The 72089-nt window shown below is 38.0% G+C and overlaps 3 protein-coding genes across 6 annotated transcripts; 1 reads left to right on the top strand and 2 right to left on the bottom strand.

Annotated features, from left to right (window-relative positions):
* Positions 1-22241: 22241 nt before the first annotated feature.
* On the bottom strand, positions 22242-23381 carry LOC110691714. Its single transcript, XM_021868648.1, has 2 exons — positions 22970-23381; positions 22242-22819 (listed from the first exon to the last, which is right to left on the bottom strand). Exons 1-2 carry the CDS (start codon positions 23379-23381, stop codon positions 22242-22244), a joined length of 990 nt encoding a protein of 329 aa, XP_021724340.1.
* Positions 23382-26610: 3229 nt separating this feature from the next.
* Positions 26611-37347, top strand: LOC110690652 (subtilisin-like protease SBT5.6). The gene is made up of 9 exons (XM_021867510.1): positions 26611-26891; positions 27065-27257; positions 27756-27947; positions 30858-30969; positions 34808-35369; positions 35538-35635; positions 35726-36083; positions 36200-36413; positions 36522-37347. The coding sequence occupies exons 1-9, from the start codon at positions 26817-26819 to the stop codon at positions 37055-37057; spliced, it is 2340 nt and encodes a 779-aa protein (XP_021723202.1). The 5' UTR covers positions 26611-26816; the 3' UTR covers positions 37058-37347.
* Positions 37348-37481: 134 nt separating this feature from the next.
* LOC110690660 (pentatricopeptide repeat-containing protein At4g18975, chloroplastic-like) lies at positions 37482-50164 on the bottom strand. 4 transcript variants are annotated; one of them, XM_021867529.1, is made up of 6 exons: positions 49964-50164; positions 49511-49694; positions 48983-49080; positions 48474-48617; positions 46691-46903; positions 37482-38187 (listed from the first exon to the last, which is right to left on the bottom strand). In XM_021867529.1, exons 2-6 carry the CDS (start codon positions 49569-49571, stop codon positions 37984-37986), a joined length of 720 nt encoding a protein of 239 aa, XP_021723221.1. In that variant the 5' UTR covers positions 49572-49694; positions 49964-50164; the 3' UTR covers positions 37482-37983. The 4 variants fall into 4 exon arrangements, with proteins under 4 accessions (XP_021723221.1, XP_021723228.1, XP_021723207.1 ...); XM_021867536.1 differs by having other exon boundaries at positions 49511-49665; positions 49964-50163; XM_021867515.1 differs by having other exon boundaries at positions 48983-49085; positions 49964-50160.
* Between the last annotated feature and the right edge of the window lie 21925 nt (positions 50165-72089).

Raw genomic sequence — 72089 nt, 5'->3', positions numbered from 1 at the left:
TGATCTTATGATATAGAAATCATGTTTAGATTAATATTTTGATTCCTAGTATCATGTTAGGATGTTTTATTGCTTCTTAGTATCATGTTAAGGGTAATAATTAATATTTCTAAAATCAAGTATGATTAAAAGGATGCTTCCTATTTTCTTTCCTAATATCATGTTAGTATGATGTTGGGGTTAAAGCTTTGATGTTTTGTGACATGCTAGGGTTTGTTATTAATCTTGTTAGTATCATGCCTTGGATCTTGCTATTATTATGCTTTTTTTTTAACGTGATTATTTTAATTATAATTGTTATTTTGATTGTTATTATGTTGCTTGATTGTTATTTTATTGTTATTTCTTGATCACGCCTTTTGTGCATGTTTAAAGGGAATTTGTACTTGTAATCATGCTTAATAAGATAATTAATATTCTTGTTTAGGGTTAATATGATTATAATTCAAGTGATTGCCAATAATAGTTTTATTTGTGCATTAATATTCAACCAACATAGATAACCAGGTTTAGGGTTAACTTATACATTGTATGTTAATTAGAAAGCGCACATAAATACGAGTAGAATAAAGTAAAGGCATATTATTAAGGCATGTTCTTTCTCTTTTAGATATTGGATTTGTACCTTCATCCCCGAACTTTCATTCTTGGTTCCAGACCTATTGGAGTTAACGATCTCCTGGATCGTTAAGGAGTGTAACCTTCACCCTGTTAACGGTTTACAAGTTCCTAAAACTTGTTGGCGACTCTTTTGCTCTAGCTTCTTTCCCTTTAGACGCCACCATGCTTAAGTGTATGATCATAGTGGGGGGTTCAAGTTTGGGGTAATGCTTGAAATATTCCCTACAGTGATGCTCGGTCAATTACTTGGATATGTATGAGTGATGCATGATTGAACTTATGACCTCCTTTGAAGTTCAAGTGTTGAGCCTCTGGGTATATTAGTGGATTCCTTTGACATGAGTGGAACATTGATTGCATTCAACGGATGTTGTGACTGTGGTACACTCAAACGTCTGCCCGTAACTGGAGATTATAAAGTGTGTTTCCCGGTTATTTCAAAAGTTGAGTGGGACCCTTGGTTGCCACACGATTGGATTGAGTATACCTATTAAATTAGGAAATGTGTCATGGTCGCTTGAAGAGGGAGAATTAAAAAAATACGTGGCCGCGTTCAAATGCATTACTTAGTAATCATTTGGTTTTGTAATTCTAACTCAGATTTCAAGAAACGATTTGTAGATTAATATGATCTCAACATGTGATGCAATCATATTATCAAATCGACACATATTGACTTAACGAATTTGAATATTGCACATTTGTCTCAGACAAGTGGGAGATTGAAGGATTTATGTCTTCGTCGTGTGCAATTACTAGATATATAAATGGGTAAAGTTATGGAGATAATTAAGTTCGTACATTTGGGTCATCGTTTTATCATAGCTAGAGGTATTAACGATCTTTGGGCTAGTAAAATAGCCTAAAGCCCAATTGAACAAATCCTATAAGTTCACACAAACGGTCTAGATTGGGCACGAGAGGACAAGGCCCATGATGGACCTCATCCACTAGTATAGCCGGCCATGTTGAGTGAGTTTGAGGGTTTTGGGCTTCCTAACCCTAGTCAAGTTATAATGTGATTATAAATAGACTAGGTTCCTAGGGTTTGCAGTATGTAAGTAATTCAATGATCGGTAAGATCAAACCCAAATTAGCAAACACGAGACCAACCCCTCTCAAACTCTCCTCTCTCTCACGCCACTTTCTCTCCTCCTCGGCGCCGGTTGTGGTGGTTGGCTTAGTCCATTAAAGGTGGTGATCGCGGTTTTCCTAAATCACTCGACCAATCTAGTATTGGTGGACGGCTCATTTGAAGCTCGTGGACTAAGTAGAGGAGCAACGCTTGGGGCTCTATTTTCTCCCTGATTTGTCAATCAAATTGCTACGAGGAATTTACACTTCAAAGGTATGATTATGTGTCTTGTGTGTTATGCATGTGATCTTGGGATTATGTACTTTTATGAATATGATTCATGTTTTTCCGCTGCATAGTACCTATAAACTCCTACACCAACACCCCAAAACCACCCTAAAGAAATTTTAGGGTTTTTCTTATGGTGGTTTAGGGGTTAGCGATGACCGAAAAGGGTATGGGAAAGGGAGGGGGTCGATTTCGGTTGGAGGGGGGTCAGGGAGGGGCCCGATTTACGGTGGGGGGAAGGGAAGAGGGGTGGTTTCTAGTTCGGGGTGGGAGTCGGGGCACCAAGAAGGGAAAAAGGGAAGGGAGGTTGGCTACTTAGGGTGGGGGAAGGGAAGGGGGTGGGTTCGCGTCGGCGCTGGCCGAAAATCTGGGCGTCGGTTGCCTGTAGGGGGGTAGTAGTGAGGTGGAGGGGTATGGCAGTTGAGGGTGGCTGGGTTACTGTTTTTTTTAATTTTTAATTTTTTTTAACAAACTTAACGGGACCTTAACGGATCCGTTAAGTGGTAGTGAAATTTTAATTACTCCGCATTTGATTTTAGATGGTAGCAAAATAAAAAAAAAAATTTAAATGGGTAGAAAATGTAACACAAGGTACTTTCGCTGGCAGTAAATGTCAATTTTTCATTTTGTTAATGCATGTTTATAAAGTTGGTCATTTGGATAGCAAGATAAAGTTTTATGAAAGATAACAAAATAGAATTTGTTGAATTTGATGAATTGATGTATAAATGTATAAATATTTATTTATTTTTGTATAACCGATAAATCGTTAGATTGTAAATAATCTTTTGTAATTATCTTAATACATATTTAGGGTGTGTTTTATTCACGTGATTTTTACTAATTTGAACTTATCTTAACTTATTTTAACTTATCTGAACTTACTTGAACTTATTAACCCTAATTAAAACTTATTTTAGTTGTAATTTTTACTTGAGTTACCCTTATTAGAACTTATTAAACCTGAACTAAACTTCTCTGAACTTAGTTGAACTTATTACACTTGAAATAGGTGAATAAGGTAAATAGAACAGACCCTTAGTGTATATCTTACTTAGTTTATCGATAGCTTAACCTAGAGGCCTTTGATGTATATATATACTAATCTTTTGATGAATAATAGGCCACGACAAATATTTTTCATATTCTCTCATGGTACCACGAGTCTAAGTTACAATTCGATCTAACTTATTAAACCAATACGAAAAACCGGTCGAAATTAGAACACATATTTCTAACTCGATATTGGGGGAAGTTGGCTAGCGCCAGCAATAAAGAACTGACGCCAGCTTTTAAATGTAGCGCCTAGCGCCAATGCTGGCGTCTGGCGCCAAGCTCTGGTCATTGGCGCTACTTCCCACATGCCTCAGCAGCTTTCTGTGCTCGATAAAATTTTCCAGTTTCGCGCGGTGTTATTTCGGTTCTAGTTGTGAAAGATATTTCTCAAATTTCCTACGTGTAAAATCCTATGTTTTTAACTCATTATGGATGGTCTTTCCAATGAGATCTTTTTTATGCATATGACAATAATGTTAATCAAAATTACGCACATGAAATACTTAGAACGTTTCGAGTCTCATCCACTCATTCTAAATCATTGCCGAAACAAATTCAGGAATTAAAATAGAAATCCTCCCCCAGTGGAGTCGCCAAAAACTGTAGGGAATAAATTTCAAGCGTTAATCCCCTAACTTGAACCCCACTGTGATCATACACTAAAGTACGGTGGCGTCCAAAAGGGAATAAGATAGAGCAAAAGAGTCGCCAACAAGTTTTAGGAACTTGTAAACCATTCACAGGGTGAAGGTTACACCCCTTAACGATCCAAGAGATTGTCAACTCCATAAGGTCTAGAACCAAATAAGGGTTCGGGGATGAAGGTACAAATCCTACCTAAAAGAGATTGAACCTGCCCTAATAATAGGCCTCTACTTTATTTTGATCGTATTTATGTTGATTAATTGTTGAGATTTAAGTGATTAATGGAAGTTTTCATGTGTGTAATTCGATTAGGCCTTGAGAATTATGCTAGATTGCATTGTGAGTCTACATTGGTACAGACCATTAATTTATTGCTCATAATTGTCGATTGAGCTTGATTAGTGATGCTTCTAGTTAGAGTCGCTCGTAGTTGGCGCTAGTTTGACCTCTAGGAGATAGCTTGTTAACTCTTTTGATTAAGCTTGCCATTAGTCTTCACAACCATTGATTTGCATATTGTTCTCGAGTTGCTACAGTTGTCATGATTACTTGTTGATCCTCGTTCTCTAGCATTTTATTTCCTTGGTTACTTATTTTGTTAGTTGTTAGTATTCTCTCTTACCTTAGACTTCGACCTAGGTTAGGCACCCAAATCGAAAGCATTTGAACATTACCGTTCCTTTGCATTCGACCCTTGACTTTCTTTTATACTCGTATTTAGGTTTGTTAAATGTTTATAAATTTAGTTTGACCGACGGAAGATTAAATAACGACCTAGTTTTCCCCTCGTCACTTGCCGACCCAAATTATTATATGGATACCGGTGCTAGCTACATCGCATATGACGAATTCTCAAGGTAACTTGTCATTGTATTTTCATTTGATTAAAACTAATAATAATTCTATTATTGGTTGTGATGTTAACAAAGTTACAATTCACGGTTATGGTCACGAATCCTTAAACCGAAACACACTACAACTCAAAAATGTCCTACATGTTCCACTTTTCAAGGATCTTGTCTCAGTTAGAAATTTCACTATTGATAATAATGTGTCTATTAGTTTGATCCTTTTGGGTTTTCTATGAAGGACTTGCAGACGGGGAGCAAAATAATGAGGTGTAATAGCAGAGGTGATCTCTATCCATTCTTCACCGATCATCAACTCATTTCAACTTTCATTTCGTCAGCGAGCTTTTGTAGTTATCTCTCTTACTTTATGGCATTCTTGTTTAGATCAACCGGGAAATGTAGTTTAAAGTTCTTTGCGTATTAGTATTAAGTTCATCAGTTATAATAATACTATTAAATGTGTTTGTCATTCTTGTCCTTCGGAAAAAATTAATAAAAATGCCTTTTATGATTCCATGTCTCATACTACTATGCACTTTGACCTTGTTCATAGTGACTTGTGGACTCTACAAACTTATTTAAATTGATTGAAATATTAAGTTATTACGTAGCTTATTCTTCCCATGTGTTGATGATTAACCATCACTACTCATGGCTCGTAGAAAATGAAAATGGAACAAGTAAAAAGTTAAAAATAAATAAATAAATAAATAATAGATAAATAATAAATAAATAAATAAATAAATAAATAATTGTATAAGAACATTTAAAGAAAATACTGTTACGATAAAAGTCAAATTATGAAGAAATTTTTGAAACAAATGGATTTAAAAGACAAATTACAATAATCTTAATCTACACTATTGTTTTTAAACTATCAATAGTCTATGGCTTCACTCGAAATAATATATTGTTTGGTTGTTGCCTTGTTGGTGGAATGGTGGATATGTTTTTAGAATAGGCTGTAAGAGCTGGTTTGGGTATTTATGTAAATGTCATATTGTAGGGAATAAATTTCAAGCGCTAATCCCCTAGCTTGAACCCCACTGTGATCATACACTAAAGTACGGTGGCGTCCAAAAGGCAATAAGATAGAGCAAAAGAGTCGCCAACAAGTTTTAGGAACTTGTAAACCATTCATAGGGTGAAGGTTACACCCCTTAACGATCCAAGAGATCGTCAACTCCATAAGGTCTAGAACCAAATAAGGGTTCGTGGATGAAGCTACAAATCCTACCTAAAAGAGATTGAACCTGCCCTAATAATAGGCCTCTACTTTATTCTGATCGTATTCATGTGCGCTTTCTAATTAACATGCAATCAATAGCATTAACCCTAAACCTGTTTATCTATGTTGGTTGAATTTAATGCACAAATAAATCTATTATTGGCGATCACTTGAAATTATAATCACATTAACCCTAAATAAGATTATTAATTATCTTATTAAGTGTGATTACAAGTACAAAATTCCCTTTAAACATGCATAAAAGGCGTGATCAAGCAATAACAATAAATATCATGAATAACAATTATAATAATAATAATAATAATAATAATAATAATAATAATAATAATCATCATCATCATAAATAAAATAATCATCATCATAAAATTAATAATAATAATAATATATAAATCATAACAATTATAATCATAATTATGTTCATGTTAATATTAAAGCATAATAATACTAATAATAATAATAGCAAGATCCTAGGCATGATACTAACAGATTAATAACAAACCCTAACATGTCACTAAGTAATAAAAATCAAATCTTTAGCCCTAACATGATACTAACAATCATAAATATTAAGAAGAACATAGGAAGCATCGTAACAATCATATTTAATATTAAAAAATACCCTAGACATGATAATAGGAATATCATAATAACAATATGAACATGATTTCTACATCATAATATCAATTAAATCAATTAAAGTACTTACTTTGATGCCTCGTACCTCTTTCTAATTACAAAATACACACGTTAGTAACTTCAAGAAAAATAATAATCAAAATAATTAAATTAAATAATTGAAATAGAGATTTGGGACCAAACCCTCAGAAATTAAACCTTTCACGTCTAGGGCGAAGGCAACTTCGAATATGGCTAGGTGTTGCTAGATCTAATGAATGCGGAATTTTGTATGCAAAAAGAAATTTTGAAAAAGGAAAGAGAGAGAGATGAAACAATCAAGAAAACTTGATGAGAATTGGTGAATGATTAAGAGAGAATTAGAGAATTAATGATTGCGAATGAAAACTGATTGTAGGTGAATATTGATTAAAACTGATTGTTGATGAATGAAAATGGAGTTTTAATACGTAATTTATAGAGAAATCAGCCAAAAAGATAAAATATCAAAACAGAGCACTTGGCGCACGCAAAATGAGGTTGGCGCACGCAAAACAGAGCTGGCGCCAGAAACAGCTAATTGGCGCCAGGCGCCAATGGCTAGCACCAGGTGCCAATGGCTGGCGCCAGGTGCCAATGGCTGGCGCCAGGCGCCAGGCCTGGTTCCAGGCGCTAATGCCTGGAGTCAGGCGCCAGGACTGTTTTTGACGCGTTTTCGAAAATCAGATAAGTTTGCCGTACTGGAGGATAAAATCGTATCTTTTCCTCGAAAATGCTCTTTGATTTTAATTAAAACTCTGAAAAATCAACAAAAGTCAATTTATCAATGCTAATTGAATTAGGAATGAAAAGAACCTTCTAGAAGAATCTAGAAGACTAAAACCACTCCTAATTGCATTAGGAATGATAAATCATATTAGGCCCTCCCCAAGATCATTGGGCCGCATATAAGGCTCACACCGGACCCAGTTTGGTAAATTGGTCATAACTTCCTCAATATTCATCGGAATTGGGCTTATAATATATTGTTGGAAAACTCTTGTCAAGCCCCATCCAACTACACTATTATTAGACCCATATCACAGACCAACCAAACAGGATTGGCTGTTTACTTAAAATAATTTTTCAAAAACAGAGAGAAGAGAAAAGAAATGAAAACTATCCGCAACACTAGACTTTCCACACTTTCGCTTCATTCGATTATGATTCGACGTGAAAGGTACTCATCACCGGGTTTGGTTTTCGGGAGACACAAATGGGTGTCTACAGAAGCCCCCACTTTGACTGAGTTTTGAGAAACGCAAGTTTCAAAAACAAAAGTCAAAGTATCAATAGGGACGGATAATGATTCAAAACGTTCTGCGATCCTTAATCACTCTTGTAACGCCGATACCTGCAAAACAAGCGTTAGTTAAACAGATAAAAGAGTTAATAAACGCGTATCTTGCACCGTCGAGCACACGTCTCTGAAAGTAACCGATTGCTGTTGTATCCTTGTTGTTTTGATGACCTCCTGCAAGCTAGAGAATGCCATCCCGCTTGAAAACTGCTACGGCCGTAACCGCTTCCAAATTAGAAGATTTCTTTGCCTGAAACGATCCTCCTCCGCTATGATAGTATTCCATGCCCAAGGGAATACTATCGAAGATTATTTCTCTTGAAAGAATCCTCAGTTGTTTGTGACAACTCTCCATAATCTAGGGAACGCCACCTTGCTGTTTCGATGTTCACTCATCTCTGAACAAAGAGCTTCCTTTTTTATATGTTCACGCGCCTCTGAACAAAGAGCTTCTTTTCTTTTTTGGTATGCCCACGCGTCTCTAGAGCAAAAGAGCTTGAAAATAGGAGATCTTTGATGATATGTCCATGCGTCTCTGAACAAAAGAGCTTTTGAAGGATATGCCCACGTGTCTCTGGTGCAAAGAGCTTGAATGGAGATGTTCACGCGTCTCTGAACAAAAGAGCTTTGATGATATGCCCACGCGTCTCTGGATAATAGAGCTTCGGTACTTGAACGTTTGTTGCGATAATATTCTGAAGAAAAATTTCCGAAGACCAACGTTTGTCGATCTCTAAATCTCGCCTGAACTTTGTTTCCGCTAAAACCAGTATGTCAGTGTTTCCGTGATGAGCCAATTCTTAGGCGCTTTAAGCTAAGTAAGACGATCTTTCATCAGGTCGACCACTTATTGTGATTGTAATCAAACTGACTACTTAATCATGTCAAATTGCTTATAGGGGCTAACTGGCGTACCAAGGAACCCGAAATTGCTATATGAGGTCGAAATCACTTTTGAGAGGCTTCGAGCTCTGTCGCTGCTGAAATATCTCTGGCGCCAAGAATTGACTCTGTCGCCGAACGCTGTGATAGGGTCTTCCCTATTCTGCTGCACCTGTATTTATTTTTGACTATATAACTTTGCCAATTTCTTTAATCATATAAAGGTTGACCTAAGGTTTAATGTTGCTTAACTCATCGACTTGACACGACTCAAGGTATAAACTTGACTCGATATGATCGACTGACTCGAGGTTGACTCGACTCGAAGTGAAATGACACGTGTGACTCGTGACCCGTGTGTGCATAGTGTTGACTCAATGTGACTCAAAAATGCAAAAAAGCAAAAAATTTCCGTCATTTTTGTGGAGGGTACCGACTTTCTCCCGAAAAAGAAAGACGCGAAAAAAGAATTAAAATTTTTTGAAGGTGCATGTTGAATGAGCTTAGTCAAATGTCATTTGATACTATCGCTTAAGGTGCAAGGATTAATCCATCCTAGGTTATCTCAATGGTTGACTTAATGATGAAAGCATTTAGGTAACTTAGGCACGGAGGCTAATCACTTCGTACTTCGTGATGCAATAATGACAATTATGATTGATGAGTGATGGTGATATGACAAGGCATGCTTCAACGTTGTGTTAAGATTCCATGACAAAGGGTTCCTAAGGAAAAGTATATTTGGTCACGTATCTGTGCAATGTGTGAAGGTGACACTAAAGCTAAGCCACAAGAGCTAAGTGTGTGGAAAGATATTATTTGTTAAAAGAGTCAAATGGTGGTGACTCTTAGGCTAGGTAAGCTAATGATATAGGGATCAAGCCCCCAAGTCTAGCTCTAAATGAAAAGGGATGAGCATAGGAGATCCCTTGATATGATCATGGTGTAAGTGTGTGAATGTGAATATGCATGCATGTTTATTAACGGCCGCACCTCGATGTGAGGTTGCCTACGTATCCGTTAGGAATCAGGCCGAACGTAAGTAGCTCTAGCCGAACCTCGCACAAGTGTGTATACCTCAAAAAAGGTCTTTTTTAAGGATTGTAACATGGTTAGGCTAAAGGTTATAGAAGAAGAGGATAAAAGACTCAAGACCCTCGATAAGCCCCCAAGGTGTGCAACCTTGCTTTTGAATCTTTGTATTTCTATGCTTGAGTTTCTACTCTTTTTTTTTAGCTCTCTTTTTTTGCTTTAGCATTTATTTTATTTTTGAAAGTGTAGGCAATCCCGATCATGCGGTCTATCATTCACTTGGCATTCATGTTTCTCAGGCACGGTACCGAGCACTCGATAAGAGACGCAATCTGAGACGTGTTCTTATTGAAGATATTTTCATATCAAAGACATTGGAACACTTGCCCTTTTGTACACTTTTATTTCTTTATTTATTTTTGCTATTTTAATCTTTTGAATTCACTCAAGCCTTTTTAAATTGCATAAGTTGCACACCATCCCATCCCAAGGTTAGGTAAATGTAGGTTGAAAAAAAAAAGGTCTATCGTCAGACGAGGCTCAAAGTGGTTTATGAAGAAAGGATGTATAATTGAAGGGCGAAATGAGATATGATGTGGCTACAAGGGGTGCCTTAAATCATTGGTATAACTTGTGCTTAATGGATTTTTTTTTTAATGCAATGCAATGAAATGATCATATATAAGGAAATAAATGCTCATTTTATTAAAAGAAAATATATAATGATCCTACAAAATAAATCTAAGGAGAATAAAAAGGTGCCTATGCTAGACTTATTAGGGAAAGGGTAAATAAAAAGGAAATAGAAAAAAGAGGTCACGAAATCTTGTCGTTGAAGCTCGTCTCTTGTCTTGTGTTGTTTCCTTTATCATCACTCGCTCTTCTTGTTAACTGGAGACATGGGAAGCTTGTTGTTATCAATCAAATGTTGGATAGCCTCCTTTAGCTTCCAACAGCTCTCAGTAGCATGACCCCTGCCTTGATGGTACTTCCAGTGTTCGTTTGGATTCCAACTAGGCAATCTTTTCTTAAGTTGGAGATCTTGAATAGGTCCAATCGGAGTAATGATTCCCTTGGCATGGAGTCGATCGAAAGCATCATCGTAGCTAATTCCAATAGGGGTAAATTCCCTTTTTGGTTGCTTTCGATTACCCATGGCTAGGATCTCACTAAGGTCGAAATACCAACACTATTACTACAGTAGGTGTTTCCGGAAGAAGAAGGATAGTCGTTCTTCTTCCCTTTACAGCCACTGATACTATTGTTACTAATCTTGGCCTTCTTGTCGTGCGGAGGAACATGAAGGAGATTTGAATCAATGAAGTCTTGAACACGATCCTTGAGGGCGAGACATACTTCGGTGGTGTGACCACGACCTCTATGGTATCGAAAATAAGAATTTGGATCCCAATTGGTAAATCCTTTTTCAGGCGGAGGGTCTTGACTAGGACCAATGGGGTGGATAAGACCTTGATCGTGAAGACAGTCAAAAGCTTCATTGTAAGTCATTCTTATTGGTGTGTATTCTTCAATGGCCCGTTTTTCCTGTGGCTTAGGAGCATTGAGTTCTTCATTAAACTCTTGGCGAGAATTTTGTTCAATGGCCATTACCCGATTTGTTTATCCTTCTACCACATTCAAGAGCATGGCAATGACATCTTGCAGTTTTCGAACGTCCTCTTTTAGACTTGACGAGTCTTCCTTGGTATTATCTAAGAAAAGACTCTCATCCTCCCCAATTATGGCCACTTCATCGAGAGAGGTTATATAAGCTGTCTCGATCATGGGCTCTCCTAGAGGTGTGATAAGAAGTGATGGATCGAAGGGTGCTTGGTCATCTTCGATGGCTAGAATCTCGGAAGTTTCATTGTTATCGATTAGATCTTGAATAGCTTCTTTGAGTTTCCAACACTCCTCAGTGTCGTGACCCTTTCCTTGATGATATTTGCAGTGCTTATTAAGGTCCAACTTAGGTGGTCTGGCTTCTGGAACTGGATCTTTGATAGGCCATATGGGCATGACTAGTCCTTTGTGGTGTAACTTCTCGAAAGCTGTTTCATAACTCATACCAAGTGGAGTGAACACCCTCTTTGATCTTTGGATTCGTGGTTTAGAGCCATTCGTGGCATGTACTTCATTAATGGGAGAGGAAGAAGAAGGATGGTCTTTCTTCTTTCCTCTTGCACCATTATCTTTCAGAAGGTCATCTTCAATGTCAACGCCTATATTATAGACAGCTTTGAAAGTATCTAAATTGTGTTGGTACTTTAAGTGCCTTGAATACTTCCCTTGGATATTCTTGATAAACATCCTCACAGATTCCTTTTCGGTAGGGACCTCAATCATCTTAGCGGAAGTTTCCCTCCATTTGTTGAAGAAAGACGTGAACCCTTCGTTTTCTTTTTGTTTTAACATCTCAAGTTGTCTGTGGTATGTTTCGTCTTGGATGTTGCACTTATATCTATCTATGAAAGCGTTTGTTATCGACTCCCAAGAAGAGGTTTTTTCTTTCTCGAGGGAAAAGAACCATTGTTGACAAATGGTTTCAAGAGATAGTGGGAATAGAGAGGGAAAAACCTTCTTATCGATACCCTTAATGTTCATTATAGTTTCAAAAGATCTTAGATGGAAGTAAGGGTTATCTGTTGCCTTGAATTTAGGGATGTCAGTGGTGTTGAACTTATGCGGAAGAAGTTCCTTGTCTAGCGAGACCCCTTTTGGACTCATGCCCTGAAATTTATAGTCACTAGATAGCTTGCTTAGACTCTCTTGCATGAGGTCCATCTGTTGTTGCTTCACGGGATAATTGATCTTGAGTGTGAGTAGCTTCAGTGTATCAGTCACGGTAACCAATTGGTTCCTAAGCTCATTGACTTCTTCTTGAGTTGCCGTTATCTTTTTATCTTTCCTCTTTTGACGAATCAGTTTATCAAAAAGCGAGACTTGAATAAAGAGGTTGTCCTTGATTAATCGCCCTTCTCTCCTCGACCAAGTACTGTGGAAAAGGAATTTGGGGATATTTATTGTTAATTATTTGACTCAAACTTTATTCAACATGCAATGGATGGAGGAAGTGAAGAAAGATCGAAATAGAATGTGAAGGAAGATTTAGATGGAGGGATATGAAGAATTAGGAATAGAATGTACCCCCAACTCAAATGACGGAAAAGACCGACTCATGCATGAACCTAAGACATGGTCATGATGACATAAACTCGAAGTGTGTGTTAAGACTAATGAGTGTAGGTGATATGTTAAGACTCGTGTTATGACCATGTGGCTAGACTATATGACTAGACTCGATTAAAGACCAAATTAAGACCTCACGTATATGCATTAAACTGGACAGACTGTAGTATTTTAGTCATAACTTTTTATCTGTGACTCTGATTTGGATGAAACCAATTCCAAATTAAAGATAAAACTCGAGGCTACAGATCCATAGTTTGTAAGACTCGTAGTTCTTCCTAGAACTCTGGCTATGACCAAAACAAGCTGACGTTTGTGCAGTATACGGGAATAAAAATCCGGGTTGACTTAAAGGAACTATGACTTGATTTTATATTTATTTATTAGCTCAAATTATTTAATTAATTAATTAAAAAAAGTACTTTAGTCATTCATCAGTTTATTTAGTCTTAACACAAGTCAAACAAACGGTTAGGAAAAATCACATAGAGTATGCACAACAAATAATGCACAATTAGTCAAGTAGGCACAATATGATGCAATGAGTTTGCAACCTAACCATGGCTCTAGTTCTCTAAATTTCGGGATATGGTTTATTCAATAGAGGGTCCATGGTTAATTGTCCGGATGCACCGCGCGGAAGCCTAATCGTGAAGGGTTGGCGCGAGTGGATGGGACACCGCGAGTTTTAGAAAAAACTCGCTTCCATGGTTTGGTGAATTCAACATCTCGGATGTATACTTTGTTGCACGGAGCGTTCAATCGGGTAGATGGAGCATGAATTCCCAGAGGGTTATTTCCATATGTAGAACACATATGGGTTTCAGAAAAGTGAGAAAAAATTCAATCAGGAAGTAGGATCGAGCAAACAATACGAAAAACCGGTCGAAATTAGAACACATATTTCTGGCTCAGTATAGGGGGAAGTTGACTGGCGCCAGCAATTAGAGACTGACGCCAGCTTTTAAATGTAGCGCCTAGCGCCAATGCTGGCGTCTGGCGCCAAGCTCTTGTCATTGGCGCTACTTCCCACATGCCTCAGCAGCTTTCTGTGCTCGATAAAATTTTCCAGTTTCGCGCGGTGTTATTTCGGTTCTAGTTGTGAAAGATATTTCTCAAATTTCCTACGTGTAAAATCCTATGTTTTTAACTCATTATGGATGGTCTTTCCAATGAGATCTTTTTTATGCATATGACAATAATGTTAATCAAAATTACGCACATAAAATACTTAGAACGTTTCGAGTCTCATCCACTCATTCTAAATCATTGCCGAAACAAATTCAGGAATTAAAATAGAAATCCTCCCAAGTGGAGTCGTCAAAAACTGTAGGGAATAAATTTCAAGCGTTAATCCCCTAGCTTGAACCCCACTGTGATCATACACTAAAGTACGGTAGCGTCCAAAAGGGAATAAGATAGAGCAAAAGAGTCGCCAACAAGTTTTAGGAACTTGTAAACCATTCACAGGGTGAAGGTTACACCCCTTAACGATCCAAGAGATTGTCAACTCCATAAGGTCTAGAACCAAATAAGGGTTCGGGGATGAAGGTACAAATCCTACCTAAAAGAGATTGAACCTGCCCTAATAATAGGCCTCTACTTTATTCTGATCGTATTTATGTTGATTAATTGTTGAGATTTAAGTGATTAATGGAAGTTTTCATGTGTGTAATTCGATTAGGCCTTGAGAATTATTCTAGATTGCATTGTGAGTCTACATTGGTACAGATCATTAATTTGTTGCTCATAATTGTCGATTGAGCTTGATTAGTGATGCTTCTAGTTAGAGTTGCTCGTAGTTGGCGCTAGTTTGACCTCTAGGAGATAGCTTGTTAACTCTTTTGATTAAGCTTGCCATTAGTCTTCACAACCATTGATTTGCATATTGTTCTCGAGTTGCTACAGTTGTCATGATTACTTGTTGATCCTCGTTCTCTAGCATTTTATTTCCTTGGTTACTTATTTTGTTAGTTGTTAGTATTCTCTCTTACCTTAGACTTCGACCTAGGTTAGGCACCCAAATCGAAAGCATTTGAACATTACCGTTCCTTTGCATTCGACCCTTGACTTTCTTTTATACTCGTATTTAGGTTTGTTAAATGTTTATAAATTTAGTTTGACCGACGGAAGATTAAATAACGACCTAGTTTTCCCCTCGTCACTTGCCGACCCAAATTATTATATGGATATCGGTGCTAGCTACATCGCATATGACGAATTCTCAAGGTAACTTGTCATTGTATTTTCATTTGATTAAAACTAATAATAATTCTATTATTGGTTGTGATGTTAACAAAGTTACAATTCACGGTTGTGGTCACGAATCCTTAAACCGAAACACACTACAACTCAAAAATGTCCTACATGTTCCACTTTTCAAGGATCTTGTCTCAGTTAGAAATTTCACTATTGATAATAATGTGTCTATTAGTTTGATCATTTTGGGTTTTCTATGAAGGACTTGCACACAGGGAGCAAAATAATGAGGTGTAATAGCAGAGGTGATCTCTATCCATTCTTCACCGATCATCAACTCATTTCAACTTTCATTCCGTCAGCGAGCTTTTGTAGTTATCTCTCTTACTGTATGGCATTCTTGTTTAGATCAACCGGGAAATGCAATTTAAAGTTCTTTGCGTATTAGTAGTAAGTTCATCAGTTATAATAATACTATTAAATGTGTTTGTCATTCTTGTCCTTCGGAAAAAATTAATGAAAATGCCTTTTATGATTCCATGTCTCATACTACTATGCACTTTGACCTTGTTCATAGTGACTTGTGGACTCTACAAACTTATTTAAATTGACTGAAATATTAAGTTATTACGTAGCTTATTCTTCCCATGTGTTGATGATTAACCATCTCTACTCATGGCTCGTAGAAAATGAAAATGGAACAAGTAAAAAGTCAAAAATAAATAAATAAATAAATAAATAATAGATAAATAATAAATAAATAAATAATAATAATTGTATAAGAACATTTAAAGAAAATACTGTTACGATAAAAGTCAAATTATGAAGAAATTTTTGAAACAAATGGATTTAAAAGTCAAATTACAATAATCTTAATCTACACTATTGTTTTTAAACTATTAATAGTCTATGGCTTCACTCGAAATAATATATTGTTTGGCTATTGCCTTGTTGGTGGAATGGTGGATATGTTTTTAGAATAGGCTGTAAGAGCTGGTTTGGGTATTTATGTAAATGTCATATTGTAGGGAATAAATTTCAAGCGTTAATCCCCTAACTTGAACCCCACTGTGATCATACACTAAAGTACGGTGGCGTCCAAAAGGGAATAAGATAGAGCAAAAGAGTCGCCAACAAGTTTTAGGAACTTGTAAACCATTCATAGGGTGAAGGTTACACCCCTTAACGATCCAAGAGATCGTCAAATCCATAAGGTCTAGAACCAAATAAGGGTTCGGGGATGAAGGTACAAATTCTACCTAAAAGAGATTGAACCTGCCCTAATAATAGGCCTCTACTTTATTCTGATCGTATTCATGTGCGCTTTCTAATTAACATGCAATCAATAGGATTAACCCTAAACCTGTTTATCTATGTTGGTTGAATTTAATGCATAAATAAATCTATTATTGGCGATCACTTGAAATTATAATCACATTAACCCTAAATAAGATTATTAATTATCTTATTAAGTGTGATTACAAGTACAAAATTCCCTTTAAACATGCATAAAAGGCGTGATCAAGCAATAACAATAAATATCATGAATAACAATTATAATAATAATAATAATCATCATAAATAAAATAATCATCATCATAAAATTAATAATAATAATAATATATAAATCATAACAATTATAATCATAATTATGTTCATGTTAATATTAAAGCATAATAATAATAATAATAATAATAATAATAATAATAATAATAATAATAATAATAATAATAATAATAATAATAATAATAATAATAATAATAATAATAATAATAGTAATAGCAAGATCCTAGGCATGATACTAACAGATTAATAACAAACCCTAGCATGTCACTAAGTAATAAAAATCAAATCTTTAGCCCTAACATGATACTAACAATCATAAATATTAGGAAGAACATAGGAAGCATCGTAACAATCATATTTAATATAAAAAAATACCCTAGACATGATACTAGGAATATCATAATAACAATATGAACATGATTTCTACATCATAATATCAATTAAATCAATTAAAGTACTTACTTTGATGCCTCGTACCTCTTTCTAATTACAAAATACACACGTTAGTAACTTCAAGGAAAATAATAATCAAAATAATTAAATTAAATAATTGAAAGAGAGATTTGGGACCAAACCCTCAGAAATTAAACCTTTCACGTCTAGGGCGAAGGCAACTTCGAATATGGCTAGGTGTTGCTAGATCTAATGAATGCGGAATTTTGTATGCAAAAAGAAATTTTGAAAAAGGAAAGAGAGAGAGATGAAACAATCAAGAAAACTTTATGAGAATTGGTGAGTGATTAAGAGAGAATTAGAGAATTAATGATTGCGAATGAAAACTGATTGTAGGTGAATATTGATTAAAACTGATTGTTGATGAATGAAAACGGAGTTTAAATACGTAATTTATAGAGAAATTAGCCAAAAAGATAAAATATCAAAACAGAGCACTTGGCGCACGCAAAACAGAGCTGGCGCCAGAAACAGCTAATTGGCGCCAGGCGCCAATGGCTGGCGCAAGGCCTGGTTCCAGGCGCCATTGCCTGGAGTCAGGCGACAGGACTGTTTTTGACGCGTTTTCGAAAATCAGATAAGTTTGCCGTACTGGAGGATAAAATCGTATCTTTTCCTCGAAAATGCTCTTTGATTTTAATTAAAACTCTGAAAAATCAACAAAAGTCAATTTATCAATGCTAATTGAATTATGAATGAAAAGAACCTTCTAGAAGAATCTAGAAGACTAAAACCATTCCTAATTTCATTAGGAATGATAAATCATATTAGGCCCTCCCCAAGATCATTGGGCCGCATATAAGGCTCAAACCGGGCTCAGTTTGGTAAATTTGCCATAACTTCCTCAATATTCATCGGAATTGGGCTTATAATATATCGTTGGAAAGCTCTTGTCGAGCCCCATACAACTACACTACTTTTGGACCCATATCACGGACCAACCAAATTGGATTGGCTGTTTTCTTAAAATAAGTTTTCAAAAACAGAGAGAAGAGAAAAGAAATTAAAACTATCCGCAACACTAGACTTTCCACACTTTCGCTTCATTTGATTATGATTCGACGTGAAAGGTACTCATCACCGGGTTTGGTTTTGGGGAGACACAAATGGGTGTCTACACATATGAGACATTGAGACTAACTTGAAAGGTAAATTATAATAATATATGTTTACTAGATTAGTCTCGTGTGATGTACGATTCAAACAAATAAAATATTTTAAATTTGGTCATTTTCATATCTCAACATTACAAAAAAAAATCCCAAAATTAATAATACATACATCAAATTTTTTTTTTTTTTAAATATATAGAGCTTATAGAAAAATTGAATGATGAAAGGGGTATTAAGGAAGAGAAATTAAATTATTTAGATTGATTTTAATATACTGGTATTAATAATAATAATAAATATATAGCTAATCAAAATTTTAATTAAATAAAATAAAATTTGTAAAATAATGTGATCATGTATAATTTTGGAGGAAAAAAATTTATTAACAACTTGACATGTGTTTAGGATGATGTCAGCGGTTGTTATTTTTGTATTAACTAGATTAGTGTCCGTGCATCGCACGGTAGTAACAATTTCATAATTAATTTGTGATATAATATTAAAAAATGAAGCAATTTATATGAAATATACAAATGCAATGTGTATAAGAAAATTGAAATAATAAGGTCAAATTATTAAAATTAAATTGAGAAAAAAAAAATTATTATTGATTAGTTGTGTTGAAAATGTTTAAAAGTATTATACATTATATTGCATTAATGATGCATGTTTTTTCCAAAATAATTGAAGGAAATGTTTTCCGTAGCTTTCTCATTACAATTCACAGTAATTATATACAAATACAAAGCTTATCACTAGCCACTAATTAGGCTACAATTTAGGAAAAGACTATATAAAAAACTATCCTAGGCTATAAGTTAGGCAACATAATATTTACAATAACTAAGGATATATTATACTAATATATTCTTAACACACCCCCATAGTCAAAACGGGAGGAGGACGGACGCTTAGACTATCCTGAAAATCTTCAAAAAACACCCGTGGTAGTCCTTGATTGGTAAAGATGTCCGCTATTTGGTGCCTAGATGGAACATGGAGGACTCGAACTTCAACCCTAGCCACCTTCTCACGAACAAAAAGAATGTCCATCTCAATATGCTTGGTATGTTGATGGTGTACCGGATTACCGGATAGGTAAATAGAACTCACATTATCACAATATACCAAGGTAGCCTTCTTAATTGGACAATGTAACTCCAATAATAAATTACGAAGCCAACATGACTCAGAAACCACATTGGCCACACCCCTGTACACGGCCTCAGCACAAGACTTGGAAAGAGTAAGTTGGCATTTTGAGGACCAAGAAATCAAGTTATCACCCAAAAATACAGAGTATCCGGACGTTGAACGTCTCGTATCGGGACAACCACCCCAATCAACATCTGTATAGGATATAAGTGTAGAAGTAGATGAAGGATAAAGATGCAAGCCATGCTTAAGTGTACCTTGTATGTATCGAATGATTCGCTTAAGATCAGCCATATAAGTATCCTTCGGATCATGCATGTGTAAGCATACTTGTTTCATGGCATAAGATATATCCGGCCTTGTAAAAGTAAGATATTGCAGCACTCCAGCCAGGCTGCGGTACAAGGTTGGATCAGCAAAAGGGGCACCCGAAGTACTGACCTTCGGCTTAGCTTCAACCGGAGTGGTCGAAGACTTGTAAGAGATCATCCCTGCCCTTTCAATGATTTCCTCTACATATTTTCGTTGTGACAAATATAATCCACCCTTATGTCGTGTCACAGCAATGCCAAGAAAATAATTTAGAGGATTCAAGTCCTTCATAGCAAACTCTGCGCTAAGAAGGGACATAATAGAATACCTTAGAGCATCAGAAGAAGCTGTAAGAATAATGTCTTCAATATATAGTAATAAGTAAGCCACATTCTTGCCAACACGGTAAATAAAGAGAGAATTGTCACACTTGCTATTAGTAAAACCAATAGAAGCAACAAAGTCAGCAAATCGCCTGTACCAAGCTCTGGGTGCCTGCTTAAGACCATATAACAATTTCCGTAGTAAACATACATAATCAGGATGAGTCTGATCACGGAAACCAAGAAGTTGATGCATATAAACTGTCTCATTAAGCTCACCATGCAAAAAAGCATTCTTAACATCAAGTTGATGAATGTCCCAATCCTTGGATAAGGCCAAGCTAAGCACAGTACGGATGGTTGCCGGCTTCACCACCGAGCTAAAAGTATCCCCACAATCAATGCCAACCTGTTGTGTTTTGCCATCACCTACAAGACGGGCTTTATGCCTCTCAAAAGAACCATCAGATTTCACCTTATGAGTAAAAATCCACATAAAACGAATGACATTAACATCAGGTGGAAGGGACACCAACTACCACGTCTTATTTTTAATAAAAGCATTAAATTCATCATCCATAGTCGATATCCAATTCAGGTCACGTAAAGCAGAAATGGGGTTACGAGGTAAAGGAGATTTCGTAACACTAGATACCATAGTATTGAATTTTTTATATTTCGGGTTTGGTTTAACCATTCCATTTTTGCTTCCCGTGACAATAGAAGTAGGAGGGGGAGGTTTTGGGGCGAGAATTTGTGGGCTGGGTGAAAGAGTAGCACGTGGGCTGACTGTGGGTACCTCTCAATGGAGTTGTGGCTAATTGAACATGCCCACAATCCATTTGAGAGGCATTCTGCCCAACAGTAGCCTCGGTGCTATTGGGGTTGGTAGGAGAATTAGGAGAAGAGAGCTGAAGTTGGCTGCTAGGAGGAAAATCAGGAGGCGGCCCACTTCGATCTTAGGTTGGTGAAGAAAAAAACGGAAGTGGGTTGCTAGATGAGATGGCTGGTTGCGGCCCATTTCGGTTTGGAGAGGTTGGAGTGATGGGTGTGCTTTGCTGTAGGGTTGGATGAGATTCAGCGAGCTGCCCAACAGATTGCATATGGTGAATGGTATAAGAACTAAGACCATTGTCCAAAAAATCATATGTATGAGATTTTGGAGTATGTAATTTAGCAAAAGGAAACACATTTTCATCAAACACAACATGTCTACATATTATAATTGTTAGAGGACCAACTCAACCAAAAGTTTAAGCTGATGGTTGAGGCCCAGGAATATGCTTTATGCTCTATCACTCCTCCTCACATGAAAGACCCTTTGGGCTCGAAATGTGGATGCAAAACAGGCCCACCCATACCTGGTGCGAATTAATTCCACTTTGAAGGAGGGGCAGATGAGATTTGAACCCGTGACCTTTGTGTCACACTGGCTCCGATAACATGTTAAGCTTTTGGTTGAGGCCCAGGAATATGTTTTATACTCTATCAATGATTTTATTAGAAGATAAATCATAACACTTATATCCCCTATGATTCGGTGGAAATACCAAAAATACACATGGTGTAGATCGAGTTTGGAGTTTATTATTGGTAGTGGAAGGAAATAAGGGATAACATAAACACCCAACGACACGTAAGTGAGAGTAAGAAGGTTCCTTTTGATAAAGAACTTGGAGAGGAGATTTGTACTCTAGTAATTTACTTGGAAGAATATTATGGAGATAAGTTGCCATTTGCAAAACATGATGCCAAAAAGGCGGAGGTAAAGAGGCATGAGCAAGAAGAGTGCGAATTATATTGTTCAAGGATCTAATTTTTCTCTCGGCCTTTCCATTTTGTGATGAATTATGAGGACACGAAAGTCAAAAAGACATACCATTAGACTCACACAATGCCCAAAATGGTCCATTGTCATATTCCCTCTCATTATCACATTGAAAAGTCTTTATAGGTCGTTTAAATTGAGTACGAATATATTCTTGGAAAGCTAAGATTTTATCAAACACATCCGATTTTTTTGCTAAAGGAAAGGTCCATAAAAACTTAGAATAATCATCCAACACAAGCATATAATAACGATGACCCGATATACTCAAAACGGGAGAAGTCCAAAGATCACTATGAACAATATCAAAAGGCATACAAGTAGAAGAACTTGATGAAATAAATGGAAACTTAATATGTTTTCCAAGTACACAAGAATGGAAAACACTAGAACTAGAAGAGTGAGTACATTCAATGTGTTTATTATTACTAAGAGTTTTTAAAATAGAAGATCACGGATGTCCCAAACGATCATGCCAAATAGACGAAGCTAAAGTTGTAAAGGTTGATGGAGAAGTGCTTGATAAGGTGGTAGTGAGTGGATAAAGGTCCCCTTGGCTATCACATCTCATTATTGGCATCTCCGTCCGATAATCCTTCACAGAAAAACCATAAGGGACAAACTCAACATACACACAATTATCAGTTATGAACTTACGGACAGAAATCAGATTTTTAATGAGTTTTGGGGCATGTAGGACTTTAGAGAGAGACAAAGGTGGGTTTGGGGAAGGTAAAGTAGTACTACCACAACCACGAATTGGAATCGTATGACCACTACCAACAACGATATTATTATGATGATTGCTCAAATTAAAATAAGACGAGAGATTACCGTTGGTGGATGTCATATGAGAAGTGGCACCGGTGTCCATGTACCATGAAGGATCGGGTTGTTGTAGAGTCATAGTGTGGAGGGCCCCTTCAATATCCGTTGGAGCATAGGATTGTTGAGAGGCTGCATAAGCTTGGTGTGGACATGGCCCAAGAAGACCAGGCTGATGCTTTAGGCCTTGTGGACGAGCCCATCCTTGGGTAGGGAATGGACATGGGGGAGCAGCCCATTAAGAACCCCATACCCACGGATTGTACTGCCCCTGCTGCCATGGAGGAGCGAACCACAGCTGCTGCTGTGAGGGTGAGCCGCGGCCCGCACCGGAGGCTCCACCTGACGACTAACCGCTGCCGGAACCACCTGACGACTGACCGCTGCCGGAACCGCGACCACCACCGCTGTTTTGCTTCCCGCGGCCACCCTTATTTTTCTGATTTTTATGCTTCCCACGACCATTCCCCAAGCCTTCCGAGTCAGCATCTCGCGAATTAGCCACCATGGCTGAAGCCGAGGTCGTGGCGGCCCTTTTTGCCAAGCCCGCTTCTTCCAATGTTAGCATCGATCGGGCTTGGTAGAATTGAGGGAGGGGATTGCTTTGTCGAATTAACGTTGCAACCCCGAAATATAATTTTGTAAGACCGGAAACAAGCTGAAGGACAAGACGGTTGTTGTCCACCGAAGCTTCGACATTTTTCAGTTGGTCAGAGAGGCTCTTAAGCCTTTGAAAATACGCCGAGGCATCAGGAAAGTCCTCCATTTGAGTGTTTGAACTCATGTTCAAGAGTAACGGCAAGGGAGTTTTGATTGTCCTGGAATATGTCCTTCAACCTATCCCAAGTCTCCATTCCCGTTGAGTCAGGTTCAATTATGGTGTTCAAAAGGTCATGAGAAATGGTGGAATAAATCCACCCAAGGACAGCCGCATCCAACGTCGACCATGTTTCTTTTTCTTCATCTGTAGAAGGTGCGGGAACCTTCTTCTTCGGGGCAATAATATGATGAAGGACCTTTTGAGAACGAGCATGAACCTTGAATAGCTCCGTCCATGTAGAGTATTGTACATTCTCCATTTCGAGTGTGATGGGAATGACACTTTTTATGTTATTGACAGTCAGTGCGGGATAGAATTTGGAGTCCGACATGGCTGGAAAATAACATAGGAAAGGAAGAAAGAAGAGGAAGAAGAGGAGAAGAGGTGAAGGAGGGCGGAAGAGTAACCCTAGCAATCTGATACCATGAAGGAAATGTTTTCCGTAGCTTTCTCATTACAATTCACAGTAATTATATACAAATACAAAGCTTATCACTAGCCACTAATTAGGCTACAATTTAGGAAAAGACTATAAACAAAACTATCCTAAGCTATAAGTTAGGCAACAGAATATTTACAATAACTAAGGATATATTATACTAATATATCCTTAACAATAACTATACAATGTACTTTTAAAAATATACTAAGTTATAAAATACGGAGTAACAAAAACCAAAACAAAAAAAAAAATAACAATGACATCATATATTGTTTTGGCGGGAAAATTTTTAATGATAGTTTGACATGTGTCAAAAATGATGTAAGCATGTTCTGGTTTAGTATTAGTTATTAGAAGATTATATATTTTTAACTAATTTAGAAATATAACTAAAGTAACAACTGCTAACACCATACCCTATTTAAATTGTACACATGTCAAGTTGTGGCCTCGTAAAAAAATTTCCCACCTAAATTAATTGCTGACATCATATTCTTATTTTTATTTTTACTTATTTTTTGAAGCCTTCTTATGTTTTACTTTAAATTATTAAATTATATATACGGAGTTTTTTTTTTAAGACAATTATTATATTATGTTTTTTTTTAATACATTGTTATGGATTTATAAAAAAAAGTTATTTGGCTTCCAAACATAATTACTCCCGGCTTAAGAGTACTCCTTATTATATAATTTAGTTAAATTTTTACTATGTTCAAAATTATTTAGATTTAGATAACACTGCAATTAATGGTTATGTTTCTATATTTTTTTCTCATATATATGAGGTACATATATAAAATATATTTATTTCAAAGAAATTTTTTATGTCGTGCATCGCACGGGGCTAATTCAATTTATAACTGTAGATTACCGTGCATGGTAGTATGGCACGGAATCTAACCTAATTAGATAATCAAATTGGTGATACTTTAGGAAGAGAAGTAAAAAGTTTGGAATATATCTGTAAATTTTCTTATGCATGCTATTATGAAAAAAAAAAAAAATGGTCATTATTTAATCCCTTGTCAACCTAAATATTTTTAAAGACATGTTTTATACAGAATGTTTCGCTTTCTATATAACGCAACTTGATATTTTGACCGATCTTTCTATGCATCTAGGTGGAAAATGAATAATGCTCCAAAGATAAAAACGAGTACACATTGCTTTGTAGATAAGCAATGAATGGTGGTGGTAGCTAATTTAGGCGTATATTTCCTTTTGCAAATGAAGTGAACCCAGCAAATCTAGACCTAAGTAGATGGTCCATTGTGACCATGCAAAAGGAGCTACGGTGAATGGTATATATATGCACCTTTGCTTTTTAAAGTGTAAAGAAATGTTTGATTACAACATCCACAAAAACCCAAACTACATGAAATGAAATGGTCAAATGGATGTTACAAGCAAAAATGGTAACCAATATACTGTATGATTGCTTAAGTTTAGTCGCATCACTCTTTTTTTAAGGTATTGTAGAAGCTAGGTGCTCTACTGCATCGAAACCTCAATAGAGATTAATATAATTCACCTTATATTAGCGTTTAATCTAATTTTCGTAGGAGTGAGGACATTAAGAAAATTAAATTTCTACCTCTAATTGTCTCTAATGAAAATAAGATCCGTATTTTGAAATTAATTATGAAACACAACTCTTATCAATAGACCAAGTATTACTCTTATCAAGTCAAAATATGAGACAAGAGAATAGATGGATATGGGCCGACCTATGCAAAAGTGCAAAATTATTAACTACTTGCATTTGTTCTTCAAAGGTAATCACGAGCGTGGATAACAACATCCAATAGAATGAATAGACCAATTAGAGTGAATAGACCAATATTCACACGAGACAAAAGTAGAAGAAAATGAATAAAGGTATGGGAGAAAGAAAAATACGGAGTAAAAATTATGTAGCAAGACTCAACTACAATTATGAGCATAAATCTTTTAAGCCATTTAGCTGATATGAAATTTAGGACTACTTTATTACTAGGTATGGATTTACCTGAGTTGTTTTTGCACATGTGAATGCGCGAGTATTAAACGAGTCACATGACATTTTCGTAAATAAACCAACAACTTTATTCAAATGTAGAGCCACAATAATAAAAAATAAAAAAAAAATTGTTGATTTATTCACGAAAATTTCCCTATGAGAAATAAATTTCGTTTCTCACCATGAAAAATAGGGAATTTCCCGTATTAAACTTTGAATGTATCGAATGGGTTATAGTAACTCAATATGATATCTACAAAGTAGGTAGCCACCAATAAATTTTTATAAATTTGTAAACTATTATTTGGATCCTATTAATGAGACAATCGAATGTAACCTACAACGAATGGATATTCATCTAGCAAGGCTCACCCCTCATGGATCTTAAAGAATTATGACTACACATGTGGCATTTGCACGGTGTTGCAAAAAGACATTCCTAATCTCTAACTTGTATCTTACTTTTTTTTTTTAAAAAGTATGTACTACATATCAAGATACAAAGTACTCCGCATATACTAATTAACAAATACACTTATAGCCAAAAATGTCATTTTTTTTTTTCACCGGTGTAAACACCTACATAAATTACAACCTTAATAAAGGAAATTTTTTATTGTGTAACATATAGCCAAATAGCCAATGGCCCAATAAGGTTCGAAATACCAAAACAAACCCCAAATGACACTTTACATAATTTGGATTTTTTCAATCACATAATTGAGATTGAAACAAGCATTCGCTTGTATTGGTTGCAACCTGTAAAATATGAGGTAATACAGTTTCAATTGTCTAATAATTAAAAATAAATAAATCCAAAATCTTGAAAAGATTACCTCCAATATTCTATGAGATTCTAATAGTATAAATACCACTTACTACTCTACTCATTTTTCATATCTCAACCCAAACACAATAGAAAAAAAAAAAATCATCAATGAAGATAATCTCAACTTTCTTTTTTCTCTTCGTTTTCCTCCTACCAATTCTAGCTTCCTCCTCTAATAAACAGGTTCGTCGCGATAACGATTAAACCGATAGCTCTCGACCCGTGCCATAGTATGGGTCTAGGGTTTTGATACCTAGCATATATGTATATAAGATGTTATGGACTTGTGCTTTTTGTTCAAATTTTAGTATTGGGTACATTTTTTATTTTTATAATATGATATGATATAATGACAGGTTTATATTGTATACTTTGGAGTGCATAAAGGAGATAAAGAATCATATGAAATTGAAGAAATTCATCACTCTTACTTATCCTCTGTCAAGGAAACAGAGGAAGAGGCCAGAGCATCTATGCTTTATAGTTACAAGCATAGTATTAATGGCTTTGCTGCTACACTTACCCCTGCTCAAGCCTCCAATTTATCGAGTACGCAATTTGTTCCTTATGCATGTCCTCTTTTATTTGCTCGTTTTTCGACTCTAAAAGTCACATTCAAAATTTGTTTAATTGGATTCTAGGAAATATTTCATATCATTATAATTAGTGTGATAGCAGAATATAATTAATGTGTATGGTAATTAGAATGGATAATCATGATTTATCACGATTACTTTGAAATGAAATATCTGGTCACAATTAAGTGGAGAAAATATAGCTATTATTACTGATTTTATTCAACAGAAACTTTTTGCATTGTCAAACGTGATAAAAGAAAAATGTCATCTATTTTAAAACAAAAAAAGATATCATGAATTTGATTTTAATAAGATCACTGATTTGAATACTATTAGAGTTTTTTTTTTTAAAAAAAATAAATAAATAAATAGCTTTAATCCTATTAGTATTTAATTGTTTTGGTATAATACACTATGTGAAGATCTATAATTTTAGCAAAATAATGAATTTGTGTTTCTATCATTATAGAATTAGATGAAGTGGTATCGGTGTTTGAAAGCCATCCAATGAAGCACAAAATGCACACAACAAGATCATGGCAATTCGTAGGCCTGGAGGAAGAAATCAATACACAGTTGCACTTCCAATCGGAGAATAGTGAAGGTTTGCTATCAAGAGCCAAGTATGGACACAATGTCATTGTTGGCGTCTTAGATAGTGGTAAGCTCTTATCATTTTCTCTAAAATTAATAATCACGTTAATAGTATAAATTGATTTGATATAGTGTGACTTTTTTTTTTCCTTATATACTTGGAAATTGGAATCAAATATTGCATGGATATAATGATTGCAACATGCAATCCGAAAAGAATCACAAGACATCCATGGACTTTCCTTTATGGTCTTCTTCAAATGAAGAGAATAAAACTAGCCGAAATGAATGAGAATAAAAGTTTTAGGACCTATCTTTTAATAGTTGTTCATCTTTTTCGGAAAGAGATTATGCTATATCCAAAACTACTACGGAGTAATAAAGAAAATTCATTTCGTATTCTTTTTCTCCAAGCCAAGAAATATAATGTAACATGACTTATTTTTAGCATCTAGTTTGGAAAAGGAAAAAAAATAATCCAAAATACGTTTCTTCTAATTTTAATTAACAAATTAAAATATTTTTAAACAAATTGCTTTTCACATATCAATACTCACCATAGTGTCCTTTACTCTAATGGTTGCTATTTCATTATCTTTTGCCTCCCAAACGTAGTATTTACACGAAACTGCAAAAGTAGATCCTAAAATTAATGCAAACACTAAAAAGCATGGCAAATTAACCTCCTAAAAATATTTAATTTTAATAAATAAAAATACATTACTTTACTTAAGATCTATATCAAGTTTAGGATAATTCTTTAAATTTAAATCTTATAATTCTATTTAATATTGTATGTGATAGATTATGAAGTTAATTTATTTATGTAGGTAATATTTTTGTATTTTTTTAGTTGGTTTAACCTAACTTAACATAAAATACTTTTGTATATATTTGAACGTATAATCAATGAGAAAGGAAAATATTTCTTATATTCTCTCATGGAGCACAAAATTTAAATACTTTAACAAAGATTGTCATTAATATATACTATACTATATAAAAAAAAATTAAATTAAATCCTTTAATATATTCTTTATAATTTCAAATATTTATAATTTTTACAATATTTAGATAGTGAAATAAATCTATCAAGCATCTACATTTACAAAGTGAATTAAAATAATTTACTCTTTAATATTCTTTCAAAATAAAATAAAGGAAAATTTGCAAATTGCAGCCATTTAAAATTTTTTTTGCAAATTGCAGCCCAAAAGTTCATATAAATTGTAAATTGCATCCCAATTCAACTTTTTACATCGATTTACACGTAGAAAAAATCTTCGGTTAAAATTTTAGGGGCCATTTTAGTTCTTAAGGGTCCTAATTGAGCTCGAAATTAGCAAAAAAAAATTAACATAAGTGCCTCGTTTTGCGTAACAAAAATATATTGATTTGTGGAAAACTGTAAAAATGAGACACTTACGTTACTTTTTTGCTAATTCATAGCTTAATTTGGACCCCCTAAGAACTAAAATGGCCCTTAAAACCTTAAACGAAGATTTTTCAACATGTAAACCGATGAAAAAGTTGAATTGGGCTGTAATTTACAATTTATACGAACTTTTGGCTGCAATTTGAAAAAAAAAATTAAATGGCTGCAATTTACAAAATACAAACTTTAAATGACTGTAATTTGCAAATTTTCCTAAAATAAAATTTTACTCTTTTACTTATCTCATATTTGTACATTCTAATACGTATGCATTCTAATACTCATATCTCATACTCCGTAATAAGTTAAGCGTAAAAGTATTCTGCTTAAGATCTCACAGAAAAAGAGGCAAGCAACATACAGAGAAATATTCAGTTATTCACGCACTTCATGAAAAAGTGGATAGAATATTCTGTACGCAAATACACCTATATCTAGTCTTATGTGTGCCAATTATTTGTTTATTCTTATTCATTCCCAATTATCTCCGTAATCCATTCGTGAAAAAGATTAATATAATCCATACTAATTTATTTATTTTAATAAAATCAACACGGCATTTATCTCTCCAAAAAGATAAGGTAATTCCTATCGTATTGTAATATACTCATTAACACGATTATTACAAGGATGCTTATTTAAAGCTTGATAAACGAACTAGCATAAATGTATTACAAACCTTTTTACTCTTACTAAAGTGTATTGTTAGCAATACGTTTTATTGTACATTTAATCTCATTATTATTATCTTAATCTTAATAGTCTCGAATCACATATACAATGTATTATATCAATATATATTTTTAGTTTAAAAACAAGCTAAGAGATATACACTTATTTCTCAATATAGATATAGTCTGGAAATATGTTAATTCTATCCTTTAATATATTTAAAAGGAAGGGTTAGATTAGATTCGATCATGTAATCTTTGTGTACATTATCTCTGATATCATGTTAGAGAATATATCTATCAACATATTCTTTTGGTCATTATCATTCTTAAGAAAGATGACGTTAGCCTCATAATGTAGCCGAGAAGTCGACCTCCCTCTTGTCAAGTATGTCAACTAGGTACCCATATATAAGATGACATAATACTATTGCATTTCATTATCTATGATGCGATTTTTCTTTCATCAACTGTAATAATTAGTGCTTATTTTATAGTTGGTATTATGAAAAAATTTGTAAAATGTTTCTAATATGACTAATATCCCTATCATTTCATAACCTAGGTTATATTTACTAATCTCACTATGAATTACATCCATGAATTATACAATATTAAAGGTATGTTCTTAATTACTGAGCTGAACTGAATTGTTTATGAGAGAAGAAAATTAGGAACTAAGCTGAACTGAACTGAAATTAAGCTAAAGAGAACATATCCTAAGTACTACATACGATTAATCAAAGTATGTAAACGTTATATAAAGCGTTAATTTAAGATCGTCACCATTGTTCAAGATTAGAGGAAGTTACAAATAAAAAATAATAATAAAAATAATAATAATAATAATAATAATTGACTTGTAATTCAGGATTTTGGCCCGAATCAAAGAGCTATAGTGACGATGGAATGGGACCAATCCCTAAATCATGGAAAGGTATCTGCCAAACTGGTGATGCTTTCAACTCCTCTCATTGTAATAGGTCAGTTCACCTTTCCTTTCTTTTTTGGTTCTTTCTCACAACTTACAATTATTATTCCAATATTCTATTTATATGAAATGACCACTCAACCAATTTATATTATTAGCATTATTTTTCATATTGTTATATATGGTATTAAAAAAAATTCGACCTACGGAGTACTCATTTAGAACAAATACTCCTATAATTTTATGAGTTGATGACAATTAATTTAGTTGATTACAGTCTAATTATAAAAGTAAAGTCGTAAACTTAGGATTAAATTTTGTCTTACATAATCATCCTACGTGTTACGACTCCTTTTTCACGGGATTATGATAAATGGTGAGACTGGAAGTTTGTTTAAACCCATCCTTAGTACTAATTATGGAGCCTAGGACTTTCTTTAGAAGAAATCCCGTGACCCGAAATTGTAGTGAAGTGCTTACAATATGACCCACCACACATACTGATCTTACTATAGTTGTTTGGACATGCTTTGGGATGCCCCAATTACCAACTTGATACGTTTAATTACTTTTTATTATGGGTGTATTTTCCCATATATCTATATTTCATGTGAGCCTGTTACTACATGCATTGATGCAGAACTATTGACCACAACCATACAACTCTTTTGTTACTTTGCTTATAGACAAAGTTTGGTATCAAACAACCCCTAAAAAGGGTTTTCCTTTCCTATCGGACGATTCGACCGGTACTTGTATTACTTGTTCCAACTTAATCAACTGTATCCATCGAGTTTAAATTTTCATGATGCAACAATACTGATAAAGGAACTTTTTTAATATTTCAATTTGAGTTTTAATTTGATTGTTTTGATTATTAATTAGTCAAGTTAAAAAGACTAACGTACACATACCCAAAGATGATTTAGATTATTTGTTTAAGAACCTACACGGCTACGCAATGCTTCGTATGTGGCATGATTGCACAATCATAGATATAAATATTCTTTTTTGGTTAATGATCACCAGATAATCAAATCATTACATAATTATTCAATAATTTGGTTTATTCACGATCACCTAATTAAATCTTTTCCGGGGATTAGATCCTAATTTGTAAAGTATGCTTTCTTTATTCTCCATTATATCAATTTAATCTTACTAATTTAAGATGTTGGAGTGAGGCAGACACTTATGACTCTATAAGCTACGAACATGTAATGTCCTTATCCATACGTTTATCACTGTATATTCCTCTTTAATGTCATAAAATAGATTGTCTTTCCTAAGTGCATATATTAATGCATGATAACAAATTTTTTAGCAAATAAACTAATTAATTAATTCATGAACTGGAAGAGCTAAAGCCTATGATATGTAGTGTGGTACTTCATTTGTTCCTATTGAGTTAACACACATTGTCCTTTTACAAAACTTTGACCTTTAATATTTAAATTATTAATTAATCAGTAAAAAAATATAAATAATTAATCTTTTAATAATATGTAATAAGATAATCTTATTGGTTAAATTTCGAAACAATATGAAATGGGCCTGGACAACCCGAATAAGGATGAGATTGGTCCACAAACTAGGCTTTGGAGCTTCCACAATAAAACCAATTGACAATAGTAGGAGTAACCAGTGGCTTGGCAAATACCCAGTTTTTGAACGGCCCAGCAAATCTGGGCTCTGATACCATGTTAAATTTCAAAACAATATGAAATAGGCTTGGGCAACCCGAATAAGGAGGATGAAAATTTGGTCCACAAACTAGGCTTTGGAGCTTCCACACTAAAACTAATTGGTAATAGTAGGATTAACTCCTCTACCTTATAAAGTGGAACCACCTCTCCTCTTTCTCCAATTGTGGACACTCACAAGTGGGATACAATGGGTTTCAACTTTCAACACTTATTACTGGTAATTGTTTTTATAATTAGCTAAAAAACAATTTTTTTTGTGTTATCAAAGTGTGTAAGCTAAACAAGTACAACTTAAAAAATAAATAAATAAATAAATAAAAAAGCCTTTTGTAGATACACTAATTGTATTGACTTTTCTTGTTGATAATGTTAGGTATGGTACATCTATCTAAGTACCATTCCTAATCTAATGATGGCAACAATTCCTATTTCTTTCCATGAAAAAGGTTCCTTTTTCTAGAACTAAAGAATGATCACATGAAATGTTTGGTGAATCATGCTCACAGGTGTGACTTTGAAGTCTAAGCTTGTGAACTAGTATTAGCATCCTACCAAACAATCCCCGATAAAGAAGCACCAAAAATTTCGAAGTATAAATTTCAACATATTTCTTTTTAATTTATTTTTTCATGATTTAATTATAAATTTAAACATATTTCTTAACACAATCATTAGTCTTAATATTCTTTCATGATTTTCAACAATTGATTATTAAAATATAGTGATCCAAGTTATAAAAAGAAAAACTTGAAAAATGAAATAATCCTTTTTTTTATTTTTCTTTTTTGGTTAAGTACCTCGCTTTGAATCTTTGCAGTATATACATACTTTACTATGATTTAAATTGATGATTTATGCATAAGTAAAAAATTCATATTGTCTCAATGTGTGTTTTTTTTTTTTAATCAACATTTGATTATTTATACTTCATAGTTATTAAAGATGTTATTGGTAAAGTTACAGTTTAACATATATCTCCAATCAAAATGGATCACTAAAAAATAAACGGAATACTTTAAGGCCCTGTTTGGTTTAATGTAAAAGGTTTTCATGGAAAATAATTTTTTCATTTTTTTCCCATTTTTCTTTGTTTGGTTTGTTAAGGAGTGGAAAACAATTTTTCAAGGGTAGAAATTTCCATCCTGGAAAATTCCATCCTTAATAATGGAAAACATTTTCCTTCCAAAAACAAGGGAAGCCACATTTTCCTTTCTCCTTCTTACCTTTTTTTACTTCCCTCCCATTCATCCTTACATTTCCACTCTTATTTTTTATTTTTCTTGGATTTTTCTTGTATGCAATCAAACAAAGGAAAACTAATTTGCAATTGTGTTTTTCCTTGAAAATAGTTTTCCATGATAACTAATTTTCCATTGAAAATGTTTTACATTAAACCAAACGGGGTCTAAAATTTAATATCTTTTTCGATGTGATCCGGGATATTCTCATTCACGGCGTTGGGTATGGATATAAAAATTGCCACATTAGTATGAATTGATACTTTCCACTAGAAATTGTCATAGTTTTAAGTTTTAACACTACTTATAGATGTCAATGACCCAAGCCGAGTAGGAGAAAAATATTAATTTGTTCGAGCTAAGCTTGATATAAAACACATATGCTCGTGCTCGAGCCAAGCTTAACCAAGATGTATAGAGATGTCAATATGAGCCGAGTCAGGCTGATCAGAGTATAATTTGTTCGAGTTGAACAATATGAAACACAAGAGCTCCAACTCGAGCCAAGCTTAGTTGTAAATTTTCTTGTTTGTGCTTGACTCATTTAACCTGTTTGTTATTTGAGCTTAGCTCATGAGTAGCTCGATTTTATTATTCGAGCTCGAGTTTGAGACGAGCTAAAATAATATACTACGTAGATTAAAACTATATAAACGATTGAAAAATGAGCAAGATCTAATCCAAAATGGGTATATTAATTGCTTATGTGATGAATTTATAAGATAAAAAAAATTACTAACCTGTCAAGATTTAAGTAACTTTTTGTCATTTGCTATTCAAAAAAAAAAAAAGACAAGTAACTTTTGTCATTTGATTGATACAAAAAATGTCTTACCTTAAAAGAGTTGTATACATTTGATTAAGAAATTTTGTCAATTGATTTACAAGTATACAAAATTTTTATGTAAATAAGCTCTTTTCCCTTGTTGAATTTGATCAATGGCAGGAAAGTGATAGGGGCTCGATACTACATCAAGGCCTATGAGAGCGTCTACGGTCCATTAGACCGAAAGCTAGACTACCTCTCCCCCCGCGACAAAGATGGACATGGAACACACACTAGCTCCACCGTAGGAGGCCGAACAGTCCCTGATGCTGCCTTCATGGGCGAATTAGCGGACGGCACAGCCTCCGGGGGTGCACCACTAGTCCAACTAGCAATATACAAGGTGTGCTGGGCAATACCGGGGCATGAAAAGGTTGATGGAAACACATGCTTCGATGCAGACATGTTGGCTGCTATGGATGATGCTATCAATGACGGTGTACATGTCATGAGCATTTCGATTGGGACACCGAAGCCAGTTGGGTATTCGCAGGATGGCATTGCTATTGGAGCTTTGCACGCAGTTAAGAAGGGTATTGTGGTGTCTTGTAGTGCTGGGAATTCGGGACCTCACGCAGGGACGTTGTCTAACACTGCGCCGTGGATTATTACTGTTGGGGCTAGCAGTTTGGATAGGGAGTTTAGTGCTCCCATTGTACTTGGTAATGGAATGGTCATTCAGGTAATTTATGATTCCTGAATGCCTTAGTAGTCCCTCATTTCTATACGAGTTAATCATCACTCTTAACTTTTCTCATTTCATATTATCTGTCACTTCATATATCAAACTCTTTTCAAAGGCATGTCGTATTTTTGTTTTGATTATGATGAATCTTATGTTGTTTTGCAGGGTCAGACAACTACCACTTTTCGGCTGGATAATATTACACATCCACTGGTTTATGCAGGAGATATTAGTCTACCCAATGTCACCCAAGAATTAGCTGGGTAAGTAGCTGGTTTATGTTATTTTTGCCTGCTTGTTTGCTGATATAATTTCACAATGATGTAACACTTCAATTTGCAAATTTTCGACAGGCAATGCCTTCCTAACAGTCTGTCATCAGAAAAAGCAGGTGGTAATATAGTATTTTGCCTAAGAGGAAATGGAACAAGGGTTGGTAAAGGGATGGAGGTAATGAGAGCAGGTGGCATTGGCTACATCTTAGGCAATGCTAAAGGCCAAGGAGAAGAGGTTGTGGCCGATCCCCATGTTCTTCCTGCAACTGCTGTGGGTGAGTATGAAGCCGTGCAAATCCTCAACTACATCAAATCTACAAGATATCCGGCAGCCAAGATCCTGCCAGCAACAACAGTGGTTGGCACATCACCAGCACCTTTTATGGCCTCTTTCACTAGTAGGGGACCTAATGTCGTCGATCCTACTATTCTCAAGGTACATCCATGTCCTCTTCAGACTTGAAAAACTCCCAAGCTTTCATACTTTGCTAGATACAAAGTGTATAATTACATGAAAATGCAATAATCTTGAGTTCAATTTGTTACTTGCAGCCTGATATTACCGCCCCTGGATTAAACATATTGGCAGCATGGAGTGAAGAAGATTCACCAACTAAGTTGGCTACAGATGACAGGAGAGTACAGTGGAATATTTACTCAGGAACATCGATGTCCTGCCCTCATGTATCTGCTGCTGCCGCACTCCTCAAAGCAGTCCATCCTACTTGGAGCTCTGCTGCCATTCGATCTGCACTCATGACCACAGGTAACAATATACTTTACACTCTCACCTCAGCAGTAGCACTCTTAAAAATTTGAAACACATTTCAAAATTTTACGTTCTTTAGCTTAAACTTGATTCTTCTTCATACAGCTGGTCTGAAGAACAACAATGAATCTCTCATAACTGATTCTATGGGCAACCCAGCAGACGCCTTTCAATACGGAGCAGGTCACTTCCGACCCACAAAGGCAGCAGACCCCGGTCTAGTGTATGATGCTACTTACACTGACTACTTGACTTACCTCTGCAGCTTAAGAATGCCAGGTTTCGACCCATCATTTAAATGCCCACAAAACCTACCTAAGACTAATGACCTAAACCAGCCTTCCCTTGCAATCTCAAAGCTCAGTGGAAGTGTGACAGTTACTAGGACTGTCACAAATGTTGGTAAAGGCAGAAGTTATTACTTTGCTTCTGTGAAGCCACCAACGGGATATAAAGTCAATATCTCACCAAGTATGTTGATATTCAGGCATAAGGGGCAGAAGAAAAGCTTCAGTATCACAGTCGAGAAAGATGTATATTGCAATAGCCAAGCGAGCGGACAGGAATATGAATTCGGGTGGCTGACTTGGTTTGATGGATTTCATACAGTGAGGAGTCCCATAGCTGTGTCTTCTGTATAAGGAAGAATTTTGGACTTCAGGGGCTTATACCTTCCTTGATTTTTAAACTGAAAAGACAGTTTAAAAGTTTCAAGGCACAATGGAATAGAATTAGGGTATAATAGAATGTTTACTTATAGTTTTTCTTTTTAACAGCCTAATTAAACATGTGAGTTTTATAGGTTCTCCATCATTAGTAACAAAGCAAGCCTTCTTTAAATGTCCCTTAAAAGATTGTTCTGTAGCTGCGCCGATAGTGTCATCTATTTCTCACACAAACAAGGTAAACATTTTGTTATAAAATTTTTAAAGGAACACGATAAATTGCAGAGTGAAGTTGAAGCACAAAAGCAGGATATTGATATAATATTTCAGCACTTAAGCGCAGAGGTTGTAGAACAAACAGGCTGATGAAATGCAAGAATTGAGGATATGCTCGGCATGATATACGGTCAACATTGAGATCAACTAAATAAAGAAATTTATGTAACTCTGGTTTGTAATGAACTGTTGCAAAAATCATGTACATCTACCTATGTATTAACCTTAATATATAAAGTAAAAATACAAATACAAAAAGCTAATGGCAGTATTGTATCCAAAAAGCTAATGGGTAAAGATATAGACAAAGTTGGGTTAAATTGAATCCTCGATAAATTCCTGATTTCCAACTCCAGAATTCTACATTCAGATACCTCAGTCTCCAGCAGCTCAAACATAATCAATTGAATGCAGGTTTTTTTGGAGATGCTTCACCTAATTTATCCAAGACTCTTGAACAAAACCGGCCTTTCAAAAATGAACATATATACAACAGCAGAAACTAGGAGTTTGACAAGCAGAGCATACATACCACAATCTAAAGAATACTTCTCATTGACTTTTGTAAATTGTCTTCACATTGGCTCAGAGCAGAATCTTTTTGCACAAGAAGTAGTAGACAAACGCTAATTCAGCTTTGAATCAACCAACAGATCTCTCCTAACTTTGACTCTTTCTCCTTTAAAATGGATGTATTTCCATTTACAACCATATCTTTTTATGACCAAATTCTTCTTGTCTTCTTGTCCCAGTCTCTCAAAGGTTCGTGCTACCCTCCTGACTGTATCCTCATCCGGTTTGACACCCAATTCTTCCATGTCTGCGAAGACCTGGGTTTTGCAAAGAGACATAAAATCAGATGCAATTGATAAATAGTAACCATACGAGTGTTAACAATTAACATATGCAAAATATGGATGTGTTTAAATGAACAAATTCCATTTCTAAGTTTGTACTTGGATTAAACCAGACGGGAAAATATAGCGTTGAGCACCAAAAAAAAACAGCACAAGCATGCGTTCAGATCTCAACAAGAAATCAAAGAATTCTAAAATTAGCACAGAAGTGAGGCAGCACATACAAATATGAACACAGAACAAAGATACACATTGGCATGCATGTTGTAGAGGTAATGCAGAAACATTTCTCTGCACATTGAAGCAACAATGTAATATTTGTTTAGCAGATGCAGTGGCAAAGTAAAGTTTTCTAGAGCAAAACGCCAATTTGGAGTGTACGCTCCTGTAGATGTTGGCCCTTACGGATCTGATGACAACAAACAAACCTTACTAATGACTATTTAAGCTCCTGAGCAAAGATGAAATGGGAGTTTTAGAGTAGGAACCACAGACTTCAAAGCAATAGAAACTTGATGCAAACACCAAGTTCCTTAGTAGGAACACAACATGAAGCTGCTGGCTTAAAACTTTGTAAAACTTGGGCATGAAGACTATATTGCAACGGACTAGCGTGTAACAACAATAATATAATCGAAAGGTTGAGTGTTTGATTGATAGAAAGCTTAAAGCTTGCGAAAGGGTTTCAATGGCTATAGGCCATAACTCTCCATGAGATAACTTACAATTTTCTGGATGCCTCCTTCTTACTAGACTACTACTATTTATACTGCCATTACATTCTAGAGTTGGCAACAAAGCCTTAATTACTACAAGTACTACTCGTCCTCTTACTACTTTAGTACAATAGCAAACAAATACTTAAAGGTGCTTGTCCCCTGCTTAACGGTCCTCTGTTTCCTCCTGCTGCTGCCATGGTATGTTGTTGTTGTTGGTGGTCTGCCCTTGCTGCCCTCTCTGACGTCTGCTGTAGGTGAGTGTCACGGGTGGTGGCCTTGGGTTCGTTGCAACACTCCCCCCCAAAAGAGCCACCTTGTCCTCAAGGTGGAAGCCGGGAAATCTAGCCTTAATGAACTCCGCATCCTCCCATGTAGACTCGAACTCAGGCAGCCCCTGCCACCGTATTAGCACATCGAATCCTTCTGACTTCCCTAGCTTAGGCCTGCTGTCCAGCACTTGTTCCGGCTCGACCACCAACTCCAGCTCAGGTGTGAGTGGAGTGGGAATAGTGGGTGAACTAGGGCTATCACCTAGTGCTTGTTTCAGTTGCGACACGTGGAAAACTGGGTGGATTCTACAGTCTGCTGGCAGCAACAACTTGTATGCCACTTTCCCAATTCGCTGAACCACCTCAAACGGCCCATAAAATTGCGCAGCCAATTTCTCGAATGGCCTCTTGGCTAAAGAACGTTGGCGATATGGCTGTAACTTGAGAAAAACTCGATCCCCAATCTGAAATTCCACTTCCCTTCGTTTCCCATCGGCATTGGACTTCATGACTTGTTGAGCTTTAAGCAAATTAATTTTCAATTCATCCAGCATCAAATCACGCTCTTGTAAAATCTCCTCCACCGTGCCCACCGCGGTTTGACCACATCCCATCCTTATGAAGCGTGGTGGTTTACGACTATCCTTATGAGGAGTGCACCGCGGTATTGTACGAATATTCGGCCCATGGTAGCCACCTAGCCTACGACTTTGGTTGCTCTCCGGCGAAGCACCTAAAGTCTCCAGCCGTTTATTCACCACCTCAGACTGCCCGTCAGTTTGGGGGTGATACGATGTGCTATGCTTAAGGTTTGTACCTTGCAAACGAAATAACTCCTTCCAAAATGCACTCACAAATACTCAATCTCGGTTTGAGACAAAATACTATTCGGCACTCCATGGAGTCTCACCACCTCTTTCACGAACAACTGCGCCATGCTTAAGGCTGTGAAAGGGTGTTTCAATCCCAAAAAATGAGCATACTTGGATAATCGATCGACCACCACTAATATTGTATCAATTCCCCTAGATTTCGGTAAACCCTCCACGAAATCCATCGTGATATCATCCCACACTTGTTCCGGTATTGGCAGGGGTTGCAAAAGACCCGCCAGATGTTGTTGTGAGTGCTTACTGCGTTGGCAAATTACGCATTCCCTCACATAATTTGCGATTTTGTGCCTCATTCCCACCCAATACCATTCCCTAGCCACCCTCAAGTACGTTTTGGTTTCCCCTTCGTGGCCCCCCTCCGGCGAATTATGATAAGCCCCGAGAAGAGTCTGCTTCATGGTCGAATTTTAGGGTATGACTAGTCTGCCCTTATACAGTAGGTGGCAGCCCTCCATCGTGTACCTCCATCGTGTACCTCCATCGTGTACCCCGGACTTCCTTGTCCACACTCAACTGCCGATTTCAGCCCCTGTATCACCGCCAATTTCTCTGTCCAGCACTTCCCAATTAACCCCTAGTACAGCGATTAAAGCACCCAATTCAGACTCACCTTCGCTACTGCCCCGCCACGATAGGGCGTCGGCCACCCGGTTCGGCACTCCCGGCTTATATTGAATTTCAAAATCAAAACCAATGAGCTTTCTGACCCAATGTTGATATTCCATCCTCGCTTCCCTTTGTTGAATGATAAATTTCAAACTTTGTTGGTCACTCCTTACAATGAACTTCCTCCCTAAGAGGTAGTGCTTCCACTTTTGCACGGCTAAGCACATGGCCATTAATTCTTTCTCCTAAATAGACTTGCTCTGGCTACTCAGCCCTAACACCTTGCTATAATATGCCACGGGCCTTCTTGCATTAAGACCGAACCCAACCCAAGTCCGGACGCATCTGATTCTACTACAAAAGCCTTGGTGAAAATTGGCATGATTAATACCAGCGCCAACGTCATAGCTAATTTTAGCTTCATGAAAGCTTGCTCCGCCACTTTGGACCACCCAAAGGAGTCCTTGAGCCGGTCAGTTAGGGGCAAGGTAATTTGGGCATAATGGAAGATGAACTTCCTATAATACCCGGTGAGGCCTAAAAAGCCTCTTAATTCCCTTAATGATTTGGGAGTGGGCCACTTGAGCATGGATTAGACCTTGTCTTGATCTACAGCAACACCCTCCTTTGAGATAATGTGGCCCTAACCACACTTTTTCCAAATTCACATTTTTTAATGTTTGCATACAATGAGTGCTCTTTGAGGATTTTTAGCACCTCTCTCGCATAAACAACATGCGCCTCTAAACTTGGACTGTACACAAGTATGTCATCGAAGAGTACGAGGACGAACTTGCGTAAAAGGGGCCTAAAAACATCATTCATCAACGATTGGAATGTTGTCGGAGCATTTGTCAACCCGAAAGGCATTACTAAGAGCTCGTAATGACCCTCATGGGTACGAAACGCCGTCTTGTGGGTGTCTTTCGGCCTTATAAGTATTTGGTGGTAGCCAAGTTTAGCTAAGTGAACACTTGAGCCCCATCCAACTCGTCTAAGAGTTCATCAATAACCGAAATCGGGTATTCGTCGGGGACGATTTCCTTGTTTAGTGCTCGATAGTCCGTACAAAACCGCCACGACCCATCCTTTGTCTTCACTAGCAACACCGAGCTCGAAAAAGGGCTAGTAGAGGGACGTATAATTCCGGCCATTAGCATTTCCTCGATTAATTTCTCAATTTCATCTATTTGAAATTGGGGATATTGATAAGGTCGGACACTAACGGGGTCACTCCCCTCCTTGAGTACTATAGAGTGTTCATGTCCTCTACTCGGAGGTAATCCCTTTGGTTCCTCAAACACGACCTTAAAATCCTCCAACACCTCCTTCGAAAATGATGGCACTTCTTCCTTTCCCTTTTCGCCCTTTGGGCCCCCCTATTCTATTTACTTCAACCAACAAACCCCCCTTTTGCTTCTTGAGAGTTTTGACCATGGCCTTGAGAGTAATGCCGATTTTTGCAAGACTTGGGTCCCCATTCACCATGACTACCTTCCCGTTCATGGAGAAGCTCATTTCTTCGAGCTTCCAATTTGTCAACACCGAGCCTAACTTCTCCAACCATTGAACACCAAGAATGACATTGGAGTTCCCTAATTGGAGTGGCAAAAACTCCTCGATGTCCACCTCGTCAATGAGTTTCAATTTCACCCCTAACCACTACCCTCTTCCTTTGATAGTCTCCCCATTCCCCAATGATACTCTAAAAGCCGCATCTCCCGTCACTTCTAACCCCAAATCCTTCACAGCTTTTAATGATATAAGTTATGGGTTGCCCCTGGGTCAATCATCACTACCACACTCTTCCCTCTTATCTCTCCTTGTAGCCGCATGGTTGTCGGGTTTGCAATCCACACGATTGAGTTCATGGAAATGGTTGTTGGCGTCTCTTCCTCCTCTTCTCCTAAGTTCTCCATAGCTATGAACTTATTACTCTCGTCTTCCTCTCCTTCCTCCACGAGGACACTCAATCCTTTTACCGCACACACATGCGTGCGCCCGGTCCAGCGGCCATCACACCGGAAACAAAGGCCATTGGCCTTCTTCTCTGCAATCTCTCGCTCCGTCAACCAGCGTACTTGGCAGGTGAATTGAGAGAAGCCATGAGTGTTGCGTATCTGAGAGATTGAAGCTGTTGAACCTTGAGGGGTTTGGTTTGTTGGTGGGTTTGTTGAGTATGTGTTTGGGTTGGTGGGAAGTGGGCTGATAGTAGGAAGGTGAGGTTTAGGCCGGCCCAACCCCTAATAGTGTTGAAGCAGGGCTCCGATTAAAATATGAATACGGCCCGGGTTTTGCATATGCCCCACCCATTTTCTTCCGTTGACCCGGTTATGCTCTACAACCCGGATCGCAAGATCCATCGCATCTTCAAGGGTTAACGGGTTAAGCATACGGATCTCCGCCTTAACGTCTTCTCTAAGTCCATTAACAAACTGAGCCTTCATTATGCTCCCTGGGATATCAACCAACGGAGCAGCCTTTTCAATGAAGGTTTTCTAATACCACTGAGACGGCTAACCATTGCTCGTGCAGGATGCCTCTGTTCACCGGCCGAAATTGCATGAGGACGCGCAACTTCAGGTCCTCCCAGGTGATGACCGAACTGGTTCCACCGCAACGCATCACCGTCCATGGCGACGGTCGCCTGAATCTTTTCCACTTTCGTCAAGCGATAGAACTGAAAATACTGCTCTCCCCTGAGTATCCACCCATCCAGGTCGGATCCGTTGAACACCGGCATATCTAGTTTTAGGTACTTCCAATTTCCTCGGTTCTTTTGGTGGTCGCCGTGGTGGCGGAAATTTCCTCCAACGCCTGGCTCTCCCAGTTGCCAAAACGACGCCCATTTAAGCCTCCCATTCCCAAGGGTGGCTCGTTAAATTCGCCCCGTAGAACCCACCTGCGTTCTGGGGTTGCTCCACCTCATCTTCCACTGTTGTCGGTTGCAGTGGTTGTTTGCCCAGGCTTTTCATGGTGCCTCGAATCTCCTCCATAAACTTGTCTTGCTTGCTCGCCATCAAGGAATTTTGTTGATTCTGGTCGTTGCAAAAACGGTCAATTCGGCCTTCGAGCAGCGTTGGTCCTTCAACAAGGTCTGCTGAAGTGAATTTTCTCCATCTCCTAACTTCTCGAAAATTTCCTCCAAACGCTCCTCGAACGCTGCCAGCGACGTCGGAGGCATCCTCGCTCTGATACCAACTGCAACGGACTAGCGTGTAACAACAATAATATAGTCGAAAGGTTGAGTGTTTGATTGATAGAAAGCTTAAAGCTTGCGAAAGGGTTTCAATGGCTTTAGGCCATAACTCTCCATGAGATAACTTACAATTTTCTAGATGCCTCCTTACTAGACTACTACTATTTATACTGCCATTACATTCTAGAGTTGGCAACAAAGCCTTAATTACTACAAGTACTACTCTTGTCCTCTTACTACTTTAGTACAATAGCAAACAAATACTTAAAGGTGATTGTTTGTTGCTGCCATGGTATGTTGTTGTTGGTAGTCTCCCTTGCTGCCCTCTCTAAAGTCTGTTGTAGGTGAGTGTCACGGGTGATGGCCTTGGGTTCGTTGCATATATATACAAGTTTATTCGTATGATTTAAGTCAGTAATCGGAATCTTTGGAAACATGTAATACTCTGAAGCCATAGGAACTACTTTGGTCTATCAAAGTATATTAAGAGGATTTTTTTATGAATATAAGTGTTGTAATTACTTTGGATTCTTATTTAGATTTTTTTTCCTTATTCAATACATATTAAAATAAATTTTATTTTATGTCAAAAAAAAAATTATTTTGAAAGAAAATATACTACAAAGATCCCTCTATTCCCAAATAAATGTCTTATTTGGCTTTTACACACATTTTTAGGTAAGTGAATATTTAAAAAAAAATAAATAAAAAAAAATAAAAAAAAAAAACAAGCAAAAAGAAGTGGGGTTTAGTTTATTCTACTTTTTCTGCTTGAAAGCTTTAATCCCCATAAGTGGGGCCCTCTACATGAACAACATGAGGACTTCTCAGGATCACCTATCCTAGTACTACTATCAATCATTGTGGCTCATGTCAAGTGATGTGACAAGTGGTGGAATTTAGTTGATCAAAGGAAAATATAAAAATAAGTAGTGGAGTTTAGTTCACTAAAAGTGAAAACAAAAATAAAATAATGGGTTTGATTAATAGTGAATACAAAACTGGATAAAATGAAATGGACTTTTATATAGGGCCAAAGTTACTGCTATTTATAAACACGGGACTTCACCGAGTTCAATTTTGAATAAACTGTTTTCCTTATGCCATCATGCACTTAGCAATGGAGAACTCTCCAAACCAAAGGATAATGCTCTCAAAGCTACTGAATCTATAGATGAAGTTGTCATGCTCGTGAAAAAAGTTCAGAGAATGTACTACAAAAAAAAGGCAACATGATACTTTCGAACAAGCCTCATCTTGGGTGTTACAGCTTACAGGTACTGTATACATTTGCCATAAAATACTATGTAATTATTGGGATATGACTGGTTGTATAAATTACTCCATAATCTACTTGAATTGAAGCAGTTATATTTGGTATTCATACCCTTTCAAATTATTGAATCTTTGATAATCAAAGCGAAGAAGTAGCTCCTTCCCATACTTTTATTGAAAATCCTTACATCACTTACACAGTAAATAGTTTTTATCAGGTTTATTGGTGTTTGTATATAAAATGAACTTGTTTGTGTTTTTTTGCTGTTTCAACTGCTGCTAAGTAATAGGCACAAAAATTGCACATTGTTGTGAAACATATTGACATAACAATCACTCATATTTGGAAAAAGGGGGAGGGCAGGGTGAAGAGAAGCTGATGAGGTTTCTCGTGAAGTAGTAACATCTTATACATGGATACTCATAAACACCAAAACACACTTTTACTAGAAAAATGAAGTAGAAATTTTTCAAAAGATATGAGAATGCATTACTACTTATTTTATACAGGTTAAGTAAAATAACATATATGAATCACAATAAATGGCATATACTTGTAACAAATAACACAATTACATACGATACCCTCAAATTAAAGACTAAGAAAACCCATTAATTACACTATTATAACAATGTTTGCTTCACCTAATTTCATGAACATATTACTTAACAACATTACTAAATTGTTTACATTTCCTCAACACCCTCATCCATCAACCATTGGTCTCCAAACTATCCTAATAGTATTTAGGATGGACCTTATAACATTTCTTCTCGATCAAAGGCTAGTTATCTTTCTTTGAAAATTTTGATACCATTCATTCACTCTTCAGTGTCATGTACCATGTATATTGCTACACATGTGAGTGATGTAAATTATGCACATGGCTAATCACTAGGAAAAAGTGTAATTTTAATGAAACGTGAAAGTAACATGATGGAGTGTTGGAGTCGTTAGGGCTTCAGGGAGTCTTCATAGAGCTTCTAGAATAACTTTTACTAGGAAATTTATCTTGTCTTCAGTAAATGATACTCCTGACAGTATCCTAGATGATTCTCTAAGTACACTTAACTTCCATCACCTATGTATACTAATAACCCAACATAACAAACCCTGCCAAACCTAAGAGCTTGGCCTCTTAAATCCAGTGCTAGTAGTAAGCTACATCACTTGTAGGGGGTAAAAAAAGGGGATGCCCCAGTTTCTCATAGTGAGAAACAAAATTTGATTCTCACATGGCATTTTCGTAAATAAACCAACAACTTTATTCAATTGTGGAGCCCACAATAATGAAAAAGTTGTTGATTTATTCACGAAAATGCCCCCATGAGAAACAAATTTCGTTTCTCAATATGAGAATCAGGGAATTTCCCATAAAAAACACCTAGTAATACTTAAAAGCTACTTAAACATTGGATTGTATCAGGAGGCATAGATGGTTTTGATGCAACAAATAAACACCAATAAATCTTACTTCATAGGTAACATATTACAAAAATGAGATTTTTGGTTACCTCTATCACTTTCTCTGTCATATCATGATGATCGTATAATGAAATCATCCGAGAAAACAACCGCTTTGAAATAGATCGTGTGTGGGTATGCAAAATCATATTCCACAAAGACCCAGCTTCATCTATTCTCTCCTCCATATCAAAAGCCAACAAGACTGTATCATATGTTGCCATGGTTGTACCTTGGCCCTTGCTCAACATCCACTTCACAACCTACATAGCATCAAGAACCCGTAAACAGTTCATTTCTGCACCAAGTTAGATGACAGTCATGACACCAACTGACAAAGAAGATGAAAATGCAACTTTAGGCTTAAGATCTCAGCACATTATATACTTTTTAAGTAAATTTTAGATCTTTCTATGCAAAATATATGTTTGGAACACAAAATATATGAATGGACAAATATTCACTTCCATCTAAATAACTGGATCCAACATGAATTCTCATTATTTAAAAGTTTAAATTAACTTTTATGTACAAATTTTATGCCCCTTGCACAAGTTTCAGAATTGTTCCTATACTATCAATTTGTAAAAGGAGCCCATAAGAAGAGATTAACCAATTTATGCCCCTTGCACAAGTTTCAGAATTGTTCCTATACTATCAATTTCTCACAAATGCTTGTAAATTTCCACTTCATAACAATGCAAATATAGCTTCCAGTGAGAATTTCGACAAAGTATAACCTAGCTGGTGCACAACATCTGTGTTGAACAAACAAAGGTGGTGGTTTTGTTAGCTATTGAGTAAGGAAAGGAAACATGAAAGGGTAAGAAAAATATAGAAGATCAAACCACTTGAATTGCACATTTTGTTTGGCAGATTTAGATTACGATGGGGTTTAGATTTAAGGCCAAGGCTGAGTGGTGGTGGGGTCAGGTTGTTGGGGTTTGGTAGGTGTATTGACCTAACGCCCCTGTGAATGAGCCAACAGGCTAAAAATATATACATGTGTTATATTTTTGCCTAATTAACAGTACTAGCCTACTAGGTACCAAATAAATACAAGTGTTATATTTTTGCCTAATTAACAATACTAGGTACCAAATTGTATATTCATATGATCATATTCAATCTCATGCTGGTGAATTAGGTAACATTTGGGCCAGGAGTTGTTACCAGTGGTGGACTAGAGTGAGTATAGTGTATAGAGTGGCGGTCAATGCTGGTCAAAAGCATGGTGAAGGCTGAAAAGGAGCTTGGGGTTGATCAAATACCTAGAAGGAGATAGGAACCAGATTAGAGGAATTTGGGGCCTTGGGCGAGCTCCTTAATTGAGTAAATTAAACATTTTACGTTAGATGCCACTAATACAAGTTCACAACAAGACCCTGCCAACAGAATTACTAGACTTTAGAGTACTTTACTAGCAATAATGATGAATACTGCAATATCAGATATCATCAAAGGCATCCTTTGATTCTTAACAGAGTTATTGTACAAACTACAAACAGGATATATAATGGACAAGCTAAGAGCCTAAGAAGTGAAGTTATAGTTCTAAGTGTACTGTAATTGCCATCCAATACAAATATGCTATTTCAATTTTTCATATTCCCTTTACTCTGTTCACTTCCGATTCACTATTTCAACATTGGAGAATAATATTTCAATATCTTCACATTCAAAGCCGTTTTACATAAAATAGAAGTAGACAGACATTAATACGCTCATAAAAGAATCTTACTTGAACAACTTTAAAAGAGCTCATTGACCAGTGATCAAACAAATTTTCTAAACACATTCAAAAACTTTAATACGCTCATAAAAGAATCTTACTTGAATAACTCGCGGCCACTGCCTCTGATTTTTTAAAATTCTTAGAGCCTTAGCTACCGCAAGCATTGGAAATTCCAACTCCCATGCAATCCATTCGTCTAATGCACAATAAACTGCCTCTTTCTCATTAGGAAGTCCAGAAACCTACCAATACAAACTACCGCACTATAAGGTCTGTAACCAACTAACCAAGAGCAAAAGGATGCCCTTACAACATTAAAACATAATACAACAATGGGAAAGCTATATTTATCAAACTCGCAGCATATACCAGTGCCTCCTCTACAAGTAGTAATCAATTAAACTGTATTGGAAGGTTCACTAACAAAAGTTATGGAGAGAAGATGGAAAACTATTAATACAAAAATATTTTGGTAAAATCTTGTACAAATGTCAATTGTAACGTGCTGGAAGAAAGCCTAGGCAATATAGGCCACAATCTTATAAGCTTCAGGTAGCTCATACAGATTACAACAATAATACGATAGATAATAATGACAAAAACTTACAATTCGAACTAGATTCATTGCTTTCTGACCAGAACCAGCAGATTCTTTACGTTTCCATAGGTGATGTTCTCTCTTTCCTGGCTTCTTGACATTTTTTCCTAATCTTCACAAACAGTATCAAAATGAAAGTGCCAATAATTACTGTCAAGTAGGCAATTCTAACACTCTATTACCAAATTATTGGCAATTTACTTCCTAACAATAAACCAACAAGAAGTTATCGTCATAGTTTCTAAAATAACATTGTCACACACAATTAAAATTTACAACAATGTAACACCTTCATTTTCCTCTAATCACAATGTATTCCATTTTGAGCCGTTGGTAAAACATCGCGGCTAATGATTCTCTCTATCCTTCTCCTCAGTTCCCTCTTTTTACCTCTCCGCATCTCTCCTCTCCTCAAAATATATGCACCCCCAACGTTGCAATTAAAAGAGAACAGGTAAAACATTGAACATCATATGATTCATATCTACGAGCTAAGCAACCGCAAAATTTAGTTTTTAAAAAAAAAAATTAGCTTACTTCTTATTGACATTTGAAGAGGAAGATAGCTGAAGCATTGGCTTGGAAGAGCACTGAACATGAAATGGAAACTTTACAAACCCGAAGCAGAGCCGGGGCAGGAGGAGCGGCCGCCCCGGGGCAAGAGAGAAAAGGTTCAATTTCATAGTTCCGTCCTACAATAAAGGGTTATGAACATATAATCCTGCAACAAATTAGCAACGAAATTTGACTCAATTATCTAATTAGGCTCTAAAATTCATATTAAATTCTTCTACTAAAGAATGATAATAGCAACATTCTAGCAACATAATCGAAAGTTATAATCTTACAGTAATTATAAACAAACACGTAGTATTCAAAAATTCAGCTTAGAAGAACCCTAAATTGATTATAATGACAATTAAATTGATGATACCCTGATTGTGAGATTGATATTGAATGATGTAAAGAAGGAAAAAAAAAGTATCTTACCTCAGAAACTGCTTCATTGGTGATAGAAAGCTGAGAAGCTGCTTGAATAGAGAATTCAGAGCTCAGCTTCAGTGGGGAAGAGATAGATAGAAATAGGGAGTGCAATTGAAATAGTTACCTAAGTTTATCTCAATAGGAACCAACGGTTTCGTGTGGTATGACTTGTTAAAAAGTGGGGTTAGTTATTTGGCTCAACTTTAACTTCAAGTCCTAATAAACATTTTTAAGTCAATAAAGTCATAGAACTAAGCTTATTAAACACTTTTAAAAACAATTTGGTTAGGATTCCTCAATTAAAAATAAAAAATGAGTTAGGAGAAACCTGTTTATTAATTTGTTCAAAAAAAAAAAAAATATGACGACGATCAAGTGCTACTTTCTTACATTGACTCAGGGGCGGAGCCAAGGTGACTGATGAGGCCCAGCCCCCCGTGGCCCAACAAGCGATACATCTAACTTGAAGGCTGGCTCCTATAAGTTTTTAGGATAAACGATTATTGTTTGTGTAAATCTAGCAATCTAAATTGTAGCTTAATGGTTGAGCGCTGAAGAATACAGCCTTCAGGTCATGGTTTGATTCTCGTAGTTTTTTTTTCTCTTTTTTTTTTTTTTTTTGAAAAGCTCCAAGAGCAAGGATTAATATTAATAATTAACCAACATATTCTCCTAGGTTTACATGCATTTAATCTTTTTTTTATTTTTATTTTATGCATTATTTCTTTTATATGTATTAGTTTTTTTTCCCTTAAAAACTTACTAAGGGGCCGTTTGGTTGGGGTTAATCATCAAAGGGAATGTGAATCAACTGAACTCATTCCCTTTGTTATTGATTGTTAGACCATTTTTCCCATTCCCATTCTCTTTACCCTCTTCATTCCCCCAAATCCCTCTAACTTCATTCCCCACCCCCTAGGTATTTCCATTCTCATTCCCTACCCACCTTCACATCACCACCTTCACACCTTCCATCACCATCGGAAAACCAACCCACCTTCATACCAGACCATCGTCGCCCCTACCCTGACCACCTCCTCCCCTCCCTCGACCACCGTTGCCCCTCCCTGACCCTCGCCGCCCTCCCCTCCCCCGCAAAAACATCCCACAGCCCCCACAAAACCCTAGAAACCCCTCCCTATCCCCGTAAAATCGCCGCCCAGCCCTCCAACCACCCTCAAAACCCTAGCCGCTAGGGTTTCAAGGGTGGTAGGAGGGCTGGGCGGCGATTTTACGGGGATAGGGAGGGGTTTCTTGGGTTTTGCGGGGCTTGTGGGATGTTTTTGCGGGGGGGGGGGGGGGGGGTGTGAGGAGCGACAGTGAGGGGCGGGGGAGGTGCGGCGGTGGTCGGCGAGTGGTGGAGGAGACGAGGCGGTGGTCGGCGAGTGGTGGAGGAGGCGAGGCAGTGGTCGGCAAGTGGTGGAGGAGGCGCGACAAGTGATGGAGTGGCTAGGTGGTGGCTGGAAATTGTGGGAAGTAAAGCAATGTGGTGGTGGTGTGGTGGTTGGACTGGTGTTTGTGTTTCCTTTGTTATTCAAAACAAACAACACCCCAAATTTGGGGGATTTTCATTCCATTCCGATTCTTTCCCTTTGTTCATTCCATTCCGATTACCCTCTGCGAACCAAACAACCCCTAATATTAGCTTTATTCTTTTATTTAATCTAATTTATTTTTTTACCCCTTTAATCAATCTTTTTATTAGTTTGCCAATTGTTTTGATTTTAAACTTACTTAATTATTTTTCCTAAATTTCTAATTAACTAAATCAGTAAATTACATACCTTACATTTTTTTAATTATTATATATTTATTTTTGTATAGATGAACCACAAGAGCAATACCAAATATATCGTACACAAACCCTCGCTTAGCTTTAATCAATAAGGCAAGTCCTCTTGGTTAATTAGTTTTAATATTGAATATTTTGATGAAATAATAATTTGTATTGCTTTATAAAATATAGTCAAATCTAATTTATAATATTGCAAATGCCGCAAAAGAAAATATTGTGTAATGAAAAAATTGTATGAAATACAATACTATTAACTACTTAATAAGGGCCTGTTCATATTTACTTATTTTCAGTTCAGTTCAGTTCAGCTCCAATCAGTTCAGTTCAGCTCAGTTCAGTTCATTTCAGTTCAGTTCGGTTCTAATCAGTTCAGTTCAGTTCAGTTCAGTTCATTTCAGTTCAGCTCCAATCAGTTCAGTTCAGTTCAGCTCCAATCAGTTCAGTTCAGTTCAGCTCAGTTTAGTAAATATGAACAGGCCCTAAGTCTCGGCCTTCCCATATTTAAAAAACTGGCTTGGCTCCTGCATTGACTCATCTTTTTTCAGCATTGACTTAGCATGTGCGTGTCATGTACCTTATGTTTTTTTCTTTTCACACCCCTATTTCCTAATTTCACTCTACTAGAGTGTTGTGGTGAGAAGTTGAAAAACAACTCATAAATAATATGATTTTCCCGCAATAAAACTCAATAGGAAGATGGAACTCAGATCCCAAATGTGAGCTCAAAATCTAGTTACAACCACCGGTCCACCCCCTCAAAGGCCTCAACTCCTCAACACAACCCAAAAGATGAAGGAATAGAATCCAAATGGAAACAACAACTAGGAGCTACAAACTAGCAAAACCACAACTTTAGCAATACTCTAAGCACCCCAACGGCCCAACAGAACTTAAAAGCCCAAGCCACCTTCACATACTCCAAACCCAACAATAATGTCCCTTAATTACTACTCCGTACTCCGTAAATATATGTCGACCTAAAAAAATTAAAAATCAAAAATTAAAAAATAAAACAAGGCGATCCGTTATCTCCATATATATATGTGATATGTATGGAACGGCTTGCTCACTTGATTGAAAGAGAGATTCAATTAGGGTCGTGGATTCCTAGTCGGGCAAGTAGAGGAGGGCCTGCTATATCCAACATTGCCTTTGCAAATGATTTGATTCTTTTTGGGCAAGCAACTGTTGAACAAGCTGAAGTGATACAATTTTGTCTTGACCAATTTTGTGGTGCTTTGGGTAGTAAGGTTAGCAAAGAGAAATCTCGGGTCTACTTTTCTCCAAACACAAATCTGGAAGTTCGAGAAGCAATTTGTGGCACGCTTGGGATGGAAATTGATTAGGGGATTTTTATCCACAAATCACCGTCTGACAAGTGGACCAACCAGGTTCCGCCACGTGTCCTTCACGTAGGCCAATAGGAGCCTGCCACGTGTCAATCACAGATACGTCCTCTACGGACCGATCGAGGCACGCCATGTGTCCACCCATGCCAAATGGGAAAACCGGCCAACAAGGCCCAATCCTGTCTAGAGGCCCGGTCAGCCCTAGGTTTACCCTAAACCTAGAGAGTGGCACGCTTCTCAAGACTATAAATACTTAATTAATCCTCATTAAAGGGGATCAAGCAATTGAAAAAGCAAAAAAAGCAAACATCAAGCAATTAATCTCACCTGAAGAACAGAAAAGAACAGAAACATTACGGAACACTAATAACCGGCTAATCTCGCTAACAAAGCAGATTACCTACATTAAACACTCTCACCTAGAGAGATCTTATTACTTTAATTTCCGTATTAATTACTCCTTAATCAGGTACTAACTTGACCGTTGGAGGCGGAGCTCTCAGGAGTCTCCGTTATTTTGCAGGTACAGGCGTCCGGTTCCAGTCTCGGAATTGTAACTCTCCCGCAGGACATCAGAAAACCCCGAAACATTTGGCGCCGTCTGTGGGGAGAGTACTTCAGAGATGGCATCCAAGTCTGTACCGACTCCTGAAGAGAGGCGTCCCCTAAACGACCCTCAAGTTCAGTCGGACCATGACACCGAAAGTGAATTTGAAGTTGAAACTCATACAGCTCCAGACGGGACCCTAAGGGCCCGACGTACCCGTCATACCGAAAGGAGGGAACGGGAGCATCTTCAAACAGGAAGCGAGCCAGCAGGCGCACCGCCTGCTCGGCAACAGCCGACTGATGGGTCTGCTCCCATCACAAGGAACGAACTCATGACCTTCATGAGGGACTTCAAGGGAGAGATTCAAGAGTTGATCAACAAGAAGCCGCCTGCTTCAGTCAAGGAGCAGTCGGCCAAGAAACCCTCCACTTCACTGAAGAGGAAGCCAGTTCAAGGGCGAGAGGCGACTCCTCATCCTAAATCTAGGAAGCGGGAGCCACCTGCCCTTGATTTCACAAAATTCCGTTATCCTACAGGAAATAGGAAACCGGTTCGTCATATTCAGGCGGACGGGTCAAAGCAAACGTTCACAGATGCTCGGCTACTGCTAGAGCAGAAGAAGAATGACCGATTGTCAGAGTCGGCTTCTACTTCAGACTTTCAAGACAGTTTGCGTAATGCCTCGATGAGGCATACTCAGTCGTACCATGAGAGTCAGTCAGGCGGCACCTCCCGTCAGTCCGGCTTTCATAGTGCTCAGGCGGTACCAAACTTACCATTTGTGCCGCAACAACAGTATTTTATGCATCCACCTCCATTTGGTGGACCTGCAGCAAAAAACGTCCAACCTATGGACTGGCAGCTACGGTTGCTTAGACTTGGTGAACAGCCGTCGGCCTTCTCCAAGGAAATTACTGAAGCCGCTCAGCCGGCCAAAGTAAAAAATGTACTAGTAGGCGCCTATGACGGCACTACTAACCCAGAAGACCATCTGATGGCATTCACCAACCTGATGTACCTTCAAGGGTTGGATGATCCCACTTGGTGCAAGTGTTTCCCAGCGACTCTCAAGGGAATCGCACAGCAATGGTTCGGCAACTTGCCGACTGGTTGTGTAAACAGCTTCAGGACGCTTGCTTACTTATTTGCCTCCAACTTCGCCATGAACATCCCTGCGAAGAAAACGACCCTTGATTTGGGAACAATTCAGCAGGGCGAGAAGGAGGGGCTTCGTTCTTACATCAGACGGTTCAACCTGATGAGAATACAGATTCAAGGGTTACCGGATGAGGTAGCTTATACTGACTTTTTTAGAGGTCTCAAAGACGGGTCTACCTTCAAATTTGATTTGGTTCGAAAAAGGGTGGCGACTCTTCAAGAGGCCTTGATTGAAGCAGAAGCCTATATACAGGCGACTGATCTGTGTACGATAAAACAGTCGGACGGGAAAAGGTTCGACAAAAGAGAAGGACGACAGAAACAGTCGTCAAACAAAGATGAGAAAAGAAAAGAGGTCATGGCGGCTGATTCCCCTAAACAGCCGGCCCAGAAAAAGAAAAAAGAATTCAAACCATACTCCCCAAAGTATGTGTTTAACAAGGATAACCAGTTTATCCTAAATGAAATAAAGTGACGGATCTCAATTGAGAAGCCGGTCCCCATGAAGGGTTCTGCAAACAACCGGAACCAAGATAAAATCTGTGCTTATCATGATGACGTTGGTCATCACACCAATGACTGCATCAGTCTCATGCGGTACCTAGACCGCCTGGCTGAGCAAGGTGATCTTGACACTTATGTCAAGAAATCTACGGGGAACACTTCCTCAAAAAAGCAGTCGGCCAAAAAGAATCAACAGGCCGACAGCTCCGATACAGATGATGCAGTCGTCTACACCATTGCAGGCGGCTTCTCAGGAGGCGGCCCCACTATTAGGGGCAACAAAGATAATATAAGGCGGTTAGATGTAAATTCCGTTCACCAAGAACAGCCGTCCAAATATACATTTCCTGAGATTGTCATCACTGAAGAGGATCTAGGAGGAGTAAGGGGGCCGCATGACGACCCTCTCGTTATTGAATGTAAAGTGGCCAACCAGAGAGTTGGCCGAATCCTCATAGATACCGGGAGCTCCTCAGATCTCATCAGCAGCAAATGTCTGTCAAAACTGAAATATCAGACGGACTGCATACATCCGGCCTCCCACCCTTTAATAGGGTTTGGAGGAGGAGTCGTTCACCCACTGGGACGAGTAGATTTGCCCATTCGCCTTGGCGAAAAAGGGGAAGGACGACACATGGTGGTCCGGTTCCTAGTAGTAGAGGAATTCTCGGCCTATAACATGATTCTGGGTCGACCAACCCTGAATAAATCCAAGGCTGTTATAATCCCGTCTCTTATGTTGCTCAAGTTTGAGAGGGATAATGGAACAGTCGGCTCCCTAAGGGGAGATCAGAGGATGGCCCGAGAGTGCTATCTCTCGGATGTCAAGCCCACTGTTATGGCCACTGGGTCAAGTGGAGAAAAAACAGACCTTGACAATGTCAAGGAGAGTGCTCCTGTTCAAGAAACAGGCGACAAAAAGAGAAAGGCGTCCCAGACAGAGTCCGCAAGAAAAGCAAGAAAATAGCAATCATTGGCAGAGGAGCGGCCGGATGAGTTCCGCCCTCAGCCGGCTGGTGAGCATGCGGACCTGATCTTAGACGACTCACGTCCTGACCGAACAGTCAAAGTTGGGACGACTGCTCTGAGAAACCTTGGTGACGACTTTCACAACTTATTGAAAGAATACAAGGACATCTTTGCATTTGAAGTCCATGAAATGCCAGGCATTAGTCCTGATCTGGCGGTACATAAACTCGCTGTGGATCCGAAAAAGAAGCCGGTACGGCAAAAGAAGCGGAACCATGGCGAAGAAAGAAGTCAGGCGGCAGCCGCCGAAGTTAAAAAATTACTTGATGCAGGGTTCATTCGGCAATGTTACTTCCCAGACTGGGTTGCAAATGTGGTGCTTGTTAAAAAGCCGAATGGCACCTGGCGAATGTGTGTAGACTACACAGACTTAAACAAGGCGTGCCCCAAAGACAGTTACCCTCTGCCTAAAATTGATAACCTCCGGTCATGCCTTGATGAGTTTTATGGACGCCTATTCTGGTTTCCATCAAATTCCCTTATGGAAGAAAGATCAGGAGAAGACGACCTTCGTCACTGATCAGGGGTTATACTGTTACACGGTCATGCCGTTTGGTCTTAAGAATGCCCCGGCTACCTTCCAACGAATGATAAACACTGTGTTCTTTGATCAGATTGGGAGAAACGTCGAGGCATATATTGATGATATGATTGTCAAGACTAAACTTCAGAAAGATCATCTGACGGACCTCCGAGAAACTTTCGCCACACTCAGGCGGCACCATGTCATGCTCAATCCCAAGAAATGTGTATTTGGAGTTGAGTCTGGGAAATTTCTCGGATTCCTTATCAATCAAAGAGGAATAGAAGCGAACCCTGAGAAGGTGCAGGCGGTCATCGACATGCAGTCGCCTCATACCATCCGAGAGGTTCAGAAGTTAACAGGTTGTCTGGCGGCCTTGGGAAGATTTCTAAGCCGATCAGGCGACAAATGCCTATACTTTTTCCAGGCAATTAAGAAAAAGGCAAGGTTTGAATGGGGGCCGGATGCTGAGGCCGCCTTCCAGAAATTAAAAGTTCACTTGCATTCCTTGTCGAGGCTGGTCAGCCCTTTGCCCAAAGAGGATCTCTACATGTACCTGGCCGTCTCTGATCATGTGTTAAGCGCTGTTCTCCTTGCTGAAAGGGACGGCTGTCAGCACCCGGTCTACTTTGTCAGTCACGTACTGAAAAATGCCGAGTTGAGGTATCCCCTAGTGGAGAAATTTGGTCTTGCACTCTTCATGGCTGTTAAAAAATTGAAGCCCTACTTTTTGGCACATGCAGTCGTCGTGTATACAGACCAACCAATCAAGCGGCCCCTTACCATCATGGAGTCGTCAGGACGAATGATCAAATGGGCCATAGAAATACAGAGCCTCGAAGTTACTTTCAAGCCTAGAAAAGCAGTGAAGGGGCAAGCCTTTGCTGACTTTATTGTAGAGATGACTCGTCCTCCTGACTCTCAAGTTCCAGACCAAGTATGGAAGGTATATGTGGACGGAAGCTCTACTTCAAATGGTTGTGGAGCAGGCGTCGTATGTCAATCTCCAGAGGGCGACAGGTTCGAGTATGCTCTACGCTTCAGTTTTCAGGCTTCAAACAATGAGGCAGAATATGAAGCTTTACTAGCCGGGATCCGCATGTGCAAGGCGGCAGGGGCAAGAAAAATAGACGCCTGTTCTGATTCACAATTGATAGTGAGTCAGTACAATGGCGAATACGAAGCAACCCATCCGGCCATGATCAAGTATTTACAGGCGGTCCGACAAGCAGTCGGCTCCCTTGAGGATTTCCATCTGATCCAAGTGCCGAGATCATAAAACAACCAGGCGGATGCACTGTCAAAATTAGCATCATCCGCCTCCTCCGATACTCCTCGAACTGTTTTTTGGGAAGTAATGGAGAAGAGAAGCATCGAGGAAAACCCTATTGGAATCCTAGACAGAAGCTCAACCTGGATGGATTCAATCAGGGCATATCTAACAAACGGTACACTGCCGGATGATCCTCAACAGGCGGCAGCACTGAAAAAACGAGCCACCTGTTTTGAAATGATTAAGGGAGAACTTCACAAGAGGGGGTACCTTCAACCCTTCTTAAAGTGTGTTACTCCTGAAAAGGGACGAGAAATACTAGATGATCTTCACTCTGGTTACTGTGCTTCTCATATAGGTGGTAGGATGCTTTCTCAAAGGGCAAGGCGGCAGGGCTACTTTTGGCCTACTTTGGAAGCAGATGCAATGGAGATGGTGAAAAAATGTGACAAGTGCCAAAGGTTTGGCAAATTAATTCACCGTCCGGCTACTGACCTCACTACCATTCACAGCCCACTACCGTTTGCTAAGTGGGGCATGGACATTCTGGGTCCATATACGCCTGCTACAGGCGGCAGAAGGTACATACTTGTTGCCGTTGACTACTTCACTAAATGGGTAGAGGCGGAGGCTGTAAAGGGAATCAAGACGAAAGATGTAATTTCATTCATTTGGAAAAACGTCATCACTCGGTTCGGGGTTCCCATGTCTATGGTTTTTGATAATGGTCCCCAATTTGAGACGCCTGTTCTCAAAAGCTGGTTGGGAGACCAAGGAATTGCACACTACTTTGCATCTGTCGGTCGTCCACAAGCAAACGGCCAGGTAGAAGCCTTTAATAAAATCATCTCAGACGGTCTCAAGAAAAAGATTGAACGAGCAGGCGGCCTATGGGCGGATGAACTACCACATGTTCTCTGGGCCATTAGGACGACTGAAAAAGGGGCGACTGGAGAAACTCCATTCCTCCTAACTTATGGTGCGGAAGCTGTTCTTCCAATAGAACCCTACGAGCCGACTCTTCGAGTAATGCTATATGACGAAGAGGCAAACTGGGAAGCCATGCGCCTGGCATTGGACTCACTTCCTGAAAAGAGGGGCAATGCTGTTTTGCGCCATGAGATCTATCGCCTGAGAATGACTAGATCATACAACAAAAAGTACACAGGCGTCCACTCAAAGTAGGGGACTTTGTACTTAGAAAAATGGAAGCAGTTGGTAGGGCTAATGAGTCTGGCAAACTAACTCCCAACTGGGAAGGACCCTACCGAATCTATGAGGAAGTCAGGGACGGTACCTACCGTCTGGAAACACCAGACGGACAACCGTTGCCTCGAACTTGGAATGTAGATAATCTTAAAAAATATTTCTTCTGAATGATGTAAAGTAAAGAGCTACTTAATAAAAGTTTGCACTTACTATTCAATTTTGTATTACGAGGGGCATGCCGTCTGTACCTTAACAGTCGGCTACTCTCCATTGAGTTTTTCACTCTATCTTCAGAGGGGCATGCCGTCTGTACCTTTACAGTCGGCTATTCTCCATTGAGTTTTTCACTCTATCTTCAGAGGGGCATGCCGTCTGTACCTTTACAGTTGGCTACTCTCCATTGAGTATTTTACTCACAATGCTTAGCTAAAAAGATTAGGGCCTGGCCGACCCTGTGCCTAACAGGCGGCTACCCTTCTTTTACTTAGCACCTACGTTCACCAAGAACTTACCAAGGCCACAGGCCGAATGATCAGACCAGGCGCCAAGCCAACTGATCAAATCTACAAAACTAATACGACCTGTCCCAACATCATAGCAGGCGTCCGACGGCATCCCTCCGGATGAAATTCGTCGCAGAGAGCAGCTCCTTTTTGGGTGGAACATTGTTCTATAAACTAATTACACGGCACCTATACGACTGTCCCCAAGGGCAACCACGTAGCCGTTTTTGAGACAAGGATAACTCTATCACTAACCAAACCAGTGGTAGCAGTTGACATCTGAGTCAGATGACCGCCTGTATTACTTGGGATAAATGCAGGGGGTACCTATTGAGTTAATAGCCAACAAACATTGGCGAATCAAGGGGTCTAGCCGGCCTACGCCGCCTGGTACCTCTACTTCTCAAACAAAAGTGACGGCGACTGAGTAGCTCCAACGTTAACTCATAGTCACTCCTTCAAATTTGGTATGGAACCTAAAAGGTTTGAGTCGTCCGCCTGTTTTTAACAAACAAGGGCACTCAAACCCCTATTCCTAATAGGTAACCTATTGAGTTAATAGCCAACAAACATTGGCAAATCAAGAGGATCAGCCGGCCTCCACCGCCTGGTACCTCTACTATTCAATCTAGAGTGTGACGAAGACTAAGTAACTCCTATGTTAACTTAATAGTCACTCAAACTTAGTATGGAGCCTAAAAGGTATGAGTCGTCCGCCTGTTTTTAACAAACAGGGACTCTCAACCACTACTCTTGCTAGGTTAACAAATTACAAGTTAAAAGCCAACATTGGCAATAAAGGGAAATAACCGGTACCCGCCGCTTGTTATCCTACTTACTTAATTCCTTGGCGACTAGGTAATACTATTTACTTGGTCAGACCACTTTCCTACTTGGTTAAAATTACAAAAAGACAGGCACGTCTGCCTAAAAAGGATCCAAACAAAATAGTTCGAATACCGATTGAATAAATGGCCGACTGATCGTCTATCCTGGAAACAGACAACCAGTCGTCCAGGGGCATAGGCGGCGTACTTACTATTTGTACCTGTCTGCAACGTTTGGCCATGTACAACAGTCGGTCTAGTGAACAATGGGATATCAGATATGGAATACTTAGACAAATTTGAAGCAAAACAAAAATTTGATTAAAAATAAGCCGGTCATTAAAGACCAGCAAAATATTCAAAGCCCCGGCCCCCTGGCCGGGTAAATACAAAGCAAACGGCACGCAGGCCGTGGAAAAAATACATTAAGCTTAAGAAGGGGGCAGTTCAGTATTAGCAGCTGCCGCCTGGTCAGCACTCTTCTTGCTGGACTCGGCTTCAGCTGCATCCTCTTTTGATGCCTTACCCCCAAGTGGCACAAGCGCCACAACCGGCTCTTCCTCCTCCTCCAACGCATCTCCCAACGCCTCTTCTTCAGCAGCCGCCAGGATCTCTTGATTATATGTTTCCGAACACTGGCGGTACGTTCTTTCCCATGAGGCAAAGTCGGCATTGGGGAACAGGCGGCCCCAGGTCATGCGCTGGATTTGAGCGGAGTCTTCCACCATCTCCCGGACGAGCTCTTTCTTCTCTTGCTCGGCCTTTTCCGAGAGCTCTTGGGTAAGACTCTTCTCTTGGCTCACCAGGCGTTCTTTTACGTTGGCCAAGGATTTCTCCATGGCTTCGTAAGAGTGCATTTTTTGGCGAAGAGGTTTCAGCTCGGCCTTAAGATTTCTAATGGTCGCCTCCAGCTCGTCATTCTTCTTCTGGGCCGCCTCTAACTGAGCCCGAACAGCGGCGGTAGCCTGCGCCTGATAATAAAGAATATCAATGGTCAGTACTTCATTTTGGGCAATTTGAAACATTGCCTTATCACAGTTGGAGGCGGCCATAGCTTTTGCAGCCTTTACCTCTTTGTTTTTCCGATCAAGCGGCTTGCGAAGGCTGTTAACTCGGAGCAGGGCCTAAGTACAAAAAGAAAACAGGCGTCAGTTTCCAAACAAAAAAGATAACAGGCGTCCTGGAATTCAAATACTCAAAAAAGTATACCTCAGCAAGGACCCCTGCAATCCCATCAAGGTCAAGGGTGCCGGCACCCCTGACCGCCTCCCTTTCAGATGGAGGAACTACTTTGATCATGGACTTGGCTACCTCAACCAAGTCAAGCCCCTGAGGGCCGGCTGCATCAAGCGTAAAAAAGCAAGTTAGACCTAGTCAAGAAGGAAGCAAGTGTAAAAGTTTTTACAAGTAATTGTCCATACTTCTAGGCGGCCCCGCCGGGGTTTTAGAAGAAGTGGCCGGCTGCTTCTCAGCCGCCACTGTTTTCCTGGAAGACCCAGGAGAGCTTGCAACAGTCGTCCTCCGGGCCTTGGGGTCCGGCTGTTGCGAGGAAGAAGCTCTTGGAGTGCCCGACTGAAAATAAAAAAAAAAAAATTATTATATGCATAAGACAACTCCTAAAAGAGGAAGAGTTTTCGAAGCCTACCAAGGGTGCCCCCTTGTTGGGGGAGTCGGTACAAGACTGTTGCATGAGAGAGGCCCGCAACATGGCCGCCGCAGTCTTGGATGCTGTTATTTTACTCATGGCGTCAGCTGCAAAAAATAAACAGCAAAGTTAGTGAAATCCCAAGTAAACAAAGCGTGAAAAAATAGAGTATTTGACAGGCCGGCTACCTCTAGAGCACCGACTGCTGAGGCCACAGGCGGCCAAAAAGTACTCGTCATAGAGCCACTTGAAGCTCGGGACGCAGTTTAGGGGTACTTGCTCTCGTACCCCTGAAGTAGAGTTCACCCTAGTCTCTACTTTGAAGAGTCCTTTGTCTAGGATCTCTTTTTTAGCCTTTGGGGGAACAGGCGGCATGCTGCGGCCGCCTGCGAGAAGAGGCGGATCCCTATTCCACTTGTTAAAGCGTTGGTTCAGCTCCGTGTCTGAACCCTCGATGATAAGGAAGGTGTTCCGCCAATCCTTCCATTTGTTCGCCTTACCTCTCGTCATGAGGTAACCCCTATGGCTTGTTAATTGATACCAGCCGGTACCTCCCGACTTAGGGGTCCGGCTGAGATAGTTCATGTGGGCGAAAGCCTCAAAGCTTGGCTCCACCCCGTACATTTCGCACCCGGCCACATAGCCGAGTACGTTTACCCAAGAGTTGGGGGCTAACTGCCATAAACCCAAATCATACCCATCTAAAATCCGCTGAACAGCCGGATGTAATGGGAAGCACAGTCCAGCTTTGATGGCCGCCACATAGCAGCCAAAGCAGTCGTCATCATAGCTGGTACCAGCCGGCCAGACGACAGTGTCTTCTGGATCCGACACGAACAGTAAAAATTCCGGGCCCATTCTATGGTTAGCAATAAAGCTCTCCACTTTGTCTTGCATGGTTGCGATCCGGCCCCGGGGTACCATGCAGTAGTAGGGGGCGTTTTCCTCTCTGAAAGAGGCGGACGGCTCCGCCCAATTGTCCCCCTTCTCAACTGCATGAGAAAGCCTCGCCTCTTGTAGGCGGCTGTTTCTTTCTTCTGAGCCTGGAGAACTGTGGCCAGAAGAGCTGGACTCGGACTCGTCCTCTGACGAGTCCGAAGAGGACGACTCCTCCCCTCTCCCAGAGGGGCCCGCCTCCTCTCCCTTAGAAGGAGCAGGAGGAAAATTAGACATATCAACGGTAAAATGGGAAGGGACCACCTTGGCCCCTCTCTCAGAACTGTCGGCTTGGCAGCCGCCTCGTTTCACTTCTACATCTGGCGCCTGGTTAGATGTTTCACTAATGAGCACCCTTTGGGAGGAGCCGTCCGAGTTTGAGATCATAGCAGTCTTTTTTGTTCTGGCCATCACGTTCTGCATAGACACAGATACAGTCGGACTTTGTATAAAGGGCAAAGATGGGTCCAGAAAAGGGCAGGCGGCACTCCTAGTCCTAAATTCAGCCGTCCCCGGTGACCGGCTGATCACTAACTTAGGTCGTGTCGTGTGCTTCCGTGGTGCCATTTCAAAAACAAAAAGAAAATTAAGAGTAAGAGAACTGAGTTACCTGAACGAGTGACGGTTGATGAAGTTCTGGAAATCCGGTGCAGTCGGCTTGTCAGAACAGGCGGTAGGCAGAAAAGGTCCGAAATGTCAGAGCAAGTTCAGGGGTCCGAATGTTCTCGCAAAGTTCTCAAATGTGAAAATGACCGAAGTCAGCACTTCCTTATATAGGCAAAGTGAGAAGGCGAAGGGTCGCTTCCAAATTCAAAATTTGGGCGGGAAAATCTCTCGGCCGTTTGCAAGGTGACACCTGTAGCAGGCCGTCGCCTGTCACCGTGCGACACCTGTCACAGGCGACACGTGACCAGTCACGTGCCACCTGTGAGGGGCAAATGATTAGGGGATTTTTATCCACAAATCACCGTCTGACAAGTGGACCAACCAGGTTCCGCCACGTGTCCTTCACGTAGGCCAATAGGAGCCTGCCACGTGTCAATCACAGATACGTCCTCTACGGACCGATCGAGGCACGCCATGTGTCCACCCATGCCAAATGGGAAAACCGGCCAACAAGGCCCAATCCTGTCTAGAGGCCCGGTCAGCCCTAGGTTTACCCTAAACCTAGAGAGTGGCACGCTTCTCAAGACTATAAATACTTAATTAATCCTCATTAAAGGGGATCAAGCAATTGAAAAAGCAAAAAAAGCAAACATCAAGCAATTAATCTCACCTGAAGAACAGAGAAGAACAGAAACATTACGGAACACTAATAACCGGCTAATCTCGCTAACAAAGCAGATTACCTACATTAAACACTCTCACCTAGAGAGATCTTATTACTTTAATTTCCGTATTAATTACTCCTTAATCAGGTACTAACTTGACCGTTGGAGGCGGAGCTCTCAGGAGTCTCCGTTATTTTGCAGGTACAGGCGTCCGGTTCCAGTCTCGGAATTGTAACTCTCCCGCAGGACATCAGAAAACCCCGAAACAGAAATGACTACTGATCTGAGAACATACTTAGGGGTACCAACGATTAATGGGCGTACCTTTAAGCGTGACTATCAATACTTGGTAGAAAAAATCAGTGGCAAGCTTTCAGGTTGGAAAACAAGGACTTTATCAATGGTTGGGCGTCTAACTTTGATTCAATCCACGTTGAATTCTATACCAGATTATGCTATGCAGTCCACTAAGCTCCCGAGAACAACATGTGATGATATAGATCGCAAAACAAGGAGCTTCTTGTGGAAGGAGGATGATGGGAAGCGCAAGGTACACATGGTTGCGTGGGACAATATTACCAAGCCTAAACATGCAGGTGGTCTGGGCATTAGAAATATGAGACAATCAAATAAGGCTTTCCTTGCTAAACTAGGTTGGAGGTTTCTTGCAGAACCGAATGCATTATGGTCGAGACTTATGAGAGCTAAGTATTGTGATAGTCGTTGTGACATAGATGTGTTCAAGGAGAAGGCTAATTTCTCTAATGCTTGGAAAGGAATTATGAGTAGCATCGATGTTGTTCGCTAAGGCTTGAATATGGTAGTAGGTAATGGGGCTAGGATTTTCTTTTGGCACCATAGATGGGCTTGCAAGGAACCTATCTTGAATTATGTGAATGCTGAACCTCCAGTAGAGCTGCAAGATGTGACAGTGGGCGAAATGTGGGATCCTAATTTGGGGTGGAAGTATGATAGCTTTGCCGAATATTTGCCAGCCACGGTTTTAGCTGAAATAGCAGCTCACTCAATTATTAAAGATGAAGAAGCTGTTGATTCTGTTTTTTGGAGTGGCACCTCTTCAGGAGGTTTCTCGATTAGCTCTGCTATGGAAATAATTCGAGACATGGAGGGCAAAGATGATTGTCCTAGACCTGAATTTCACGAATTATGGGGTCTTCCTGTTCCACAACGAGTAAGTTTCTTCATGTGGTTAGCCATACAAGATAGGCTAATGACCAACAGGAATAGATTTTTGAGGACTTTAACAGATGATCCTAGGTGTGCAGTTTGCAAAGAAGAAGAGGAATCTACTGATCACATTTTGAGAAGGTGTTGAACTGCAAGAATGCTTTGGGATAAAATTGGAATGAAGGCTGCTAACATAAGCTCTGGTTTATCCCTGGTAGAGTGGATTAGTCGAAATACAGATGTGAAGAAGGCGGAGATGGGTAATGAATGGCCTAGATTCTTTGCCGTAGCATGTTGGTGGTTATGGAAATGGCGTAATGCTAGAACCTTTGAGCGTACTCCGACCATTCCTATTGATCAGGTGAGCTTTATCTTTGCTAGAGTTGGAGAAATAAAGAAAGCTATGGGTAGAAATGGGCCGGAAGGGCTGATTAGGGGCAGAGGTCGCAAAGAGATTTTGGTGAAGTGGATTTTTCCTAGGGAAGGTTGGGTAAAATTGAATACAGATGGAGCGGCTAAAGGGAATCCGGGTGATGCAGGAGCTAGTGGAATTATTCGAGGGCATCGAGGTGAACTTCATGAATTATTTGCAATGAAATGTGGTAGATGTACGTGCACCAAGGCAGAGCTGCGAGCTGTTCAAAGGGGTCTGCAGGTAGCTTGGGATTCGGGGCACAGGAAGGTCCAGCTTTCAGTTGATTCCGAAGTGGTTGTTCGTATGTTGTTGGAAGAAATTCCTTTCAACTCCCCTTATGTTCACATCCTCCAACGTTGTAAGGCTCTCATTGCTCGAGTGGAATGGGAGGTTACTATCAATCATTGCTATAGAGAGGCTAATCGTGCAGCTGACTGGTTAGCTAATCATGGTGTGAAGTTGGAGCAAGAGTTCGAATTGCTTGAGGCGGTCCCGAAGGATCTTCATGCCGTTTTATTGGAGGACCTGAGTGGCGTAGCTTGGACTAGATTAGTCCCGGATATTTAGTGTGTTTTTGTTTTTTTTTTTTTGTTTTGTTTTTCGATTTTGTTTTTGCAGTTGTTTTTGATTTGTTTGTTTCCTTGGGGCTTGTCCCTCCGGCCCTCTCCTTCACCAAAAAAAAAAATTAAAAAAAAAAGTAAAATTAAAAATAAAATAAAATTGTCGAGGATTCCTTGCAAATTATCGTGGGAGCTAAAGACTAAAATTGACTAAAATCCAATAATCCATGATATCTGGCCAATTTGGGTGATTCGAATCAAGATCTTTTGCTTTTGGTGTAAATTTTATATTTTGTACTAATCTCACTCAAAAAGATTGAGTACTTTTAAAGTCTTATACTACTATACAAGTATTATATATGGCCCTGCAAATTATATAGTGGACTATGGAGTAATGATTCCTATATGACATTAGCATTAGCCATAATATTTTGATTTAATAATTCATGCATTATATGTTACGTAAATTGCAGACACAAGCTATTTGGGTTGTCATCAATGGAGTAATTTGGAATTAACGCCATTTATTATTATTATTTTTTTATTTCCTTTTCTATTCTTTCAACGAGTAGCTAGAGTATACATTCATAGTGTGATAGGAGAATATCTTAGCTTGGTTCACACTTGCAGAAACATTTTTGTTCGTCTGAACAACACTCCCGTTGGTGGACTTTGTGACAATGTATAAAATATATTCCTAGGCCTCAAACATAAGCCTAATATTTTGGTTGAGATGATCCACTAACATAGTATTGGAGCCAACGGGTTCGAATTTTATTCACCCCCCGCTTTCAAGTGGAATATTAAGCACTAGGTACGAGGAGAGCCCATGTTGTATCCACACCTCTAGCCCTAATAATAGGCTCTCGTGTGAGGGGGCGTGACAGAGTATAAAACATATTCATAGGCCTCATCCATTAGCTTAATATTTAGATATTTAGTTGAAGAAACTAATTTGTAGGGTTGTACACAGTTTGGTCTAAACTTTAACCAAGCTAGACCAAACTGTATTTTAGCGGTTTGGTTTGGTTTATGGTTTATAAAATTACGTTTTGGTTTTGAATTTTTTTGTAAATGTGGCTTACGTTTTGGTTTGGTTTGGTTTGGTTTTTCAAAAAAAATAAACCAAACTGTAAACCAATAAACCGTTTAACTGTATTTTAATATTTATATAACTTTAAAATCAAAAAATAAATTATTATATATTATAAAAACAAAAATAAAATTTAAAAAAAAACATGAAAAATAAAAAAGACTATACGGCCAGTACTCAATACTTCAATTTGTTGTTGCCGCCTATTATCAATGACTATAATGTAGTAAGATTTTTTTTTTTTTTTTTTTGACAAATGTATTATGAATTTATGATTCGTATGTATATATATATATTTTTTACAAGATTAGTCTCGTTCCATGCACGATTGGAACAAATAATTTTTTTAAAAATTTGTTTATTTTTACATATCAAAATTAAAATTAAAAAAAATCCCAAAATAAATAATGCATCAAATATTAAAAATAAAATTTAGAGTTCATATAAAAATCGAATAATAAAAGGGTTACGTGAAGAAGAAAAATTAAATTATTATTATTTGACAGATAGACTATTTTCGAAAATTGACACTAATAATAAAATAGCTTATCAGAATTTTAATTAAATCAAATAAAAAATCATGATGACATCATGTATAATTTTGGAGGGAAAAATTTTAATGACAACCTCACATGTGTCTAGTTTTAGGAAAATATAATTTAAGCGGTTACTACTTTAGTATTATGCTCTGTTCTGTTTACCTTATGATAGGAAAAATAAGTTCAGATAAGTTCTAAAAAGTTGTGATAAGGGTTAATCAGGGCTGTCAAGTTTAATTTATAACTAAAATATATTCTAATAAGGGTTAATAAGTTCAGATAAGATCTGATAAGTTCAAATAAGTTCAGATAAGTTAAGATAGGTTCAGATAAGATCAGATAAGTTCAGATAAGTACGTAAAAATAAGGTGAATCAAACACACCCTTAGTTAATAGATATGTTAGCACTTGATTAGTTGATTGTTATTTTTATTGTAACTTTATAGTGTAATTTAATCCATTTGTGCTAATTATTTAAAGTTTATTATAAATTAATAAAGTATTAACTAACAATTTTTAGGAAAAAAAATGTTGTCCCATCATAAACCGCAAACCAAAGCGTATTATTATGGTTTGGTTTGGTTTCAATACTAATATGGTTTGGCTTGGTTTGAAAAATTGACCAAACCGTACTTTGTTGTTTGGTTTAAACCAAACCAATAGACCATGTTCACCCCTAATAATTTAGAATAATAAAAAAAAAATAAAAAAAACAAAAGTTTTGAAGAAGGATAAATAAACAAAAGTTTTAGATAGCAAAGATGGTATGACTTTTAGTTATTTTCTAATGTATCAAAGTTTTTAATTGACATGTTCCAATTCTCTTTGGTGACGTGGCATCTTCTTGGTGGAAAAAAGCGGTGTCACGTGGCGTGTATTCTTGATTAGGAACGCCTTTTAATATATAGTATAGATATTTATTTTGGGTCGAATCAAATATTATTTTAAAATAATTCATATTATTTCAGATAGGATGTAGGGTGATGTAATTTTTTTTTTTCATAAATACTTGTGTTTTTGCAAAGTCCTTGTCAATTTACCTTAACAAAAAAATTATTATCAGTATTTAAAAAGTTAGAGGAAGTATCATGTGTGTCCCGATAAGATAGATATTATTAAGTTATTAAGCTGTTCACATAAGTTTTTTGAACATTATAACTTTTGGTCTTTTGACATTATAAATTTTAGAAAATTTCTTTAAGTCAATAATCATTAAAATTTTATTTGTAGAGTGGGTGGACTCACGGTAAAATTAAATGAACTTACTGTATACTGTGTGAAAAAATTTATGTGCAATATTTAGATAACACAAGAAAATCGTTTTTTTTTTCCGGTACAAGAGAGGGACAAGCCCCCAACAAAGAGAACAAAACCCCAAACCAAAGAAACAAAAAATAAAACAAAACAAAAAAGAAAAAGAAAAACAACAAACAAACCTAAACTAGCAACGCAACTCAATCCCTATCAAGAGGTACAAGCCTTTAGCAACTACTCCACTCATATTCTCCATTAAAATGACACGAAAATCTCTAGGGACCGCTTCAAAAATCACCATCATTTGATCGGAAGAGACACCATAATTAGCTAACCAATTAGTCGCTTGATTTGCTTTCCTATAGCAATCTCCTACCTATAGATACTTCCCATCCTTGCCGCAAGATAAGAGATTTGCATTCATTTTCGAATAAGATGAATATAAGGAGAGTGTGGAGGCTAATAATTGGTCTTAATGTATACATATTGAGTATAAATAAGTATAACACTGTAGAATCAATAATAAAAGTATAATTTTTTTGCCGGTGCTAATAATTTTAGTTCAAATAAAATTAGGTGAACTGAACATGACCTAATCAGGGTGCATTTTTGTTATATTTGTGCCTCGAATGCTCCATGTTGATAAATGTTTGGTATTATGGTGTTTGGAGCTTTAAGCAAAGAAGCAAGGCAAAGGGCTGACTTCAAATGGTCATATCTCAAGATCTAGAAATGATATTGAGATGATTCAAGATGAAGGTGATAGATCTTTTAAAGAGCTTTCCAACGACTAAGCTAATCATAAACTTGATTTGGACTAGAATAGAGGAAGGTATGACCGTTTTACAAAGAGTTGTATGCACACTTCAGGAGTTCAGCCGAACTAATGAAAAGTTCGGCCAAACCTTAGCATGGTTCGACCGAACCTGAGGGAGGTTCGACCGAACTCAAGAAGGAAAACTTTTGAAGGCTACCGACATTGGAGTTCGACCGAACTCACAAGGAGTTCGACCAAAATTTTGAAAAGTTTGCCCAAACCAAAGGTAGGTTTGCCCGAACCTACCTAGTTTCGTCAGGATTTCCTTCCTTCGCGATGAGCTCTAATTTTGGCCGTTGGATTGTCCTTATTACCAAGCACTGTAAATACACTTTGTATAGGTTTTTTAAGATCCTTATTACCAAGCACTGTAAATACACTTTGTATAGGTTTCTTAAGAGGTAAGAGAGAGAAACACAAGTGAGACATAAATCTAAAATTAGTTCACCAACACCATCTTTCTCCATAGTAATTCTTCCTCCATTGAAGAGTAAACAAGCTCCAATCTCTCCAAAAGTGAATGTAGCTCATTTCAAGTAGACCACTATAAATATTATGTAATTTATTTTGTTCATTTTAAATTGCTTTCTCATTTAGCTTTGCATTGTTCCTCCATCAAATTCAAAGTCCCAAAAGATTCTATTTCATAACAATTTTATTAACCAATATTCACTTATGAATATAATTTTCCTAATCTTTCACTGTATATGACAAACTTTGCTTGATACTACTAAGCAACAGTTAACGTACGTATTTAGGTATATATATGAAAGGTAATTAAACTAATAATTGGTAACATAGACATAGGCCAGGACAGAGGAATATAAACATGTGTCAATGAATGTTACACATGCAAAAGACCAAATTAGGCCTAAACCATATATAGGACAATCTTGGAAAGATATCAATATGATCAAGTTATATTATTACTTGTCCTACATACACACTCATAATTGGCTTGTTTAATGACTTGTACATGCATGTGCCTATGACAATCATCCCCCCTTTCCTACGCAAATATTAATTGCCATTCATACATTGTCCAAAAACAGTAAGTACACTTAATAAATTTCAAGAGCAGATCAAATAATTCAATTCTTATAATAATACAATGAAACATTAACTTCTCTTAATCATTTAGTTATATCCTACTTGTACAAAATTTGAGAGATCATTTAATTTGCACACTTCCAAGTTCCAATTTGATCTATTATCATTGCTTCAACTCGATCTAAAATGCATTATTTACTTGTACATTATTTGGCAATGTGCCATCATGAAAAAAGTTAATTCCAACCGTGTAAAGGAGCTAATTGATTACAAGTATTGCTTGCTCTTTTTCAACATGCATGTACAACACAATGAGTGAGATAAGTGAAAAAGAGGTCACAATAGTATTTCTTCATCGCTCTATTCCTTTTTATTTGTCATATTTATAATCTTTCATTTGGATAGATTGATTGAGAAACACTTTTTTTTTTTTTTTGACACAATGATTGAGAAACACTTGACGAATAGATATGATTGTATTAGATCTTATTGGATCTATCTTGATGTTTAGTTCAAAGTATAAACTTTTTATATTAATTTTTATAAATATGTATTAAAAGTTAATTGTGCTCAAAATGTGCACAAAGTAAAATGCGACAAACCGAAAGAAATGGAGTTAAAAATTATCTTATCTTTGAATTGGA

The sequence above is a fragment of the Chenopodium quinoa genome, unplaced genomic scaffold, assembly GCF_001683475.1.
Source record: "Chenopodium quinoa cultivar QQ74 unplaced genomic scaffold, ASM168347v1, whole genome shotgun sequence".
Lineage (NCBI taxonomy): Eukaryota > Viridiplantae > Streptophyta > Magnoliopsida > Caryophyllales > Amaranthaceae > Chenopodium > Chenopodium quinoa.
Note: the sequence above shows the minus strand (reverse complement) of the source record. Positions and strands in the feature narration are given on the sequence as shown.

What these genes read in the sequence shown, in the direction of transcription:
- LOC110690660 (XM_021867515.1), bottom strand. Translation starts at nt 49,656, where the DNA reads ATGAAATTGAACCTTTTCTCTCTTGCCCCGGGGCGGCCGCTCCTCCTG. An exon ending in TCTTCAAATGTCAATAAGAA is followed by an intron (nt 49,086 to 49,510) that starts GTAAGCTAATTT and finishes CTGTTTGTGAAG; the next exon opens with ATTAGGAAAAAATGTCAAGA. An exon ending in CAATGAATCTAGTTCGAATT is followed by an intron (nt 48,618 to 48,982) that starts GTAAGTTTTTGT and finishes TTGTATTGGTAG; the next exon opens with GTTTCTGGACTTCCTAATGA.
- LOC110690652 (XM_021867510.1), top strand. Translation starts at nt 26,817, where the DNA reads ATGAAGATAATCTCAACTTTCTTTTTTCTCTTCGTTTTCCTCCTACCA. An exon ending in CTTCCTCCTCTAATAAACAG is followed by an intron (nt 26,892 to 27,064) that starts GTTCGTCGCGAT and finishes ATATAATGACAG; the next exon opens with GTTTATATTGTATACTTTGG. An exon ending in TCAAGCCTCCAATTTATCGA is followed by an intron (nt 27,258 to 27,755) that starts GTACGCAATTTG and finishes CTATCATTATAG; the next exon opens with AATTAGATGAAGTGGTATCG.
- LOC110691714 (XM_021868648.1), bottom strand. Translation starts at nt 23,381, where the DNA reads ATGGAGGACTTTCCTGATGCCTCGGCGTATTTTCAAAGGCTTAAGAGC. An exon ending in GTCAGGTGGTTCCGGCAGCG is followed by an intron (nt 22,820 to 22,969) that starts GTTAGTCGTCAG and finishes TCCCTACCCAAG; the next exon opens with GATGGGCTCGTCCACAAGGC.